Source organism: Malus sylvestris, chromosome 8 (genome assembly GCF_916048215.2).
Source record: "Malus sylvestris chromosome 8, drMalSylv7.2, whole genome shotgun sequence".
NCBI classification, from domain to species: domain Eukaryota; kingdom Viridiplantae; phylum Streptophyta; class Magnoliopsida; order Rosales; family Rosaceae; genus Malus; species Malus sylvestris.
In genome coordinates this window covers 26,195,861-26,267,949 of record NC_062267.1, presented here as the reverse complement: position 1 = coordinate 26,267,949, position 72,089 = coordinate 26,195,861, and the positions used below count along the sequence as shown (strand labels likewise).

At 38.5% G+C, this 72,089-nt stretch overlaps 3 protein-coding genes across 7 annotated transcripts; 2 read left to right on the top strand and 1 right to left on the bottom strand.

Moving 5' to 3' along the window:
* The first annotated feature begins 49,976 nt into the window (after positions 1-49,976).
* Positions 49,977-53,018, top strand: LOC126633255 (probable beta-1,4-xylosyltransferase IRX9H). The gene is made up of 4 exons (XM_050303823.1): positions 49,977-51,086; positions 51,832-52,081; positions 52,180-52,396; positions 52,643-53,018. Exons 1-3 carry the CDS (start codon positions 50,281-50,283, stop codon positions 52,351-52,353), a joined length of 1,230 nt encoding a protein of 409 aa, XP_050159780.1. The 5' UTR covers positions 49,977-50,280; the 3' UTR covers positions 52,354-52,396; positions 52,643-53,018.
* Positions 53,019-60,705: 7,687 nt separating this feature from the next.
* LOC126631071 (uncharacterized) lies at positions 60,706-69,515 on the bottom strand. 5 transcript variants are annotated; one of them, XM_050301229.1, is made up of 9 exons: positions 69,157-69,515; positions 63,846-63,886; positions 62,518-62,611; positions 62,033-62,110; positions 61,878-61,949; positions 61,741-61,785; positions 61,571-61,657; positions 61,365-61,468; positions 60,706-61,259 (listed from the first exon to the last, which is right to left on the bottom strand). In XM_050301229.1, the coding sequence occupies exons 3-9, from the start codon at positions 62,554-62,556 to the stop codon at positions 61,058-61,060; spliced, it is 627 nt and encodes a 208-aa protein (XP_050157186.1). In that variant the 5' UTR covers positions 62,557-62,611; positions 63,846-63,886; positions 69,157-69,515; the 3' UTR covers positions 60,706-61,057. The 5 variants fall into 5 exon arrangements, with proteins under 5 accessions (XP_050157186.1, XP_050157188.1, XP_050157189.1 ...); XM_050301231.1 differs by lacking the exon at positions 69,157-69,515 and adding an exon at positions 63,631-63,751; XM_050301232.1 differs by lacking the exon at positions 61,571-61,657.
* A 678-nt stretch (positions 69,516-70,193) lies between these two features.
* LOC126633399 (ubiquitin-fold modifier-conjugating enzyme 1) lies at positions 70,194-71,856 on the top strand. Its single transcript, XM_050303984.1, has 3 exons — positions 70,194-70,618; positions 70,719-70,780; positions 71,568-71,856. Exons 1-3 carry the CDS (start codon positions 70,286-70,288, stop codon positions 71,695-71,697), a joined length of 525 nt encoding a protein of 174 aa, XP_050159941.1. The 5' UTR covers positions 70,194-70,285; the 3' UTR covers positions 71,698-71,856.
* Positions 71,857-72,089: the final 233 nt, after the last annotated feature.

The window sequence follows — 72,089 nt, the reverse complement described above, 5'->3', positions numbered from 1 at the left end:
GAAGCTTTATAGGTGAAGCTTTGGTGTTGAAGCTTTATAGGTGAAGCTTTGGGGTTGATGCTTTATAGGTGAAGCTTTTGTTGGCATCATAAATTAATTTTTCTTCACACTATCTTGATGAAGATAGTGCGAAGCTTTTGAGATTGATATTTGTCCTCCATTGATGAAGCTTTTGTTGGCACCATAAATTGATCTTGCTTCACACTATCTTGATGAAGATAGTGCGAAGCTTTTGAGATTGATATTTGTCCTCCATTGATGAAGCTTTTGTTGGCACCATAAATTGATTTTGCTTCACACTATCTTGATGAAGATAGTGCGAAGCTTTTGAGATTGATATTTGTCCTCCATTGATGAAGCTTTGTTGAATTTCCCAATTTCTAATTTCCCTTTTTTTTTTTTTTTTTTTGGGAAAACTAGAAATTTGAAAATGTGGGAGAGACAACGTATACAAATTTTGCTTCCACACTGTTGAGCGAGAGATTGTGATGCAAGCCACATCTTGTAGTAGTCGAAGGTTTGGATGAACCATATAAATTGAATTTGCTTCGAACAGTCTTGATCAAGAGCGTGTGAAGCCTTCTATAAGTTGTAGTGTTTGCATTGTTACAGAGGAGAAATGTCTAAAGCAGATGCAAGAGGGCTGAAGAGCTTGATCTTCGTATACCATGCACTGAAGCCATTGTTGGCTTGCAATAAGACTTTGTTGGTGACTATAGCTCTTGTTAGGCATAAGTGCTCCCCTAGTTGAGTTGTAAAACTTGATGGTTTTTTATTATTTGTGAATGATAGGAGTTCACATGTACAAGTTGTACCACTCGTCTTCTGGTTAGTGGAATGAATGGTGAGTTGCTTTCATCACTTGGTTGGTGGTACGAATGTGAATTCCTTAATCACCTTTCATCACATTTCATCACCTGGTTGGTGACATGAAGGAGAGTACGCGTTGTACATTTTATCACCTGGTTGGTGGCATGAAGAAGAGTACGCATTGTACATTTCATCACCTGGTTGGTGGCATGAAGATGAGTTCATTCTTCACTTGATTGGTGATAAGGGTGGCAAGTTTCCAAATAATATTAGAGTACGGGTTGTACATTTCATCACCTAGTTGGTGGCACGAAGGTGAGTTCCTTCATCACCTAGTTGGTGAGAATAAGGGCAAAGTGTCGAGGCACATTGTGGCAAATGTCGAATGACACAAAGTTTGTTGAACCCTTTCGAAACACAGTTGGCTTATGTATGGATGTGGTGGGATGTATGATGTTTATGTATGAATGTGTTGGAATGTATGATGTTTATGTATGAATGTATTGGAATGTATGATGTTTATGTATGAATATGTTGGAATGTATGATGTTTATGTATGAATGTATTGGAATGTATGATGTTTATGTATGAATGTGTTGGAATGTATGATGTTTATGTATGAATGTGTTGGAATGTATGATGTAGATCCTTTGTATAGTCTTGTTGACACATACTTAGATTTTGTTTTATATTGGAAACATTTACGGTGAAGCTTCAACACTTGAGTGTTTCATTGCTCAGAATGTAAAAGAGTTTAGGGCCGAGTTGGCTAAATCACCTCTTTATTGAATTCATACCAAATGGTCTTTGTTACATAGGATGCCGAACGGCTGTAGCTTAACACTTGTACAATGTGAGTCTATTTGTAATAGTACTTCAAGTGGTCAGCATTCCATGGATGGCCAATGGTCTTGCCGTCGGAGCTTCTGAGCTTGTAGGAGCCAGGGCGGCTGATGCCGACGACCTCGAACGGTCCATCCCAGTTAGGACTGAGTGTTCCTTCACTCGGGACTCTATCACAGAGTAATCTTTTCTTCAGTACCCAGTCTCCCACTTTGAAGGAGCGATGTTTGACCCTTGAGTCGTAGTAGTTGGAGATGCGCTGCTTGTAGGCGACATTCCTCAGGTGAGCTTGATTTCTGTGTTCCTCGACTAGATCCAGGTTGAGGGTGAGTTGTTTGTCGTTTTCACTGCATGTAGTTCTGGATTCGGTATATTGCTTGCTCAAGCTCAACCGGGACAACTGCTTCTGTACCAAAAGCAAGTGAGAATGGAGTTTCTCCTGTGGAAGTCCGACATGAAGTGCGGTATAACCCAAGAACTTGGGGTACGAATTCTGGCCAACAACCTTTAGCTTTGTCCAAGCTAGTTTTCAGAGTGCGCTTGATTATTTTGTTAACGGCCTCGACTTGTCCATTAGACTGGGGATAGGCTAGAGAGGCAAAACATAAGTTGATGTTGAACTTAGAGCAGAACATCCTGAAGTTCTTGTTGTCGAACTGCCGCCCATTGTCCGTGACTATCGCATTGGGAATGCTGAATCTTCAGAGGATGTTCTTCCATACGAAGTCTTCTATTTTTGCCTCAGTAATGGTTTCCAAGGGTTCTACTTCAGCCCACTTTGTGAAGTAGTCAACTGCAACGATTGCATAGCGGACTTTGCCCTTCCCTGCAGGCATTGGGCCGATCAAATCAAGTCCCCATTGGGCGAAGGGCCAAGGGCCGATCATAGGAGTGAGCGGCTCAGGAGGGGAGTGAGGGATAGTTGCGTAGCGTTGACACTTATCACATAAGCGAGATATTCTGATGGCATCTTGGTGGAGTGTTGGCCAATATTATCCTTGGCGAAAAGTGTTGTGTGCTAGGGATCGAGACCCAGCATGATCTCCGCAGACTCCTTCATGTATTTCCCGAAGGACAATTTCTGCCTCCGCAGGTGTAAGGCATCTTAGGTAGGGCAGGGTAAAACCGCGCTTGTAGAGTTGGTCATTAATGATCAGGTAACGAGCAGACTTGTATCAAATCTGCTTAGCTTGGACTTTGTCATTTGGGAGGGTGCCATGGGCAAGGAATTTATAAATTGGGGTGATCCAACTATCTCCTTGTTGTAAATTGGACACTTCCGTGACCATGGTGCTTGGTGCTGCCAACAATTCGACATGAATTTTTCTCCCAATCTTGTCTTCCATTGCCGAGGCGAGGCGAGCCAAAGTGTCTGCATGACTGTTTTCCGCTCGAGGAACTTGGGTGATCTGGTAGTGGAAGTGCTTGAGCAAAAGTCGTGTTTGCGCAAGATATGCTGCCATGGAGCTATCCTTAGCATCAAAGTTGTTCGTGACTTGGTTGACCACTAATTGGGAGTCACTAAAGATATCAATTTGTTTAACTCCAAGATGCTTGGCCAAACGTAAGCTTGCTAGAAGGGCTTCGTATTCGGCCTCGTTGTTTGATACCTTGAATTTGAAACGAAGAGCGTATTCTATCGCCACTTTGTCAGGGGTAGTGAGGACTAATCCTGCTCCGCAGCCCTGTTGGTTGGATGAGCCATCAACATACAGATTCTATGCTGGGGTTGTTGATTCTATCTTCTGAGCTTTCGATGGTAATGAAGCTATTGCTTCAGGTGTAGAAGCAATGTCAACAGGATATGTGAAGTCGGCGATGAAATCTGCTACTGCTTGACCCTTTTCGGCTGGTTTTGGTTGGTAGGAGATGTCAAACTCACCCAATGCTATCGCCCATTTGATCATTCGCCCAGACGTGTCAGGACTCTGGAGTATCTGTCGAAGAGGGTGATTGGTAAGCACGATGATGGCGTGTGCTTGGAAATAAGGGCGAAGTTTTCGAGCAGACATGACCAATGCTAGAGCTAATTTCTCAATGTTGGAGTATCGTGTCTCCACATCTTGTAGGGCCTTGCTAGCGTAGTAGACGGGCCGTTCGACACCACTGTCCTTTCGGATAAGAACAGAACTGACTGCTGAAGCCGAGACCGATAGATAGATAATGACAGTATCACCAACTTCTGGTTTGGAGAGCAGAGGGGCTTTACTCATGTACTCTTTGAGGTTCCTGAATGCCTTGGCACATTCCTCCGTCCATGTAATGTACTTCTTATTTCCCTTGAGTGCTTTGAAGAAATGAGCACATCTGTCTGTGGCCTTAGAGATGAATCTGGTTAAGGTTGCCACCTTGCCAGTAAGGCTTTGGATGTCTTTTGAAGTTACTGGCTCTTTCATGTCGAGGATTGCTTTGATCTTTTTGGGGTTAGCTTCAATGCCTCGTTGGCTAATCATGAAGCCTAAGAATTTGCCAGATCCCACGCCGAAGGCACATTTGTTGGGGTTCAACCTCATTCGATACCTCTTTAGAATGGTGAAAGTTTCAGATAGGTTGGTGATGTGTTGGTCAGCATGTTTGCTCTTAACTAGCATATCATCAACGTAAACTTCCATGCTCTTCCCAATCTGTTCGGCGAACATTAAATTGACCAGTCTCTGATAAGTTGCTCCTGCATTTTTTAGGCCGAAAGGCATGACTTTGTAGCAATATAGTCCCCTGTCAGTAGTGAAGGCTGTGTGTTCTTGGTCTGAGGGGTTCATGAGGATTTCGTTGTATCCTGAATAAGCGTCCATGAAGCTCAAGAGCTCACACCCTGCCGTAGAGTCTATAAGTCTATCAATGAGAGGAAGGGGGAAACTATCCTTCGGGCATCCTTTGTTTAGGTCGGTGTAGTCGACACACATTCTCCACAAGACCTTTTGAAGCAGGAGACTTTCCTTGGTCGGATTTTTCTTAACAAGGACAACATTTGCTACCCATGTTGGGTAATTGACTTCACGGACGAAGCCTATGTCCTTGAGTTTTTCAACTTCTGCTTTCATCGCCTCGTATCGTTCAACATCATAAGATCTTCGCTTCTGTTTTACTGGTTTAGTCTTGAGATCAATACTCAAGTGGTGACAGATGATATCGGGAGAGATGCCCGACATATCTTTATATGACCAAGCGAAGACCTCGGCGTTCTCTTGCAAAAAGGAGATCAGCGACAACCGAAGGGGTGGTGACAAAGTGGTGCCAATCTTCACCATGCGATCTGGATGGTCTTTGGAGATAGAGACATTCTCTAACTCTTCAGCGGGTTGTGCTTGCTGGGTGAATGAATCATCTCGAGGGTCGTCGGGTTGACTGTTGCCATCATGAAGATCCGAGTTGGCTTCATCTGGACTGGTATTTACTACCTGGTTATATATAGAGAGGGTCTCTTTGGGGACATGCAGGTGTTGTTGCTTAACTGAAGTGTTGTAACATGAGCACTAAGTTGATCTCCCCTGATGTATCCATTGCCGAAAGGGGTTGGAAACTTCATCAACAACATATGTGTGGATACCATGGCCTTGAGATCATTGATGCCTGTGCGCCCAAAGATGACATTGTATGTCGTCGGGGCAATTGACCACTAGGAAGTTAGTGGTAATAGTAGCTGTGTAGGGGCCTGTACCAATGGTGAAGGGTAAGTGTATACTCCCTAAAGGTTGCACGATATCGCCAGAGAAGCTTATCAGAGGAGAAATCGAGCGATCGAGCAAGTGTTCAGCTACATTAAGTGCCTTGAAAGCTTCAGCAAACATGATATTAACTGAAGCACTTGTGTCTATCAGGATTCGTTTCACATCAAAATTTGCTATGTGAGCCTTCACGATCAGCGGATCGTTGTGAAGGTAGATGATACCTCTTTCTTCCTCAGGGTAGAAACATATTGGATCCCAGTTAGGTTTTTGATACTTGCCTCCCCTGATGTCTTCCACGTGAAACACTTGATGGCCATGTCTCAAAGTTCATTCACTGTTTTTCATGGCCCTATTGGAAGATTCAGACATGGGTGTGCCGCCGCTTATGGAGTATATCACATTCACCTGGCGTTGGTTACGGTTATCCCTTGGAGGGTGAAGGAGGAACTGATCAATTTTTCCTTCACGTGCCAAAGCTTCGATATGATCACGGAGGATCATGCACTTCTCGTCGTCATGGCCATTATACTCGTGGTAGCAGCAAAACATGCCCGTGTTTTTCGTGGACTTGTAATCTGGCTGCCTTGGCTTTGGCTTTGGTATCAGGTAAGCTATACTAGGGTAGATGGCCGCGCATGTAGCGTTCAAAGGTGTGTATGTCTCATACCTCGGGGTAAGGCCTGTCTTGACACGCGATTGGCCCACTGCGTTGACTGCTTGGGGATGGGTGTTATTGTGACGATATACTGAGTTATCGCGATAGTGCCCCTTATTCTTTTTATTAAAATGAGATTGGTGAGGATGGAAATCTTTCCTTTTACCCTGGGATTGATATGTCTGCTGACTTGGCGAAGCATTAAATGAGGCCGGGGGGTGTGCTGCTACCGTTTGGAACGTTGAGGTCTTTTCATTCGGTTGGATCTGGCCTCCACTCCCTACTTGCTGATAAGGGGTGACTGTAAGGGGTTTCCCTTGATATGTCCTTGCCTCGGCAGATGCATAGTTGTAAGCTTGTGCCATCACCTCAGAGTAAGTCTTCCAAGTGTTGGCATTGATCATGTACTTGAAGAAACAGTCACGTAAGCCTGCCGTGAAGGCCTTGAGGGCGATCTTGTCATCTGCCTCAGCGCAGCGGGAATATTCATGGCTAAAGCGGCTAGCATACTTTCGTAATGACTCGTCCGGCTTCTGGTGAATAGTGTACAAGTCATCTGCGGAATGCAAGCGATCGGTATGGAAGATGTGTTGAGAGACAAACAACTTCCTCAACTCTTCAAATGAGTCTACCGTCTCGGGTGGAAGACGGCAATACCAGTTTAAAGCTCCGCTAGAGAGGGTGGAGGGGAAAAGAAGGCACCGTTCTTCATCGGTGTGTCTCTGGTATACCATAGTGGACTCAAAGAGGTTAAGGTGTTCAATCAGGTCTTCCCTTCCAGTATAGAGTTGTAAGTCAAGCTTCTGCTTTGTTTTCGCTTGGAGGGGGGTGTTGATAATCCTTCTTATGAGGGGGCCAGGCCTGGGTTGGTTCCAGTCAGGTATCTCGGCTTGACGTTCAGCCTTCAACTTGTTTACTTCCTCCAGGAGCTGTAGGACGAGGGGGTCCTGAGTGGAGTCGTGCATCACTGAAGTTTTCTTCCGTAAGTCCCCATCGCCTCTTGGAAGTAGGAAAGTTTGATCAAGATAACATGATTTTTCCTTGGACTCGTCACACTGACTCCTAGAGTGAGTACGTCGGAACATTTCCGAGTCCCCTGTACCTTCATGTTCTTCTGGGACTTGTTGCCCATTCCCTAGATTAACTGCTGGCTTAGGTCATGGGAGAGGACCGAGTCTTTCAGAAACTCTTGGGTCATTGATCTTCGAGCTTATGTGGATGGGATTCTCTCGATGTTGCTTTAGGAAGTCTCGACAATCGCGATAGACGGCTTTTGATCCTTCTACTCCTTCTGTGAGGAGGTGCTTTCCTCTACTCCTTCTGCTTCGGGTTGAAGCAGCTGGGTTGAGAGAAGTCTCATGTTGATTATCACATTGATGTGTAGCTCAATCCCTATCAGGGATGTCCGTGTTGGATATCGGTGACCCTCCGTGTTGAGGGGCATTCAGATGATTGTTGACTTCAGCAGGGGCGACGAGCTTGTGTGCTTGAGCATGCCTAGCCTCGTGAAGCATCTCGAAAAGTTTTTCATACTGCTCCTGGAGAACCTCGTTCCTCATCACTATCTTGTTGTTCTGAGCTTCTAACTCATCGACTTTAGCTTGAAGAGTAACTCTATTTTCTTCCTGCTTTCGTTGCTTCATACTAGGTCCAATGAGGGTGTCATTCTGTGTGTTATGGCTTCTTTCGCTCCCCATGTTGGAGAGAGATGTTTGGCCAAAAGAAAGTGTACAAGCGGTGGAAACCAGCTTAACAAAGCTGAAGAGAGTGGGAGTAAGTGTCTTTCCCACAGACGGCGCCAAATGTTGATGCACAAAATCAGCGAGGACTTTGGTACAACAGAAAGTGTCAGGTTTGTGACCTTCGCTTGGTTGCTTCGATCACTAGTATAGATAAGTACGTAAATGAATAGGGACAGGGAAGCAAACGCAAGATGTACGTGGTTCACCCAGATCGGCTACGTCCACGGAGTAGAGGAGTTCTCATTAATTGTGAAGGGTTTACACAAATACATAGGTTCAAGCTCTCATTTTGTGAGTTCTAGTGAATAGTTTAGTACAAAATGACATTAGAGATTATTGTGGGAGAATGATCCCTATTTATAGAAGAGAGTTTTTATTTTTGTTCTAACATTGACACGTGTCGTGTTGTGATTGGCTTCTGATGTTGACACGTGTCGCGCTGTGATTGGCTTCTGATGTCGACACGTGTCGCATTGTGATTGGCCTCCTAGTTGAAGGGAAGCTCTTCTGGGTCCTTGACGGTATAACGTTGACCGGTGCTCAGTAGTTTCGGGATTGGTCAAGTATGGTACAAACATAAAGTATACGAAAAGTTTATTTGTAAAGCTAAATATGGCATATCACATCATAATATATAAAAGTAGTTGTCGGGAAAAATCACAAGTACACACATATACTTAAAAACGAAAAGACCCACTCACAGGTATATGCGATGTCATATCCATTCGCGCTGGGAAAGCCGGAGTCTCCAATAGTAATCGCACCTAAGCATAATATTGGGACCCATTAGTAAAACTCAACTTAAGCGACCAAATTTGAGAAAATGGAGTGAAAATTCGAAATCAGAGCGTCGAAATACATTAAGAGGGGGTCTTGGACAATTTTTGTAAAAGGTCAACGAAAAGTCAACGGTCAACCCTAAGAAGGTCAAGCCAAATGCCCTGGCGGTTAACTACGTCAAAACCTAGTAATTTCACTAAATAGATTTCAAAAATGGACTCAGGACGTTGAAATTAGCCTAGGAAGGTTTATGAGAAAATTTCGAAAAGGTCAACAGAAGTCAAGTAATAGTCACAGTTAACTTTAACAGAATATTCCATGCTCAGATGGACACGGGTTGGATCTGGGTTAGGGTAAATAGGTGGTGGGCTTGGGCCGGTTCCAGGTTTAGGTTTTTTTTTTCTCCATTCGGGTCAACTCTGTCCCTGTCCCGGGTTTGGTCACCGGAATCTGGGCAGCAATTCCAGAGCTCTAAACGAGCTCAAAACTCAACCCATTTTCATACTCTTTCTACCAAAATGAAGATAAATGAGAGTTGTTTAGGATTATACCTTTCCCCCGAGTCAGCCATTGGCGGAGTTGGCCTCGAGGTATCGAGGTATCTCTGCATTCAAATGTCACCAAAATCCTTAAGGAACACTAGAAACGTATAGTAAAATACGATCCACGAAGATTTGGGTGGTTTTCAAAACTTACCTTCGTCAGAAACGACGAGGAGTTGCCGGAGGACATGACGTTGATGATGATTTTGGTACTTCTACGATGTGAGCACATAGAAAGTGAGGAAGACAGAAGATTGAGATAGATGGAGAGTGATAGGGGAGAGGGATGTGGTGGTTGGAGACAAGGACAATGGTGGTCGTGAAACAGGGCGTCGAAGATTGCCATGGCTGCCTCTGTGTAGCGAGCACAGAGTGAGTGAGAGAGGTAGGGAGTCCAAGGGAGATGTGAGGGAGTCTGATCCCCTTGAATTTGAGTTTTAGAAAGGATGACAAGTAGTGGCCTTAAGGTGGCGGTTCAGTGAATTCCGCCGGAGATGTAGTGGTGATGGTGGATCTTTGTGTTTACATAGAGAAAGAGAGTGCGGGAGTTAGAGTGTTGAGGCAAAGGAGTGATAATGACAGAGATTGAGTGGGGGATAGTGCCTGACAGAGATAAAAGAATAGAAAAATGGAGAAAATGGAGATTAAAGAAAACAAAAGAAATGGATGTGATGGTTAAAATAACAAAAGAAATGAATATGATGATTAAAAAAACAAGAATAGTCTGCAACATTTTGAGAGGGAAATCACAGTTTGGATTTCCAATCCCATATAAAAATTAAACATGGGGCCCACCACTCAATTATAGCAATAGGTAGAAAATTGCAAATTTCGAATTTATTTCTTCTAAAAGGAAGCGTAACTAAGACTTTGAATTCGGTTCTGCTTGCGTCCACGAGATTGCGCTGTCGAGTACTACAAAGATACGCTAAAAGAATGTTTCATACGTCTCACTATACACTGGTCAACGAAGGTATACAATCTTGCCTCTATGGGCGTTTTTGTCAATCCACTCTTTTAAAATTAATAATATCGTAAAATTAAGGACGGGCTGTTACATATTTTCTCAAAGAAAAAAAATAACTAATTTGTCCTGCAAAAATAATGCTCGACACATTTTTGAAGAGCCGATAATTGCAGCAAGAAAGAAGTTTTTCGTTAATGTATAAAAACTACCACTTATTTTAATTTTTTTTTCTAAAGTAATTCTCCAAATAATTAAGCAACACTCAAAATCATTTGCAGACTATATATTAAAATTTCATCATTTTTTCATATTCCTATTATCTCATGTTGCTTGCATTAAAGTTGTAACCTATATAATGAATAAGGAGATGCTGAAGAATCTAGTTTAAACTTTTTTATTTTAGGTATAACACTAAAGTTAAAGATGGAATCCACACGTATAGAAGCTACAAAAATTATATTTTATTCTAAAATTGATTTAATCCCACCTCCTTAATGCGTGAGAGTAAAAGTGAAAATTCAATATATATCCGTCCTCGTAAGATTATACAATATAAATAACAAATAAGAAGGATTACATCTTAAAGGGAAAAAACTTAATCCCCTAAAAATATGAGCTAAGAAAACCCAATTACAAAATAGCAAGGTAAAACCTATCTTAACAAAATAAAAAATTGGGGGCGAAGAGAAATTAAGATTATGATGATACGTAGCAATAGCATAATAATGACAAGGTCCCATCAATAAACTTCAGGATGGTCCACTCCAAATTTGCCAAACAGTAAACCACATGATTACATTCGCAAAAAATATGTGTAGCTTTGATGTACATAGAAGAGAGCAAGGCTTGACAATTCAGCCAATGAACCTTCAAACGTCAGGGAACACGATAATAAAAAGCAAAAATAAATAGAACTACCAAGGACGAGTGACACTCAGTCCAAATGGAACGCTGACTTTTCTCTCGAGTTAAGTTTACTTCATAAAGTATATGGAACTTTAACGAAAAGTTCTCGGTACTGTTCACTTTAACGAAAAACCTATTATTCACTTTACCCTTTATTTTGTCCTTATCGTTAAAACTCAAAGTTTTCAAACATTTTTCATTAATTTTCCTTAAATTATAAGATAGCAATGGACAAAACAGAAGGATTAAGTGATTGTTTAATAATAGTTGTGCTTTCCTTAAACTAATATTATCTTCAATGAAGCATGCATGGTGTTCCTCAATAAATGCAACGCTAGATATCTTTATCCTTTAAACCATTTTAAAATGGGTATCAGTTCTTTTTGCAAAGCAATCTCCTTAATCATTCAAACCATCACTGTCCCTCCTAATGAACGTGGAAGTTGGAATCGAACAAATTCATGCCATGTGTCGTCCACCGTTGCACATTTGACACGTGTGTGGCATCTGTGACTACTTTAGCTAACTTAAGTACGTCGTCCACCACCAATGGCATCACATTATGTGCCAAAAGAAGTTTAAAAAAGACTTGACCAACATGCCAAAATCAAACCGCCCCAATCGGTGAATTAGTGGTAGGGTTTTCGTTACACCAAAAGAATTAATCTAACAAAAAATAACACCAAAAAGTTGGTACAAACAAAGATTAATTAAAGAAATATAATTCGCTTAAGTTTCCAGCCATAGAGGGCAGAGGCATGACTAAATGTGGCAAATTGGCCGATGCCATATTTTGCATCGAACCTTTTCCCTTCCCTATAAACGTCTTGTCAAAAACCACACTAGCTCCCATAAACAGAAAGAGAGAGAGAGAGAGAGAGAGAGAGAGAGAGAGAGGAGGCGGGGGGAGGGGGGGGGGGGGGGCATGCATTGCAGTTGGTATTTGGTAATGGTGGCCCTTATCTCTTCCATGGTGACAGACGAGTGAATATATGATGCAGGTGGTGGCCACTACTTGCATTAATGCATGCCTTTATCATAACGAGTATTGAGGAATGAGGACCTTCTGCTCCAGCCAAAGCAAGGCATGCAAAAGAATGGCTTTAATGTCTGTCAAACAACAACTCGTCATACAATATATTTGATTCTATTTTCCTCCTTTTTATGTTTTTTATATTTGTTTGTTGTAGGCTAAGATGAACAAACAAAATAAATGTAATTTAACATTGAGAATAATTGACAACGAGAATTCTCGATCAATCCTATTTCCAGAGGGTCAACCTTTAACCTATACCATATTACAAAAAGAAAAATTACTAAACGAAAGACATAAGTGGTCATATTATGTTCTAATGAAACTAAGCCATCATCAACCGAATTTTCCTCTCGAAATTTATGTCGGGTTGAGAGTATTGATATCTAATGACGGATCCAGGATTTGAACTTTAGAGCTTCCAGCGTAAATTACATTTTTTTTTTTAAGAATTGAACAGAGCGCGAAGTGTGCCAAAAAAAAAGAAAAAATTAGTTTATTCACTTGGTGAACTTGTTGTGCACAAGTCAACCGATCTCGGCATATGCTGAAGTAATTTGATGAATGATATGGAGAGAATTTGTCAAGTGTTGTTGACACAACATGTCAATATATGTGCCTAGCATGCATTACATTATACATTTAGCAAGCACAAAAGGGATCCGTACCAAACATTCAGAGGATCCTCATAAGACCTTAACATGCATACTTTCCGAACTTGGGTAGTCCCGGGGATCACCTTGGTCCCTATTTCAATCCGTCCCTGCTGATATCTGATCCATTAAGTGCCAAGTATCATGGACAACTGATCAAACATTCCTAGGCACATTGATCACCTTTTTAAAAACTTAAATCAAAATTTTAGTCTCCTTCAGTTTCTGCTCGTAATAATTGAAGCCTATATGCCCATATGAGCGTCTGTCGTACAATGAAAGCTTTAGCCTACAACACAGAAGTGACTATATATAGGAACAAAATATAGGGTGTGTTGTATTATGTGATCCCCATGCATCGATGACGACGACCCACATCGACCCCACAGTTTATGTCTCCACCCGGAAAAAACTTCCTGAAACTCATGATTTACAGAACTTTGTGTACCTATAAAAATTGTAGATGCATGCATTGCCATTGTTGTTGTCTTTTTTTGATAAGTTACTTAGCTTGTTCTCTGTGAACTAGATCAATTAATTTTTCCCTTAATCATCATAGACAAGCACCAATTAAACCATAAGCTGGTCGGGAGCTACAATATCCAGTACATGGAGAGACGGACCAACATATAGGAGCAGCTTCACTCTGTAAACCAAAAAAGAAAAAAGAAAAGTGGAGAATGAGTATTAAATCTCTTGCAAAGAAGATATGAAACCATGTTAGAATAGGGAATGTATATCAAACTTATAAAGAATTGGTTAATGTTTTTTATATTGGTAAATCTTAGAAAAGACTAAATTCATGAAGAAAAAATCTGCCAATTATCGATTCAAGTTTCCTATAAAATTCATGTACTTTGTTTGATCACGACTAAACGTAAGTACCACCACGTACTAGTTGCCAAACATCCACATGGGATCGATCGTAATAGGAACATTCAACCTTATACCCAAGATCACGAGTTTGGTTACTCCCATGCTAAGAGTAATACTAGCTAGGTAGACCAAATTTACAAACTGAATGATGTGTTATCAATAAAAAATAAGCACGTTAATTAACACTTAAGTAATAATCTAATCATCAACTTTCATATCATTTAGTTTATAAAATTTAGTTTATAAATTTAGTCTCCTAGTGTTACCCCCTTGCTAATAGTTTTATGTAGAAAATAGTGCACGTACTATCTCATGCAGTAATTACAACACTTCCAAGTGGGAAATTAAACCCTAATAGTATCTGACAGAAGCATGCGTATTAACATATAGTTAATATCAAAACAAAGGAGAAGAGAATGCTACATATTCAAATGATGATTGGTGAGAAAACTATATATATTATTCGAAGGTGATGATATATATATATATATATATATCTCTCTCTCTGCAAAAGGAAATATGTTCATTGTTACCGTGTTATTCCAATTCAATAAAACAATGATGTGCATGTGTAAATTTTTTTCTCTATATGACATTATATTATACCAAAACACCACAATAATTGTGAATCCATTCCAACTATGATCTGCATCTCACATCTCAAAAAATAACAAAATAAAAAAGGACTTTCATATAATGAGTTTACTAATATCCCTACTAAACCATAAACCCCAAACTACCCTAAACCAACCAACGATGTTATGCATCTTACATCTCGCAAAATGAAAAAGGACTCATGACGTCAATATAAGACAATAACATGTATAAGTTTTTATCATTAAAACAACATTACATTAGATCGAAAAGCCACAATGATTGTGAACTCACTTTACACAAATTAGCTCTTCGCAAAATAGCATCATGTTCTCGTGGCTTATATATCTCACTATTTGAAAAGTGAAAAGTTATGAAAAGTTACAATACATAAAGGGATGAAGATTATTGCAGATCCACCCGTGCACTGCCCACTCTCTTCTTGTAGAGGGACTGCAAATAACACCCACAACCATAATCCCTATATAAATACGACACATGGCTTTTGACAGACTATAGCACAATATATAGGACTGCCGTGCTGACCAGAAGTACGTACCCTACTAGTATATAAGGAGGGAAAAAATGGATCCTGCAACCATTCAAAGATGCCAATCGTGTGTCGTTCATACAGTCTCTCGCAAGGACAGACTGCAGTGCCGTATGGCTTTTCCATAGGGGTCCCCTGCATGGTGCTCTGCATGGACCATTTTTATTTTATATTTTTCACTACAACATCCACTAGGGGACCGACACGTTTTGGGGTTTTGTTCTAGTGGGGTATGGTACCACTTAAAGGGAACAAATCATTTGTAGGGCAAATACTGTGATCTAAGGGGTGAGGGAGTGTCTTTGTCTCTTATACATGATGATGTTTTTCCAGTTTCTAATATAAAAAACCGACCCATTACTTTGGAATGTTACAATAACTCCAAAAATTGTTGGCCTACTTTATGTTCTTCCCTCTCACTATAGCATGTTATATTACAACATTTTTTAATAACGTCAAATCTACAAAATGGTGATAAAAAGTAATAGTCGTGATGGAAGATGAGCCACTACTTTGCCACTACCATACGACGGTGAAAAGCAAAGACATCAATCTACGGTATTTGGTAATTGGTATATCGATATTTGTACTCTAGGAATTTTTTTTAGTTGGACTAGGTATAAAAGTTTATAAGTGATTTTAAAATACATGTTTTTCAAAATAAACGACCTATTATTATTCATGATTAAAGAGAACCGACAACTTTGAGTGAAATACGTGAATTTGGGTGAAAAAAGTATGTATGTAATGGGAGAAACACAATAAATAGTTACTGATTTCGGATGCATAAGGGGATTATCCCAGGGTTCTTAAAGAAAGAAAACTTGGTTTTTCACCCTAATTTGGCAAGTTGCTGGGTGAAGAAAATCCAATTCAGTAGGGAAATTTTTCGAGGTCTGTGTGAGCAGTTGCCACTCTTGTCATTTAATGGTCTATAGCTGATTGTCGGTACTATTCACAATACGAGATAACATGGTATAATGAAATTATTAGCTAACTGTTATCGATAATGTATCAAATACAGTAAAATAGTACCTACTATTAAAAAAAAATCGTTTATTTTTCTTTACATGAATAATATGTGTATTAAATGAAGACACAACAATACTGTTGCTTTTACGCACAACACGTGGATGATAGGGGGCTATAGAAAGCAGACGAACCCTCACAATGCTTCATTGCAGAGTATCTTTAATCTTGAAGTGAAAGCAAAGCAAATAATAGATGCTATTTGTTTTTTACTGGTTTAGAGTATAATTGCGGTTTGACTATGAGGTTTAGTTGGGTCTCTCCGATTAAAAGTGATTTGTTCTTAATTGAACAAGAGGGGGAGGTGGAAAAGAAGTCCAACAAGCTATGATATCTTATTTGGAGTAGAGAAAATGATAATTACATTCTTTGTATTATTTTGGAGGGTTGACTAGGTCAAAAACTCAAAGTACATCAATGGTTATGGAAATGAACATTAGACATCAATATGACGGTGACGATGATGATGACGATGAACCCTAGTGCTTGAGTCAAAAGGGTATTTGTTCAAAAACGCTAACAATATTGGGCAAGTACAACTTAGAAAATGACATGGATTTGAACCTTCAGAAACATGTATCGATCAGTCTAAGCAATTTGTAGCACGGAAGCATGCGCATTGGCAGTGTACTAGCAAAACTGAGAGGTTGAATGGTGGAAGCCAACAACAGATATAGATATGAAAATATCTATGTGCATGTTAAGGTGCACATGAACGTAACTCTCCAATCATATTGTGAACAAGGGAATGATAGTTGGGCCTAGGATATTTGAACAATTGTACTCGAATGAGTGTCAAATTGTCAGAGAGACGGGCCAAAAATTAACTTCTAACAATACCGATATTATTCTCAACTTATTAATCACATTTGTACAATTGTACTTGCAATGGGTGTCAAATTAGAGAGACAGGCCAAACCACTTCCAACAATACCGATATTGTCCCCAACTTGTTAATTGCCACCTGCACAATCTAACATGTGTGAGGTTTTAACGCAAAATGCCTTGGTATTAGTTAGAGTAGGGTTGAGATATTTAAACTTTTCTTTTTTCTCAGATGGGCCAAAGGCCCACTTCCAACAACACCGATATTGTCCCTAACATGTTAATTACCACATGCACAGTTCGATAAGTGTGAAGTTTTATAAAGGCCTCAGTATTATTTAGAGTGAGGTTAGAATATACAAACTCTTCTATTTTATTTGTCTCTACCACAATGTGGGATATTTCAACAATGAGTACCAAAGTTGCAAAAACTTACGAATTTACAACAATGAGTAATCGAGGGCACAATATAAGAAACAATAATAAAAGTTCCTCACCATACAGTACTATGGTCTAGTGATATACTTTTTACTCGTAAGTGAATACCTCAAGTTTGACATGGATGACACTAGCGCTCGATATTTGTATTGACTTGGACACTTCATTATGTTTTGGCCATTTTGTCAGCCAAACAAATCTTTCATTCCCACATAGTAGAAAATCTCCTTCTCCGGTGGCATCGCATCATGCACTCGAAGGCTCACATCTTGGAGTGGGATGTCATTTGAGAAGGAGAGAGCAATTGATATTAAATCGAGGTTTCGGCCAACACAAAAGGGTTGGGTTTTAAGGTTGGGCTTTAGGTAAGGTCCAATAATACATACAATAATAAACTTAATTTTTGTAGGCAAATTAATCCGGTTTAGGGCTGGTTTGGTATTGCTGTACTTTGAAAAAAAGCTGCTGTGAGAATAAGCGGCTGTGAAAAAAATTAGCAGAGTGTTTGGTAAACTTTTTTGTAAAAGTGCTTTTGAAAAAAAAAGCAGTCTGATAGTGGGTCTTTTCATTAAAGGAGCATTGTAGCTCCGTGTGCTTTGAAAAAGAGTCAGTTTTCCAAAGCTACAAATAGCAGCTTCAGCTTTTTCCTTTGATTTCAGCTTATTCTCACAGCAGCTTCCAAAATAAGCCTTTTTTTTTCAGTTTACCAAACACCTAAAACCCTCACAGCTTTTTTTCATGGGTGTTTTTTTTTTTAAGCACCTCACTCCCAAACCACCCCTTAGTATGGTTTAATTTTTTTTAAGAAAAAAAATAAAAATCAAAACTGATTTAGATTGGTCAAATTTGATTTTTCATCTGAAGTAATGTTAGGAAGACTAAATTTGTAAACAAAATTTGTAAATCAAATGATGTATCATCAATACGAAATTAGCACGTTTATCAATGCTTAAGTTATAATCCAATTAACCTCCATGTTATTTAGTTTACAAATTTAGCCTCCCTAGCATTATTCTTTTGATCTAGGTTTTTTTTTTGTCAACTCGGTATTTTCAGTTTTTTTTTTTTTTCAGTCCATTTTCTCCCCACAATTAACACAGATTGTATGTATTTATTATTTTAATTTTTATCGAGTGCAAAGGCTGTCTTATGTTGATTCAAGCAGTCTTAAGTAGCCAACCAACTCCTTGTAAAAAACAAAAAAAAAAAGTTCGGTATGGGATCCTAAATCAAAATGGGATCTCGAATCTCAAATCGAAAATTTTCGGGACAAAAATTTGAAGACCAATTCCAAACCGAAATTTCAGTATTCCCAATTTTTGGGATTCCCAAAATGTTTTCAGTATTTCAGTATGAATCGGGACTAAATTTTGGGTTTTTGTGTAGAAAGATTTTTAGGTTGTGGGCTAAATTTGGCTTTTGTCTTGAAATTTTGGTGACCAATTTCATATTAATTGAAATTTAGACTTTTTACCTATTTTTGATCTGAAATTGGGATTCATTACCAAAGCACGAAGGTCAACAAAGTACACAGAAAGCAAATAAATGGCTGACTGGTCGAGATTATGGACAATTATGCAACCACTAACTAAGAGGTTACATAAGGACGCTGCCACAGATGGCTAAAGTGTCGTACCAGAAACAAAAAGAGGAACTAATTAACCGGAGGGTAAGGCAGGCCATCCTTGTTCAAGATTCTCACAAGCGAAGATCCCTATTAACCTAAACTAAGTCGCACATCTCCCGAGTGTGGTTCGATGCAACGAAGTCCGCTGCGGCATTTGTTGATCTTGGAACCCAAGACTAGGAGCAAGCTTGGAAAGTTTTCCTAATCACAAGAATACGACTAAGGATTGGGAAGATTTCCCAAGCGCTGCTCACAGTACAATTATTCAAACAAGTGATAACTTGTTACAAATCAAACTCGATCACCACCCGAGGTAGATTCAATTGCCGTGCCTGACACGCCCCGACCCCGATATCCCCCTATACCAGGATAGGCACGTGCTGGCCGACACCCGAGGGTGATGGAGCCATTTTAACATGCCTGCAAGTGGTATCGATAAACGATAGTAAATAAAATATGTAAATATAAAGAAATATGCAAGTGCTGAAACGTAAATAAAATATGTAAATATAAAGAAATACGCAAATGTGGAAACGTAAATAAAATATGTAAATACAAAGAAATACGCAAATGCGGAAACATTTTCAGAACAAACAACTAATCAAGAATAATATGAAAGAATTACTATAAAAAGATACGAACAAAGGAATGGATCCTACACTGAGAAGACTTGAAGATACCTATGCAGAAGTGCCTTGATGCTGGGATCGTATGCCTCGAATCTAACTCCTGAAAGGGGCGCTAAACAAAGGGTAAGTGGACTAAAGTTTATAATACTAATACTAATAATAAGAAAACCATTTTCTTTCTAAACATACTAACCCCCTGTTTTGAAAACTCATATAGTACTACATAGTAGGTTTTCTGAAAACTTTAGCATGCCATGAAATACGTTCGAAAAACATGTACGTGTAAACCAGCGCTCAGTAATGGTAATATAGTCACCCAAAAGCAAATCCGTAAAACCTCTGCAAATCACCTTAATGATGTACTCAACTAGGGGTATCATAGTTGCCCGAAGGCATAACCATCACTTGAAGGTGAAGATGTACGACACTGGGTTACGCTAGTGAAGAAATATGGTAGGTCTCATCACTTGAAGGTGAAGCTGTACGACTCTAGGTTACACCAGAGAATAACCATATACATAACATAACACACCAACACTAGCCGTGACTAGTGAAGCTGTCCGACACTGGTTTCGCTAGGGAAGCTAGGAGTATGTCATAAATATTCTCAACTATGTCATATGGCCATAGACGTCTACATACTCATGTTATGTGTATGTATTGTATGATAACCCACTAGATAAGCACTGAAAATGTATCTCAAAACTTATACCAAGTTTAGCATTTAAAATCTCGTCATCCGAAATCATAAACAAGCCATAAATGTGGTTCCTCTAAATATGCCATTTAATAAACCGTAGATGGGTAAGCCATAAATATTTCGTAAAAACAATTTAAATAATCATAAGTTCTCTGTAACCATAATTATAGAAATCCGTAAAACATATTATAAAACATAATCCATTCATGAAATATGAAATGCATGCAAGTCTAATATTTTATAAAAACATGCAATTTAAGAAGGGGTCCACTCACAGATACTCCGGTACCAGGGAACCACTCAAACTAGGGAGGATGAAGTCACTTCCAACCTTTACTAAAATGATAGAATTTGGGAAAATGAACAACGGATATGAATTTGACACGTCCAAAAACCTAAGGAGGGACCTCGGGTGCCCCCATGCGCCACCATGGGCGGCGGCCCGGGTGGCCACGCGTCGAGATGGGTCTTCGAAAAAGTCACCAGCACTGCAGTCGGCGACAGAGGTGCGTGCACTCCACGTGCCAACCCAAGATAACCCACGTGCAACCTCACGCACCGCGAGTACAAGCATACTTGCCATCCTCACAATGCCGGGGATTTTGCAGGTTTCAAACCTACTTTTAGAGCTCATTTCGAGCTCAATTCTCAACCATTTTCAGTGATTTAAGAACCTAATTGAAGTTAGGAATATAGGGAATCGATACATACCCATGAAGGCTGTAACTTGGCTGGAAAAGGGATCTAAAAGTGGCCAAATGGTCACAGTTCTCCACCTCCAGATTTGTAGAAAACACTTCCCCGAGTTGTTTTCTTGCTTAAACCTTCACCAAAACCATTTTTATTCAACAACTATGTAATATAGACCATGTGGGTAAAAGATCAAAGGGTGGTTCGTGACTTACCTTCGTTGAGGATGGCGACAACTCATTGGGCAAATTTGCACAATAAAGGCACTACTATGCCGAGCAAGAAAATGAGGAAGAGATAGTGGTCTTGTCTCTATCAAGGATTTGGGAGGAAGGTTGCTTGAGAGTTGTAACAACCCATCCCGATTTTATCAGAACGAAATGGGTATTTTCGTGAAATTGCACCTTGGGCTAGATCTTTTTCTTTTAAAATTGTTTTTGGATCTTAATGGGTGTGCCAAGGGGCCCACCCCTAAATTTTGTTCCCCGGGCTCAATATCCCTATCTCCCCCACCTCTCCCGTTTCTCTCTCCATCTCTCTCTCTTTCTATCTCAGCTCTCCCTCTCGACTCTCTGTGCTCTCTCCTCCTCGACGACCAACGCCCACACACATACTTACACACCTACAACGTTAAAAACACACCCTCATCACCACCTTTTGACTACGATGACCACCTAGGGCTAGACAACCATATCTTCCTCTCTTTTGCTTGGCACAGTAGCACGATCATTGTGCTTGTGACCTCCGATGAGTTTCTTGAATCTCCGACCATGAAAACTGCTTGGGAAGCATTCTCCATATTTTCTAGAGAATGTCCGGTGGCCCTGAGCCCTTTTCTGGCTAACTCCGGTCACATTTATGAGAACCAAAGGTATGGTTTGTTTTCTTACTTCACGGGCTACATTTTGGTGTTTTATTTTGTGGCTTTTAGTTGAGTTTTAAGCTTTGTCGGTGCTCGGGAATTCTCCAGCAGAAATCCAGCCTTCTTCCTCAGCAAGACATGCGCTTTCAAGCCCAAACCAAGAAGACCAGGCCCTTCGAACTGTGCCCACTGCCCAGCATCTGGCCTTTGGCCCGCTAAATCCCTAAGCCCAACCTTTTTATCTTGTTTTATTTTGTTTTAAAAATTCAAACCCTTGGGTTGGGCTTTCAAGCCTAGTCATGTGTGTGCAAACCCAAGGGAGCCAACCTATTCAACTTAACCCAAAACCCTTTATAACCTAACCATTTTGGGCAGCCTGAGACCTTTGGGCCGGGCTATCCAAGGCCAACCCATTTTAATTTAGAACCCAGAAGCCCAAAACCCTTTTAGCCTAGGCCCTAACCCACTAACCTAACCCTAACCCAAATCCAAAACCCTAAACGCTAACCGGTCTAAACCCTTTATGGGGAATATTCTGTTAGGGAATATTTCGTCAGGGAATATTCTTTGTGTTGACTTTTATGAAATTTGCCCGGGACCCTTCCTAGGGTAATTCGATGTCCCAAGTCTGTTTTCCCAAATTCAATCGTTTGAATAGAGTTTTATTAATTTGACCCTTTATGTGCTTAGATGCATTTATTGTGGTGTTTCCGGCTTCGCTAGTTTGCGTGGCTCTTCGACGGTGAAGTATCTGTGAGTAGACCCCTTTTAAAATGCATGTTTTAATATTAGAAATGTATACATGAAAAACATGATTTAATGATGATGTTGAAGGAATTATTTTGTAAAACATGTTCATTTGAGCAACATCATATAGCATGCAATTAACAATTAAAGGCGGAATCATGCTTACATGCACTCAAAAACAAAACATTTACCCATGAAATTCAAAGCCTAGTAGATTGGTGAACCAATAATCAACTCAAAACATAAGTGAGTTGAAATTAATACCTTTGTAGATTCCTCTTTGCATAAGCAAAGGCTAATCACCCAAAGAGATAAGGGCCTTCATTCCTTGCTTCTTAGATCCATGGATTTGGATGGAAGAATAGGTTCTCCAAGTTCCCAAAATTGAGAACCTCTAATTCTCGACACCAAGGTTCGATTGTAGAAGAAATGAGTGACCTTGGAGTAGTAGGATTGCTAGATGTACCCTCCAAGGTGTTGGCCTCTTTAGAGAGAAATGGAGAGACAATTCTCACCCATTTTCCCCCAAAATAAACCCTTTTTCACTTAATGAATATTTAGTTATAAAGTCATTTATATAGTCACTTCTTTAAGTGACCTAAACAACCAAAACCCTAATTCATTTCATCATGGCCATCCATTTAGGGGATTTTGGGCTTTTGGGCTTTAATGAATCTTTATTCATTAAATTGTCATACAACTTAAGTTAATGGGCTTGACGTTCGAAGCCCATTGGGCCTTAAGGTCCAAAACTATCCCGAAGTCTTTAACGAACTTATTCGTTTGATTAATTAACATATTAATTAATCCTTGCCATAAATAAATGATTAAACCATTTAATCATTCTTACTCATTTCCGTTTAATCTTCAATCTCCACCTTTCACGGTGTGCGATCCATTAGGTTCCTTTTAGCGAGGTAGTGGGCGATTAAAACCATTTTACATCGATTGTAAATTGAAACTATTTTCAATTCTCCCTTTAGTGATTATACACGTTTAGGGCTTCCACAAACCATGAGTGACACCTAGCAGCATATCATGGTTACCCAAGCTAATCAGAAGATGTTAGAGAACCTATTCAGTTCGAGATTACAAATGCAATACGGTCCTTCTCTAATCTAATACTCTTGACCACATTGTTTGGTTTGATAGTTTATTTTCTCATGTCTACTATCCAATGTGTGTCTTGTGCTTATATGATTACCTTGAATGTGATTCGGAACGCATTCCCTAATCTCATTCATACTCTGGCCAGAGATTCAAATCATATCAGAGAGTATTCTCCCTCAAACGGTTTGAAGGTTAGAGATCCCTTGTTGCGCATTCACTTGTCTCCATAGCTAAGCGGCTTGACCCCAACGATGCCGTGGACACCCTCCTGGTGGGATGACTTAGACATAATCAAAGATCAAGGTCTTAACCACAAGACAACTATGATGCCTCAGGTCAAAGGACTACTTTGCATTATCCCAACCATGAGTTCTCATGTGACATGGAATATGAGAACTCTTCGTTGACCGCGTTCAGTGAACTCATTCTCTATTGAGCACCTACCGTACTTGTCTTGATGTCACACACACCAATGACTAGAGACTAATCACTCTCCCTGAGAGAAGACATAGTACGTACCGATCTTGACGGACTGTCAACGCCCAATTGGCAATCCTATGATCAGGAACATTTAGGATGTGTCTACGAAAGAATGGTCTCAAGAATCTAACTTCATTAGATTACATTCTCCCAATCACATATTCCTTGGACTTTATCGTTTAAGCATATAACATTTATATGAGACGGCTCAAACAATAATCTTTGCCCTTTATATGTAAAACTAGATTAGTTTAACATGTGAAATGTCCGTAAAGTATCATCACATGATTGGCTTTAGGGCACATTTCCAACAATCTCCCACTTGCACTAGAGCCAATCAGCTTGATCATCAATGATGATATCTCTTCTGTAGTCATTTCATAAATGGCTGAATAGTAGGCCTAGACAGTGGATATCTATATGTGTTATCCACAGAAGCAACCTTGAGAATAACGACGTCACCATTATACATGATTCTCAATCATGTGGTTCAGTCTCTCATTTGTGTTCGGATCTTGATGAGACCTTGATTCCCAGGCTTGAGCTATCGCCCCATTAGTGTCATACACTTTCTGGTTGGAATCGAATAGAGAGTTCATAAATGAACTTTCCCATCCAAACAACATTGTTGTAAACTTCTATATGGCAATATATCTTGCATTCATAATGGAACACACTAAAGTCATTACTTTAATGTTTCCATCCAAATATCTCTTTAGTCATAATAAAGAGATATCTGTTTATCTCTTCATTCATAATGAAGAAACATCCAATGATGGATTAGATTCATAATCTAATACATTTACGCTTCCATTACGTTACTCTAATTCTTCCTCGATCTTTGAGGAATTTATCCTTTAGTATTTCTTAAATACTTAAGGACTCACTTGACAGTTGCCATGGTTCTGATCCTGGGCTTGCACTGATATCATCTTGTACCGTTCTAGGTACAACTCATATCAATGTTTTTCATACAATATGAAATACATAAATCACCTTTCTGCGTATGCATAAAGGATTCTATTTACGCATTATTTCTTTGGGAGTCAAAGGGGCACGTTCCCTTTGAGAAGGGCAACTTACTAGTCTCACTAGAATCGTCCTTCTATTGAAGTTTATCATCATATGAGAAACTTCCTAGCATCCATTGTCTATTATTAGGGATTGATATAATCCAATTATATCATGAAATATATCATTATAGATTTCCATCCCATGTATATAGACTATATCTCCCATATACATTCTATCTTCATATAATGTATTAAAGTCATAACTTTAACGAAGAAGTATTCTTTTCATTTCCAAAATTAATATATCATATATATTTAAATTTTTAGGAACATGATTAACTCCCACTAATCTTTTGTAAAACTAGTAAACAAAAGATTCATTTACATCTTTATGAGAAATCAAACGATTTGATCCTTTTTCTCATAAAATGCAAATAGCTCCCACTAACTTGCTAAGATCCATGATGGATGGATCTCTACAACTTTCATGTCTTGTGATTCATAGTTTTAGACATATATTATCAAGACTATCTTAATAATGGTTTCGGAAACCCATATTATGTCAAAACATTGAATCACCATTTAGTTGTAGCTAACAATCTTCGAATTAATTGAAACTAAGACTACGTCAAAAATGGTTCCTTTAAAGTCAACCATTCTCTTTGATTGTAGTCACCTTAAGCTACCAATTAGCTTTGAAGGTTTCATTATTTCGAGTCAAATGGTACTTTACCATTTCCTTGAGTATATATCGTATATGCACTCAATGTAGTCATAAGGATTTTCATTCTTATTTCTTTCGAATTAAGAGGTGCAACTCTATGACATAGTCATAAAGTTCAAAACCATTCAACTGAGACGGTTTTTAAATCCTTATCGACTACCTTGGAGCTTGTGGTATAGGAACTAGGTTGTTATATTTGTTGATTACTTTCTTGTCTCTCAAAGAACCCATTCTTTGAGTTCTATCTCTCGTTCATTTGCTTTTAGGCAAATCACATTGTAGAATTACAATGAACTATCCAACAAAACAACATTTGTTAGTTGGTTTATAGAAGCGATATCCAAAAGTTATTTTAAGGATATCCTACAAGATTATTATCAAACAAATATTGCTTGTTAGCACACAACCCCAAATCTTTAACATGCTTAAGATTTGTCTTTCTTTTCCAACTACATCTTATGGAGTCATGAAAATATTGGAAGATCTTCTCATTGACAATCATATTGTTTTTAGAAGTATATATCCTATATATGGGAAATAGATAATATCTAACGAACTAAATCTTATTCGAGTTCGTTCTTCTCCTAATGGAGAAATATATTATCTTATGATGCTATTTTCCTTGATATCTTTCAAGGAAACTCATCTAAAGTGTTACCTTTCCTTGGATCAAATCTAAGGAGGTAAATACTTTAGATGTCTTACTCATCAACTTACATTACTTGAATTCTTTGAAACATTTTGCAAAGTATTCGGACTTGTGTTTATTCAAAATAAACTATAGTCCAACCGAGAGTGATCTTCGGTGAATGTTATCCAACATGAGTAGTATTATGTTTGTGGACAAGTGCCACTAACATCTAAGTGAATTAACCTCAACAACTTTGTGATTCTTTCTTCTTTCCAAAAGAATAAAGATTCGAACATTTCGCCTCCATACAATTTTAACAAGAAGGTATTGGATCCGGATCTAACGATCCAAAGCATCCATTTATGACCAACTCGTAATTTATGTTTTAGAGGTATCACAACTTTAGTTGGGATTAGTCACTACCTTGCAACCTTTTGGGTTTTAAGCATCATTATTTTCTAAACAGTTAACACCACCATATTATCTCTATTATAGAGATAATTAATTAGATTACCATAATCCAATCATTGATTAATAAAGAACATTGTTTTGTCAAACAAAACATTTATCCATTTCACATAGTGACGGAATTTAGTTCCTTAAAATTGGAATACAAAGACAATCTATGTTTTTCCAATTTCTTTGGTAGTTCATATGAGGAAGTAAGTACCATCTGCTTTCGCAGAGATCTACATTTGATTCACGCTTCGAATGTGAAGTACTTTCTCTTCTCTCATATATCTTCTACTTCTTATTAGTCACACTTTTACAACGATTGTAAAGCTTTGTTACTAATACGGAATCATGCATTCAAGTAGAAGAACCAACTGTTTTGAACTATTCAAGAACAATTTACAACACCTTCGAAATGTGTGTCCTTGACACTTGCAAGACATTTCTTGCAAATACCCCTTCCAATATCCATCCTTTCATAAAGAAAGTTTGTTCCCTTGGAGTTATTTATCTTCTTTATTTGACTTTGACCTTTGACTACATTAGTCATGGTCCCTAAACTCCCACTATCTCTCTTGAAACCTTTTCAATTGTGTTATACACATCAAACATTTTGGAGAGCATGTGGTTATTTTTCACTACATAGTTTACAATAAACTTAGTGAACGATTAGGATAGGGAAACAAAGGTGAAGTCCTTGCCTAGTTTCCGTCTCGTTAAGTGGTTTATCACTTCAACATTCAATGATTCAAAATCATCATAAGTCCATGTTAATGGACTATTTTTGTCAACCAACCATTATGTTCTAAACATAATTACAAACCTTCAAGAGTTGTACAAGGCAACTCTCATTTCTTCATACAACAATTTGTAAGTGAAGAAACATGGCACATAAAGTGTTCATGCCTTTGTGCTTTCTTCTCAAGTTCTTTGTTCATTTAACAAAGAAATAAGCACTAGTGTTTGCATTGACTAAGAGTTGTTCAAAGCAACTCCTATTTCTTCATACAACGATTTGTAATTGAAGAATTATGACATTTAAAAGTGTTGTCCTCTTTATGATAGACCTTTTCTAACATATTCTTCTAATGATACATTATCAATAGTAAGATTGTGAGGAAGAGACTACTTAGATACATATACAATCCATTTAAGACATTCTATGGGATTGTAGTACCAAGTCCGTAAACTAAACGTTCGGTTTTGTCAAGTGTTGGATAGCGTTTGCAAATATATTGGTAATCAAATACATAACGAATATAAATTGATTGATTTTAAGCCATTTGATTTGGGTCTTTAAATCAAATAGCACCACCCACTATTTTTGGCAAATTCCATATCCCTCATAGGAATTCGAGAGTTTTGGATGAAACTCCTAGTAGGTTATGGGAGGCTCACTATTACCAAGCCCACCTCACGATGATACGATATATGGCTAGCAACAATAATAATGAGAGAGTATGCTTACTCATTTGCAACTCATGCAAGTACCCATCTTATTTGGCCTCTAGAGAATGTAACCTCACAATGATATGATATTGGTTCCATTGCACTTAGTTAAGTTCTTCCCACCATGCTTAGTGTGTGAAGGGGTTCAAGAATAGCCTCACGATGATACGATATATAGCTATCCTCGTTGCCTACACTCACCTCATCATATGTATATGGATTCCTCCTGAGTATAAGCATGCACTGTGTACTCCCCCATGATAGGGTGAAGCCGGTGTACAAGTCATAAACGATTGGATCCCACCACAGTGGAAGGCCACGAAGAGATATTCTAAACATCTCTCGCTTATCAACTTAATATTGGTTTGGTTGAGGGTTTTAGGTCTCATCACATATAACATACATTTTAATCTCTATTAAAACAATTTTGGTCCTCTTACAACTATTGGTCCATCTCTTTGTTTTAGTTGTACATAATACTCCCACTATGCTTTTAAAACGATTTTTAAAGCAAGAGTATATGATACTACTAACATAAACTTTGCATTCATTTGATGGACTACATAGTTGCCTTAGGGCCTAAGGATGATTATGAACCTTTGTTTAGATTCAACACGAGCCTTGTGTTGAACCTCGGTCTAGGAATGAAGATTGATTTTAGTTACGCATTTAATCACATTAAGGCGTGTTGTCTTATGGGCGTTGGACCCAACTACTTCATTTTCATGCATATCGTATAAAGCAAGAAAGAAGTACTTCAAAGTAAAGGTGAGCTTATGCTCATTACAACATTTGCATATAACAAATTACTTTAAAGTAAAGAAGAGCTTAAGCCCTTTTACAACATTTGATCAAATCAAATTACAACCAAAATCTAATCTACACATTCCCATGGTTCAAACAAATTTGAAACGCCTTTCACATAGCTCAATTATATTAGGCTTAGGTTCATAATCACCCTTTAATTAATTAACACTTTAACTAATTAATGAATGCAACATTTTCATTTGGTTTTTGTATCCATAAAATTGATTTAAATGGAGCTAAACAAAATGAAAATCCAATTCTCATTTAAAGAGACAAAACAATTTTGTTCTCATCCTATTTGGGCCATCATGCAATTAACCTCAACTTTTGGGCCATATTGCAATAACAAAAACTTTTGGGGTCACTTTGTATAATACACAAAAGTCACAACTTCATGTAAATACAACTAGAACCCAAACTTTTAATAATGCAAAAACTTCATTAAAGGAACAAAACAATTTGTCCTTTAACGTTTTTGGACCTAAACGTAAAAACGTAAACTTTTGGGCCAAAGTGCAAATACACAAAAGTATCAAAACTTTATGTAATTGCATAAAAGCCCCAAAAGTACTCCCTTTGAGGGAGTGGCTAGTTTTGGGGAGGGATAAGGTTGGTGTGTGTGTTGATTAGTGAGTTTTGTCAAAAACATGCAAGTGTATGTAAGATAAGTTTATGAAATAATTCAATCACAATTATTTCAATCATCATTTATACAAATATCTAACACTTTAAATACATAATAAATCATTTAAAAACATATCACATATACTTTATGAAATAAATCAAAACTTTGAATCAAAACACCAAACCTTTTTGTTCTTGGCAAGAACATCAAGAACAATGAAGAACATCCATGAAAATCCCAAATTTTTCCATGAACTTTTTCCACCCAAAAACATTCCAAAACCATTCTTACTTAAGGGAAATAACATCTAACCAAACTAGGGTACTTAGGGGTTCCAAAGAACACATTAAAACACTTTTAACAAGTCAAACAAGAACCCAAAAATTCACCCTTTGATTTTGGCCGAATTTTCCCAAAAGCATGGCACCAAATTTTAGCTCCAATATTCATGCTCATATGAACAACATCTACAACATTTGAGATAGCAAATTTTCCAACAAAATTTACTTTCAAAGAAGCAAGAATAAAGCTTGTAACAATTACAACTTTTAGATCACAAACTTATGAACTACAAAACACAAAAGGATTCACCAACTACTAGACCTAGGCTCTGATACCACTTGAAGGAATTATTTTGTAAAACATGTTCATTTGAGCAACATCATATAGCATGCAATTAACAATTAAAGGCGGAATCATGCTTACATGCACTCAAAAACAAAACATTTACCCATGAAATTCAAAGCCTAGTAGATTGGTGAACCAATAATCAACTCAAAACATAAGTGAGTTGAAATTAATACCTTTGTAGATTCCTCTTTGCATAAGCAAAGGCTAATCACCCAAAGAGATAAGGGCCTTCATTCCTTGCTTCTTAGATCCATGGATTTGGATGGAAGAATAGGTTCTCCAAGTTCCCAAAATTGAGAACCTCTAATTCTCGACACCAAGGTTCGATTGTAGAAGAAATGAGTGACCTTGGAGTAGTAGGATTGCTAGATGTACCCTCCAAGGTGTTGGCCTCTTTAGAGAGAAATGGAGAGACAATTCTCACCCATTTTCCCCCAAAATAAACCCTTTTTCACTTAATGAATATTTAGTTATAAAGTCATTTATATAGTCACTTCTTTAAGTGACCTAAACAACCAAAACCCTAATTCATTTCATCATGGCCATCCATTTAGGGGATTTTGGGCTTTTGGGCTTTAATGAATCTTTATTCATTAAATTGTCATACAACTTAAGTTAATGGGCTTGACGTTCGAAGCCCATTGGGCCTTAAGGTCCAAAACTATCCCGAAGTCTTTAACGAACTTATTCGTTTGATTAATTAACATATTAATTAATCCTTGCCATAAATAAATGATTAAACCATTTAATCATTCTTACTCATTTCCGTTTAATCTTCAATCTCCACCTTTCACGGTGTGCGATCCATTAGGTTCCTTTTAGCGAGGTAGTGGGTGATTAAAACCATTTTACATCGATTGTAAATTGAAACTATTTTCAATTCTCCCTTTAGTGATTATACACGTTTAGGGCTTCCACAAACCATGAGTGACACCTAGCAGCATATCATGGTTACCCAAGCTAATCAGAAGATGTTAGAGAACCTATTCAGTTCGAGATTACAAATGCAATACGGTCCTTCTCTAATCTAATACTCTTGACCACATTGTTTGGTTTGATAGTTTATTTTCTCATGTCTACTATCCAATGTGTGTCTTGTGCTTATATGATTACCTTGAATGTGATTCGGAACGCATTCCCTAATCTCATTCATACTCTGGCCAGAGATTCAAATCATATCAGAGAGTATTCTCCCTCAAACGGTTTGAAGGTTAGAGATCCCTTGTTGCGCATTCACTTGTCTCCATAGCTAAGCGGCTTGACCCCAACGATGCCGTGGACACCCTCCTGGTGGGATGACTTAGACATAATCAAAGATCAAGGTCTTAACCACAAGACAACTATGATGCCTCAGGTCAAAGGACTACTTTGCATTATCCCAACCATGAGTTCTCATGTGACATGGAATATGAGAACTCTTCGTTGACCGCGTTCAGTGAACTCATTCTCTATTGAGCACCTACCGTACTTGTCTTGATGTCACACACACCAATGACTAGAGACTAATCACTCTCCCTGAGAGAAGACATAGTACGTACCGATCTTGACGGACTGTCAACGCCCAATTGGCAATCCTATGATCATGAACATTTAGGATGTGTCTACGAAAGAATGGTCTCAAGAATCTAACTTCATTAGATTACATTCTCCCAATCACATATTCCTTGGACTTTATCGTTTAAGCATATAACATTTATATGAGACGGCTCAAACAATAATCTTTGCCCTTTATATGTAAAACTAGATTAGTTTAACATGTGAAATGTCCGTAAAGTATCATCACATGATTGGCTTTAGGGCACATTTCCAACAGATGTTTTATAAGAAATTTGGATTTACACTTATGGATTATCATGCTATACTATGAATATTTTGGAATACCATATTTTATTGAACTGGTGTTCTATCTAATATATATGATGGATAACTATATACTATTTACGAACATGCTTTTACACACTTCTTTGTAGTATAGATGATGGATTACTTTATACTATGAAGATGTTTTTGAGATATATGTACCTATGTTTTGGGAAAGACTATATTTAATGTTTTTGTGCGTATCTAGTGGTCACTGTTCTGCCTACGGGCGATGATACTTATATTGGTTTCGACCCGGCTTAGGTTGGTGCCTGTTTGGCAAGTGATACTTATATTGGCTTCGGCCGGGCGTAGGTTAGTGCCTGTTTGGCAAAGGATGTTTATATTGGCTTCGGCCAGGCGTAGGTTGGTGCCTGTTTGGAAAATGAAGTGTTCTGAAGGAAGAGTTCTATAGGCCTTCGGGGGATACTGATGCCACTAGTTAGCACACTATGTACGACATATGTTTTATGAAAGTTTTTATGGCATGCTAGGGTTTCGGAAAACCTATTACATATTATGCTATGAGTTTTCATTAAAACTTTGGGGGTTAGTATGTTGATAACTGTTTCAATATTATACATATATATATATATATATATATATATATATCAACTTGGTCGACTCATGCTTACTTTGGTCCCCTCAAGACTTAGAATCGAAGCATACAATGCCGGCGTCAAAGCATTTCCTTATCAACATCTTCAAGTCCTCTTGGTGTAGGACCCATCCTTTTATTCATTCAATTTTATATTATTTATTTTCTAGTGTATAGAATTAGTTGTATGCTTTGAACATAAGGCTTACATTTAAATTTAAATTTATAAGGCTTATTTTTATTCCTTTGTTCTCATGCATCATAATATGGCTTCATCACCTGCAAGTGTCGACCAGCACGTGCCTACCCTGGTGTTCGGGGAATATCAAGGTCAGGCATGTCAGTTTGGTATCAGAGCGTGGTTTGTTCAGAGCATACCTAGGATCTTCTATCACTGTAGCAGTGTGTCGGTCATGACATCATTTGGATGTCACGACTTCAGGATTTGTTGTCTTTCGGCACAATTGTGCGACCCTCATACTGCATGAATAGTCACATCTTATGGAAGAAGAAGAAACTCGTGTCGGGATTGTACTTCATTGGTGATGAATTAGTTGTTGGATGACTTTCAACTTCGGATCGATACTTTGCAACATGCATTCCCTGGGAATTGCAGGAAGAGTCAGTTTTACCTTGAAGTGGCATGATTTCAAAATCTTAGTAAGAGGAAGTCTGGTTAAGAACAGTTGAAGATTTGAGATGGCAATGCCATTCTGCGACATGCATTCCTTAAGAATGGCGGGCATAGTTATATCTTTATGGAAATTAGTCGAAACATTCGAAGTGCGTGTTGGAGAAAACAAGTAAGCGCTAGTTGTGACAAAGTTCATAAGTAGTAATTAGTGGGATCGAATTGATGTTCTCGGACTCATTCTCGCTGAAGAAATTCGTGTGGATCTTTAGAGCAATTCTCGACGATTGTTCTATTGATAACCTTCTTACTTATTCTAACAACGAAGTCAAGTTCCCTAACCATCGACTGTTAACTTCACACCAAATTCTTCGAGTGTTGACTTCATTCAGATTATATACTTTCTTGGGAGACTCTTCGGTAGCAGACGTTATTCTCATTAATTTTCAAAAAGGTTGCAACTGTTGAAAATTGAAAATCCTCACAATGAGTTATGAAATGCGAATTATCCTTGGACTTGTTTTGATCCTCAAATTCTTGAGTGTTCTTTTAGCCTTCTTGACATGGTTTCTCACTTAATCAGTGAGGAATTCGTGATCGATTGATTCAGCGGAAGTGTGCACCCAGTTCATATCGATTCAAACAGGAATGTTATGAGCATAACCTTCTCATGAGCCTACCAGACTTGTCAAGAAGAATTTCATGTGGCCTTGAGGTTCGAGCCTCCTTTTAGTAAGGGATTAGTGAATGTAGTAGTACGGGTAGTCAGCGGATTGCATCACCAATCACTATCTTCACGCAGAAATGAATAGTCACCTCTTATTATTTTGCTACAATTCTTAAACATCATACCGTACTCTAGTAGTTCTTTTCCAACGAGATGTGTTCGACTCAACGCATCTTTCCACTGCTTCACTCCAGGTCTTTATTGTTCGTGAGTATGTGGATGTCGAAACACTTATAGCAAATCTGATTGGTACGCTCTGGAACTGTACGACAACGCGGTCGAGGCAAGAATCAAACGATTTGTGCACACTCTCACATTGTGAGCAAAATGGTAATTTGGCATCCTTGGGAACTTTTACTTGCATATCGAGACAACAATGTGTTATCGATATTGCGGGCTACAGATTGTGATATCGATAGCTTATTCGTTGCGTTCATTAAGCAAGTGGGCAGGTAGACCCGTCTACGGTAGTTGTTACGGAGTTATTATTGTTAAGGCTCGACCCAAAAACACACACTTGTTCTTGGAGTACGTGACGTTACGTATGCTGGGGCGAGACCCACTTTCATGTTCAGTTTGGATTTTCAGTACAAGTATTTTAACTTACCTTAATATAGATATATATTTGTTTACTGATGTTACAAATGTTTTGGAGGAAGTTTCTTTCCGATTTTAGTTTTAAGTTCAGTACAAGTTTTCGACCTTTATTCCAGTACGTATCTATTTTGAAGTTATATTGCTATACATACCTATTTTCGATTGATATGTTATTACATATCTTTTTCGACACTATCGTATTTTTGCCTATTTAAATTTGACCTTACGTCATTATATGTTTTCGACTTTATATTTTTATGAAGTATATTTCTACATTTACATTGATGGGGGAAGAAAACGTGAGCTTGGAGGCATGAAAGATGGAATTATTGCAACCGGATTGCAAAGGGGTGGTATTTTTCCTTTCATGCAACCGCTCTGACTTGATTTCTTCAAGTATTTCAGTATAGTAAGTTATTTCAAATTTTGAAACGAAATTTTATTTAACAAAGGTAGATTGTAACAACCTGTCTCGATTTTATTGGAACGAAAGGGGTATTTTTGTGAAATTGCACCTTGGGCTAGATCTTTTTCTTTTAAAATTGTTTTTGGGTCTTAATGGGTGTGCCAAGGGGCTCACACCTGAATTTTGTTCCCCGAACCCAATATCCTTATCTCTTTCACCTTTCCCGTTTCTCTCTCTCTCTCTCTCTCTCTCTCTCTCTCTCTCCATTTCTCTCTCTATCTCTATCTATCTATCTATCTCTCTCTATCTTAACTCTCCCTCTCGACTCTATGTGCTTTCTCCTCCCCGGCGACCAATGCCCACACACATACTTACACACCTACAACGTTAACAACAACACACTCTCATCACCACCTTTTGACTACAATGACCACCTAAGGCTAGACAACCATCTCTTCCTTTCTCCTTCTCGGCACAATAGGCCGATCACTGTACTTGTGACCTCCGGCGAGTTTCTTGAATCTCCGACCATGAAAACTGCTTGGGAAGCATTCTCTATATTTTTTTGTGAATGTCCGGTGGCTTCGAGCCCTTTTCCGGCTAACTTCGGTCACGTTTATGAGAACCAAAGGTATGGTTTGTTTCCTTAGTTCACGGGCTACATTTTGGTGTTTTATTGTGTGGCTTTTAGTTGAGTTTTAAACTCCGTTGGAGCTCAGGAATTTTCCCGCCGAAATTCGGCCTTCTTCCTTGGCGAGACATGGGCTTTCAAGCCCAAACCAAGGAGACCAGGCCCTTCGGGCTGTGTCCAGCATCATGCTTTTAGCCCTCTAAACCCCTTCTAAAATGCATGTTTTAATAGTAGAAATGCATACATGAAAAACATGATTTAATGACTACGTTTTGTGAAAATGTTTTATAAGCAATTTGGATTTACACTTATGGATTATCATGTTATACCATGAATATTTTAGAATACCATATTTTATCGAATTAATGTTCTATGTAGTATATATGATGGATGACTACATACTATTTACGAACATGCTTTTACGCACTTCTTTATAATATAGAAGATGAATGACTTTATACTATGAAGATGTTATTGAGATATATGTACCTATGGTTTAGGAAAGACTATATTCAATGTTTTTGTGCGTATCTAGTGGTCACTGTTCTGCCTACGGGCGATGATACTTATATTGGCTTCGGCCAGGTGTAGGTTGGTGCTTGTTTGGCAAATGAAGTGTTCTAAAGGAAGAGTTCTATAGGCCTTCGGGCTATACTGATACCATTAGTTAGCACACTATTTACGACATATGTTTTAAGAAAGTTTTTATGGCATGCTAGGGTTTCGAAAAACCTATTACATATTATGCTATGAGTTTTCATTAAAACTTTGGGGGTTAGTAAGTTGATAACTGTTTCAATATTATATATATATATATATATATATATATATATATATATATATATATATATCAACTTGGTTCACTCATGTTTGATTTACGCCCCTTCAAGACATAAAAGCAAGGTGTACAATCCCGACGTCAAGGCACTTTCGCATCGGCATCGTCAAGTCCTCTCGGTGTAGGACCCATCCCTTTATTCATTCAATTTTATATTATTTCTTTTCTAGTGTATAGAAGTAGTTGTATGCTCTTAACACGTTCCTCATTTGAATATTAATTACATTTAAATTTATAAGTCTTATTTTTATTCCTTGGTTCTCATGCATCCTAATATGGCTTCGTCACCTGCGGGTGCATTTATTGTGGTGTTTCCGGCTTTGTTAGTTTGCGAGACATAAAATTACCATAATGCCCTTACGTTTCAAATTCCGTAAAGTCCACATTCTAGCTCCAAATTCAATTCTGCTTGCGCCTACGCGTTCATAACAATGAGTACTACAAGGATACGTCAAGAAAAATAGCCTTACATGACACAACACGACGGTCAACAAAAGTCAATGTTTTTACCTCGAAAGGCATTTTCGTAAATTTACATTTTAAAATTATAAAAACCATAAAATCTGGGACGGGTCATTACAGTGCCCGTTTACACCCCTCCAAAATGGCCAAAGTCTTAGTCAAGGTCGCATTAAATGCATAGACCTCCACCTTTTTAACCGCGAAGCACCTAGAACTAGAATCACGCGCCACCAATCTTACCCAAGCCATGCTCGTCCTTGGCTTCCAACTCGCATCAATATTTGGCTTCACAGATAGGCTAGAAGGAGGAGACCAAGGGAGCATTCTGCCTAGAATTGTCAGGGTCAGATGAGCATCAACTATACCAACAAATTTAGAAGCGACAAAAGCATGAGGTGTTCGATTGTCTCATCATGATCATGGCATATAGGGCAACAATGAGAGTCAGCGCATCTCCTCTTGAACAGGTTTGATTTTGTAGCAATAACACCTTTAGTGCAGCGCCAAACGAAGTTCTTAAGTTTTAAAGGGACTTAAAGATTTCAAATTCCACACCATACCGCATTATTAGTAATACAAGAAGAAGAATGACGACCAGGCCGCCCTCTTGGGTTTAAGATGTGCACCCACCTATTCCCAAATTTGACTGAATAAGCGACATTCCTAGTAGCTTTCTAGATAAGATGATCTGGGGAGTGCGAGTATCATAGAGATCACATTTCCATCACCTTCAGAGAAGAAAGCATTAATCTCATTCGTCCTTCAAGACCTTGGTGCCAAGTCAATGATCAAGGCCAGCACCCATGTCCTGTCCTCTAAAACCCCCACCCTAGGGTTTGGGTGTCCATTTAAAATGCCATTAATCAGATTCCCACTCATAACCTGCCATCTGGCCTTACGGATGGTAAGATCCCTCCATTATAACAAACTGGACCAAGCCTAAGACGCCCGTACCCCACGCTTGGTGTTCAAAAGTGAGTCTTGAGGAAAATATTGGTCCTTCAAAACCCTTACCCAGAGAGAAACGCTAAATTGAAATCCTTTTGGTATCGGAAGCCCATACCACCATCTCCCTTTGCACGACCCATTTATTCCCAATTCAGCCAATGAATACTCTTCTCTTTATTTTTATTTCCCCCTAGAATTTAGCTAGTGCAGCATCAATCCCCCTGCAGAGTCAATCAGGTAGCTGGAACACATTCATCGAATACGTTGGGATAGCTTGGGCGACAACCTTGATAATAACCTCACGACCGGCCAGATAGAGGAATTGTTGCTTTCATCCCACAATTTTTTCCAAAACCCGCTCCTTTATATACACGAGCGCATCACGCTTCGACCTCCCCCACATCGTATGGATGCGCAAATACATCCCTGAATCCTCAACCATCCGCATTTCCAAGATGGCACTAAGTGCCTGAGAGAGGAATTGTTACTTTAGTGCCAATACCACACCATTGGGGTATTGGCACTAAAGTAAACAGTGAATTTTTGTAGGCTAACATGTTGCCCAGAGCATGACAGTAAGCCCTTAGGAGGTTCGTAATGTTCCAGCAACTGTTTGAGGTAGCTTTAAGGAACACGAGCGTGTCATCGGCAAATAATAAATGGGTTAGCTTAGGTCCGTTCGCACTAAGTTGGATGCCATCTAGGAACCCAAGGTCAGCAGCCTTCTTGATGAGCCAAGATAGCACTTCACTAACAATTAAAAAAAAAGTAACTTTAATGAAAAACACCCAGTACTGTTCACTTTAACGAAAAACCACATTTTAACACTAAAAAGTCAATCCTAGTACTATTCACTTTACCCTTTATTTTGTCATTATAATTAAAACTCAAAGTTTTCAAGCCCTTTTCATTAGTTTTCCTTTAAAAAAAAGGTACGGTGACAAGGGATTTCCATGTCTCAGACTTTTAACTTATTACCAACTTGAAATTTCATACCAATTCATTCTTACCAAGTCAAATTGACGTTGCAAAGTTCCAAACTACTTAATTTCATACTTCTATTTCTAATATAGTTTACTATCAAACTACTTAAATTCAATATTCAACATGCATGCAACCAAAATAAATATATTTTTTTCTGTTCGGTTCGGGATTCTAGAACCATTAAATATGTAATCCCAGTTCCTGTACCGAAAGTTTTGGGATCAGTTCGGTATGCATCTTGAAAATTTCGATACTATCGATTTGAGAAATTTTCGGTATGAGATCGAGATTTTTTTTATTTGGTTTGAGATTTTCGGGAAAAGTTTTCAGCCCTATATATAAGCAATAGGACTTTTATTTTTTCATGAAAGAAGTGAAGAGGTTTTCTCAAAAAGTTTGAAAGCTCAACTTACCTACATCTCTAACAATTCAATATATCACTCAACTTGCTCAATTTCAAATTCCACCATTTCAATATTATTATACATACCAGACCTAAAAAAAGCCTTAATTTGACTAACAGACAACAGATATTCACACACACACATGTGGACGAGATCAAGAACCCAAAATTGACAGAAACCTAAACCTCCAAATTGACAAAAATCTAAAGCCTCAAAGAAAAATTGAAGAGTTATTGAGGCTACTGATATGAAATTTGAATAGAAAATGAGAGGATATTTTTCATTTTGTAGCTAATTCGAGTTTCTCAACTTCTTCTGTGCTTTGTTTTGTTGCGTTAATAAATTTAATGAATCTTATGAATACGCTACGCGAGTTTGAAGACAGTTTGAGGTATGAGGGTGCATTTTTTTTTGGTATAATGATCTATATATTTACACTAAGGAGTGTGGAGAATAAAATGGTATCGAAATCGTCATTCACGATATTCGAACTTAAAACATCTCATTTGCAAGTAAAGAGTAATACCACTATACCTCTTGTTGGATTTTTTTTTAATCAAACTTGAAGAAGCCATTGCAACAGAGTTCGCAGAGGTAAGTCTTCTACTTAATGGGGACCTTATGTTCTCACTAGAATAAGGCTAGTGTTCTGAATAAGAACACGCATTTCCCCTTGAGCAGGGATTGAACCTTTATAGACGTGTAATCTCAACCATTTCCTCCTAACATGGAAACAGTTTGATTTAAACCTCACATCCATTTGATTTCCAACGTGGGATATCCACTATCAACCATGTTTATCCTTATTGTCCTACTTTAAAGGAAATAATATTTATTCATATATTAACTCTAACTGATTTCGGCTTCCACTGAACTTAAACCTTGATGTGATAAGTTTTGAGTCCAATAGGGTTTCAAGTTCTCCCACTTGGACCTAAACTGATCCCTTTCATTCAAGCAATGTATTTACCAAAATCAATTCCTTAATGATCACATGAGTTAAGAGATGAACAAGCATTTCCTCACACATCGACCATGAGTGATTCAAGGCACATAACTACATAATGAACTTGCACAATAATAGCACAATCACTCTATAATCACTAATACTATGAAGCCAATCATGTATGATGCTTAAACATGTTAGAGTAAAAGGAAGCCAATTTTCCCACTCCCACTGGATAAACCATTTCCTTAGCATTGCAGTATCCTTAATGCATTCCTGTAAAGGATCATTAGCCATCACATGTGTACATATATACATATATATACACACACACATACTAAATTATTCATACTCTTGATATTTCGAAAACAAATTAATAATGCAATGGGAAACTATAGGAAATATAGAACCTTATCAGCTAAATCAATAGTTATATGCCAATAACTCACATCAAAATGACACATGAATTATCATTCAGCAAATACTTTAACAACTATTTGCATGAACAAAACAACTATCAAGTAAATGAAAATAAACCAAACTTTTACTCCCACATAGCTGCTGAATCGAACGAATCCAAGACTCCCATTTTTGCAACATGCATCTTGAACATAGCAACTGGCAGTGCCTTAGTAAGTGGGTTTGCTATCATGGAGTTGGTGTCAACATGCTCGATTATCACCAGTCCATTCTTCACATCCTCTTTAACTAAATGATACTTAATATCCATTAACTGATTGGCAGTAGACTGCTTGTTTTTGGAAATGAACACAGCAGCCTTATTGTCACAGTGTATCACAATTGGCCTTGAGATGCTATCCACGACTCCCATAAGAGTAACTAGATCTTTGATCCACAATGCCTTCTACGTAGCCTTAAAAATGGCGATATACTCAGCTTGTATCGTGGAGGTTGCAAGTGTCTTATGTTTGGCACTCCTCCACGAAATGACTCATCCTGCTAGAACAAATAAATAACCAGTCATGGACCTTCTATCATCCTCACACCCTGCGAAGTCAGAGTCTAAGTAACCTACTACTTCAAGCTTTTCACACTTCTTATACATAAGCATGCACGACTTCGTTTTTTGCAAGTACCTCAACACATTTTTGGCAGCCACCCAATGTTGCTCTCCTGGGTTTAATTGAAACCTACCAAGCACACTTATTGAATATGCCAAGTCTGGCCTTGTGCATACTTGAGCATACATTAAACTTCCTACCAAAGATGTATATGGTTTGTTCAGTATGCCTTGCATTTCCAATTGATTCTTAGGGCACTAAGACTTGTTTAGCTTATCACCCTTACTCATTGGTACGCCACCTCCAGAGCAACACTCCATATTAAATCATTTCAAAACCTTTTCAATGTATGCCTTTTGTGAAATTCCCAAAAAAATTCTTGACCCATCCTTGATGATCTCAATCCCAAGTACAAAAGATGTTTCCCCGAGATCCTTCATGTTAAAAGTTCTTGACAACAATGATTTAGTTTCCAATAAAAGATTTTAATCATTGCTTGCAAGAAGTATGTCGTCCACATATAAAATGAGAAAAATAAAACTCGAACCAATGCATTTGAAATAGATGCAATCATCAACCTTATTTTAGATGAAACTAATTTCTGTTACCTTTTGATCGAACTTCATAAACCATTATCTTGATGCTTGCTTCAGCCTATATATCGATTTGCTTAATTTGCAAAGCAAATGACCCTTTCCTTCTTCTACAAAACCAAGAGGTTGTTCCATGTAAATACCCTCTTCATGATCACCATTGAGGAAAGCAGTTTTAACGTCCATTTGATGAAGTTCTAGGTTGAAGTGTGCCACCAATGCCAAGATTATACGAAGAGAATCTTTTGATGAATCAGGTGAGAATGTTTCGTTATAATCCACTCCTTCCCTTTGGTTGAAACCCTTCGCCACCAATCTCGCTTTAAACCTTTCAACTTTGCCTTTCGAGTCCCTCTTCGTCTTATACACCCATTTGTATCCAATGGGTCTCGTTGAATCTATTTTCTCCACCAATGACCACACTTGATTAATTTACATGGACTTAATTTTCTCCTCCATTGCATGCTTCCAAGATTGAAAAATCTCATTGTTCATTGCTTCCATATAGGTTGTTGGAACAACCAACATTCCCTGATCATACTCCACTTCAGTTAAGTAGGTCACATAATCGTTAGAGATCGCTGACCTTCGAACCCTTTACGACGCTCTTCTCGGTATTTCATTTATTACTGGACTTTCCCTAGCAGCTTCCTCGATAATAGGTTCATGCATTGGCTCATTTGCATGATCATTGATTATACCACCAGTTTCAGGAATAGGTGGCAATACCTCAGGTTCGAACATAATGATTGGCATCGCATTTGACCCTTGTTAATTATCTCCTCCATGAAAGTTAGTAGGACCTTCATGTTCGTAAAAAAATAAAGCTATTTGAATCTTCTCCATCATAGCTGACTTCTTCTTCAATAAACTTCACATTATTGGTTTCAAAAACTCTAGTGTGCAAGTTTGGAGCATAAAACTTGTAACCCTTAGATTTTTCAAGAAAACCAATAAATGACAGCTTACGGTTCTCGAGTCAAGTTTGTTTTCTTGTGGATTATACATCCTAGCCTCTACCTTGCACTGCCAAACACGGAGATGATTGAGACTAGGTTTCCTCAAGGTCCAAATCTCAAATGGAGTTTTATTCACAGCTTTGCTCGGGACTCGGTTTTTTAACACATAATTTGTCATCTTCAAAGCTTCTCCCCAAAGAAAATGAGGGAGAGTTGTGCGGCTCATCATACTTCTCACCATCTCTTTCAGCGTTCTATTCCTTCTTTCCACGACACCATTTTGCTTTGGTATCCCATGTGTGGTATATTGAGCTTGAGTACCACATTCTTCAAGATATAATGCCAATGGTCCTTTCTGTTGCCCAGCCTCTGTAAACCTGCCAAAATATTCCCCTTCTCTATCTGATCTCAAAACCTGTATTGTAGTATCCGATTGGTTTTCAACTTCTGTTTTAAAATTTTTAAAACAATTTGGGACTTGTGATTTTTTTGAAATTAAAAAGGCATATCCATATCTTGAAAAATCATCTATAAATGTTACAAAATACACATTTCCACATATTGTTTTTGTGGGAAAAGGACCACAGACGTCAGAATGGATCACTTCCAACAGTTTTTGACTCCTTGTTGAATTCTTCTTTTTAATTTTTGTCAACTTCCTTTTGCAATAATCCATATAAACATCCGCCGTAAAATTTAAATCAGGCAAAAAATTTTCTTTCACCAAACGTTGCAATCTTGTTTTAGATATGTGACCTAATATTCTACGTCAAAGCATAAAAGAAAGGTCATTTGATAATGGTCTTTGTAATGAAGAATCCATATCATAACAATTTAAATCATTCATGACGATGCAATCCAATTTCCAAAGATCATTGTCTAAAAGACAAACACCAAGCAAATAATTCTTCATAAATAACCTTATGCTCTCATCGTCTCCTATGAAAGCAAAACCATTCCTTACAAGTTTTGAAGCAGAAACTGAAGACCTAGCTAACGACGGAACATAAAGAACATCAAAAAGTTCTAAAACAAAGCCATAAGATAGTCTAAGCTTGAGGTTGCCTATTGCTTCCACAACTACTTTATTTCCATTCCCAACATGCACTTCGAAAACTTCATTACTTGTTAACGCTCTTCTTGAAAAGCCCTGCAAGGAATTTGTAATATGTACCGAGCAGCCAGTGTCAAACCACCAAGTATTTGGATGAACCTCAACAAGTAAGTTTGAAAACAAACAAAAACATTGATAATTTTATTACCTTTCTTCACTACCTATTTCTTTCTTTTCTCACAGTCCCTTTTCAAATGTCCCAATTGTTTGCAAAAATAACACCTCACGTTTTCCAAGTTCACCTTATAGTTTTGAGGTCTTTTAGAGGAGGAAGCAATATTGGCAGCAACATTAAAGATAGTATATGGCTTAGTTTGCTTACCAGTGTTCACCATAGGCCTTTTGGCAGCATTAAAGTTGACCAAATTCACAGTCCCAAATTTGGTCTTACTCAACCTAGTCTCCTTTTGCACATAAATGGAGATCATCTCGTCAAGGGTCCACTTCTCATTTTGTATGTTGTATGATATTTTAAGTTGTTCAAATGACTCAGGTAATGATGAGAGTGCCATATGGACAACAAAACAATCATCAAGTGGCATCTCGAGATTTTTTAGCTTGGCTGCAGTGTCTACCAACTTCAAAATGTGCTCATAAACACTGGTTTTCCCATCGAACTTGAGTGATGTCAGAGTGGTCATCAAGTTGCCCATTTCAACCTTCTCAGAAACCTTAAAATTTGCACCTATAGCCTCCAAGAATTCTTTCACCTTCTCGCACACTAGGATCCCACCTCTGACTGTCTCAGTGATTGACCTTTTCATCACCATGAGAGCCATCCTGTTGGATTTCTCCTACCTTTCAGCATTCATCATTTGCTCATTGGTGCTATTTTCAGTCACAGCAGGTGGCTGGTCTTCCCTCAGTGCAAGATCGTAATCCATCTGTCCTAGCACGATCTCAACATCTTGCTTCCACTTCTTGAAATTCCCTCCATTCAAGGGCTTAATGGAGGAGAAACTTAAAGCATTCGAATTCACTGAAGAAGCCACGAAAAACAATCAGATAACTTCATTAAAAATTAATCAATCACAGATACATGTAACACCTTTGGGCAAGATACACGACTGCATTTTATGCATATGGTATGATCATGCATCCTTATTGTATAGCCTTCTTAATTAGGGTTCAAGTTACAACTAAAATTCTAATCTTTGGATGAGAAAATAGTTGGCTCAAAGACTAACTAAAAACCTATATATTGATTAATAAAACCAACCAATTAACTTACTAAAAACCTATATATTGATTAATAAAACCAACCAATTAACTTAGTACCCCTTGGAGTATAATGTTATCATGTCGTGTATTACGAATCCATGCAACCTCCTTAATAAACAAAATTTCATTAAAATCTCACTTTGGTGTAGACTTTACAAACATTTGTTTGAATGGTTTATCAGCATGATTTCCATTAAATGATAATGAAGTTAGATTACATATCAATTTGTATCAACTTATGAAAACACGACATTAGTCATCGCTATAAACAAATAGTACAAAATGAATCTATGAAGAGCTAAGACATGCTTTGATACCAAATGTTGGAATTTTATTAGTTTAGCTTCACATAGATTACAATATTAACTAGAAGCAAAGTGTAAATCAAAATTGAAGAAGCCATTGCAACCGAGTTCGTAAAGGTATGTCTTCTACTCAATGGGGACCTTATGTTCTCACTAGAATAGGGCTAGTTTACTGAATAAGAAAGCGCATTTCCCTTGAGGAGGGACTAAACCTTTATAGACATGTAATCTCAACCATTTCCTCCTATCACGGAAACAATTTGATTTAAAACCCACGTCCATTTGATTTCCAATGTGGGATATCCAGTCTCTACCATGTTTATCCTTATTGTCCTACTATAAAGGACTCTAACTGATTTCAGCTTCCACTAAACTTAAACCCTGATGTGATAAGTTTAGAGTCCTATAGGATTCCAACACCTCTCACTAGATTGCAGAATTTAAGACCTTTTACTTACAAATGGCTTATGTGAGTTGGATCAATTTAAAATAAAAAAAATTAAAAAAAATAAATAAATAAAGTAGACTAGCAAAATGTACACAGCCCTACAAGTGTGTTTGAGAGAGGAGTGTGTCCTTTGCACCACGGTGTGAGTACGAACCCTGTTAGTTCCCTAATCTAGCATCTAATTTAACAAATCTATTGTTTGACAAAAAAATAAAATAAGAAAACCCAATTAGTAGCTCAATTTTGTTGTAATGTTTTCAATAGTCTTCGTCTGTCTTGCATTTTAATTAATTAATTCCTAGAACTGCTTTTCTTGCTTCTAAGCTCATGTTGTCTAAGTTGCATAGCGTGAAAGCCATGCTCAAGAACTGCGTACCCAGAAAGCAGTCCGGCCAGTTCAGAAAATGATAATCTGAAACTAGACTGACATTCACCTTGTTTTAGGTTTTTAAAAAATTTAAATAGCTGAAAAATTATGGAAGTATATGTGTATGAGAAGTTAATAAGATTACAAGCCTTTTCTTGAAGCTTTTTTCTTGTCTAACTATTTCAACTCCACAAAATTCATCGACTCCAAATTGTTCAATTTGCTGACTAGAACAAATCTCACAATCATCTTCGAGGCAATTATCAAATATTGGTGGTAGATTCAACACAACTTGAACTGAAGAAGTCAGCCTCATCACTTGAGTAACCTGGGCTTAACTCTCTAAATTTGTTGCCAGCATTTTTTTGTTGCTCAATTTGCATGGTTAGGAGTTTGACTTATCGTGACAGATCTTGAATTTCATTATCTCCACCAAAAGGATTCACCTCCCCATCATCGAATTCATCATTCTTTGTTTCATGATTGGGTTTATCATGTTCCAAAGGTTTGTAGTGCTTAAGACGCTGCTGGAGTTGTTACACTTGTCTTCTTAGGTCGTCTATTTCAATATCATGTAGATCTCTCACACTGTGTTGAGTCTCGTCGAGCTTGTCGGCCTCCACAACGCCCACGCCTCCCAACTATGATCGAATAAAGCTCTGATACCACTTGATGCAGGGAGAACCAAAGGGTCTTAAAGAGACGGGAATAAAACCTAGGAATCACTCAACCATGGGCAACAAATTTGCTCAACGTTGCTAATAGTGGATTCACTCACACGACCAAATCAAACACTAGATTTTAGAAGGAGGAAATACTCACTCACTTTAATAGCACACAACAAATATATTTTCTAATTCATTAAGTCTACCTTAAACATACATATGGAGTCCTTTAAATATAAAGTAGAAATATCACAATACATTAGTAGGATAAAATACTTAAACTAGAATTATAGTTCCTGCCACTTAATACTATGGTCTAGTGGTATTCATATGCACTTGTAAGTGAAAGGGTCTTAGGTTTGATTCTTGTCAAAAGCGAATTTGAACCACATTATTGCTAATCCATTATGAGGCTTAGCCCACTCCCCACCCCCCTCAAAGTAGATAATATCGTTTGTTAAAAAAAAAAAATTATAGTTACTAGCCACCTAATAATACATAATTTTGAGATATGAGAAGCCACAAACAATTAAATTTTAGGTTAATCTCAGTTTAATATGCTGAAGTTTTTTTGTTGTAACAACCCGTCTCGATTTTATTGGAACGAAATGGGTATTTTTGTGAAATTGCACCTTGGGTTCTTTTAAAATTGTTTTTGGGTCTTAATGGGTGTGCCAAAGGGCTCACACCTGAATTTTGTTCCCTGGACTCAATATCCTTATCTCTTTCACCTCTCCCGTTTCTCTCTCTCTCTCTCTCTCTCTCTCTCTCTCTCTCTCTCTCTCTCTCTCTCTCTCTCTCTCTCTCTCTCTCTCTCTCTCTCTTTCTCTCTCTCTCCCTCCCTCTCGACTCTATGTGCTCCATCCTCCCCAGCGACCAATGCCCACACACATACTTACACACCTACAACATTAACAACAACATACTCTCATCACCACCTTTTGACTACGATGACCACCTAAGGCTAGACAACCATATCTTCCTTTCTCCTTCTCGGCACAGTAGCCTGATCACTATACTTGTGACCTCTGGCGAGTTTCTTAAATCTCCGACCATGAAAACTGCTCGGGAAGCATTCTCCATATTTTCTGGTGAATGTCCAGTGGCTTCGAGCCCTTTTCCGGCTAACTTCGATCACGTTTATGAGAACCAAAGGTATGGTTTGTTTCCTTACTTCATGGGCTACATTTTGGTGTTTTATTGTGTGCTTTTAGTTGAGTTTTAAACTCCGTTGGAGCTCGGGAATTTTCCCGCTGAAATCCGGCCTTCTTCCTTGGCGAGACATGGGCTTTCAAGCCCAAACCAAGGAGACCAGGCCCTTCGGGTCGTGTCCAGCATCGGGCCTTTAGCCCTCTAAACCCCTTCTGAAATGCATGTTTTAATAGTAGAAATGCATACATGAAAAACATGATTTAATGATTACGTTTTGTGAAAATGTTTAATAAGCAATTTGGATTTACACTTATGGATTATCATGTTATACCATGAATATTTTGGAATACCATATTTTATCAAATTGATGTTCTATGTAGTATATATGATGGATGACTACATACTATTTACGAACATGCTTTTATGCACTTCTTTATAGTATAGATGATGTATGACTTTATACTATGAAGATGTTATTGAGATATATGTACCTATGTTTTGGGAAAGACTATATTCGATGTTTTTGTGCATATCTAGTGGTCACTGTTCTGCCTACGGGCGATGATACTTATATTGGCTTCGGCCAGGTGTAGGTTGGTGCTTGTTTGGCAAATGAAGTGCTCTAAAGGAAGAGTTCTATAGGCCGTCGGACGATACTGATACCATTAGTTAGCACACTATTTACAACATATGTTTTAAGAAAGTTTTTATGGCATGCTAGGGTTTCGAAAAACCTATTACATATTATGCTATGAGTTTTCATTAAAACTTTGGGGGTTAGTAAGTTGATAACTGTTTAAATAGAAAATAGAAATATTACAATACATTAGTGGGATAAAATACTTAAACTAGAATTATAGTTCTTGCCACTTAGTACTACGGTCTAGTGTTATTCATATGCACTTGTAAGTGAGAAGGTCTTAGGTTTGATTCTTGTCAAAAGGAGAATTTGAATCACATTATTACTAATCCATTATGAGGCTTAGCCCACTCCCCACCCCCTCAATGTAGATAGTATCGTTTGTTAAAAAAAAATTATAGTTACTAGCCACCTAATAATACATAATTTTGAGATATGAGAAGCCTCAAACAATTAAATTTTAGGTTAATCTCAGTTTACTACGCTGAATTTTTTGGTACATCAAGATTTTTTCATCTCAGACTAATACCTAAAGTCATAATTTTGGAACACTTTCACACATCCGTTAAGGTTGTTGAGTAAATCAATTGTTAACAAGTGACGTGGCGTCCATGTGGACAATGATTGGGCGCCACATGGATATTAAAATTTTAAATTTTAAAAAATAATAAAATTATGACTTCAGGTATGCCACATCACCAGTTAACGGCTAAGTTACAAGCAACCTTAACGAATGTATGAAAGTGTCCCAAAATTATGACTTCAGATATCACTATGGGATTAAAAAAACTTTGTACCAAATGTTGAAAATCAAGAAACTTCAGGATAATAAACTGAGATTAATCCTTAAATTTAATATAGGAACTATATTTATTATCGTGCACTGCATCAACTACAATGAAGATGTTACTATAACTGTATTCCGAACTATTATTCAATGTAATGCATTTTAATTTCTTAAAAAAAAAGGTGATTAGTTTGAAATACGAGTATACGCAAGTGACTTTTTACCACAGTTATAAAAAGGAATTGAGTTATTATATGACGACGTGGGTTCGATTTCTATAAGTAACTAATATAACATCTAATCTACTAAAATTTACCACCAATTACTGTGGATAAATAGTAAACAATATCAAACCAAAATACATTTTTTTGGAAAAAAAGAATAAAAAACTAAAAAAAATTTACATAATAATTACCACATGATTAATTGATTATTCCGACAACAATTCAGTAAATAAGGTAAAATACGCATTTGCAGAAACATTTGACCCCAGCTGGACAGGTGTTGAATCCTCAATGGCGGACCGACGCATACTGCTCAAAAGTGCTTAACCACAGCCCACTTGCCATTTCCGCGAAAAAAGTACTTCCCAGGTCCAAATTAGTTCAAAATCCTTACGTTTACACCTTTGACATTCCGATCCTCACCCCTCCGTATTGACACCTTTGACATTCCGATCCTCCACCGTCCGTACACTCCCTCAGTCCACCGCATATTACCCGATTACCATTTCCAGTCAAAGTCTGACCCGAATTCACTTTCCTCAGTTTTTCAACTTTTTTGTAAAAATTTTGGAGTTTCGAATCGGATTCTGTGGATTTGGGGAAGGGATTGTGATTTCGATCATGTAGTGGAGATCTTGAGGAATTCTTATCGGAGATCGATCAATGGCGTCGATCCGGAGAACTCTATCGCCGGCGTTCCGAGACCGGCCGTACGTGAACGGCGCCGGCTCTCCATTTTCAGTGCCGTCGCCGTCGCAGAAGCTTCTCTCCAGCTCCAGATACTCTCCGCCTTTTCCGTCGGTGATCCTCGCCTTCGCCGTCAACGTCCGGCGCTTCGTTGCCGGAGTTCTCTTTCACCTGCCTAATCGCAAGGGCCAGCAATGGCGTCGAGGTTTCTACAGGTGCTTGCTCTTCTTCTTCTTAGGGTTTTTACTCGGCCTATTACCGTTCGGCCACGTTGACGACGACGAGATTCCAGGTCGCAGCAATTTCGACATCGAGCCGCCCCACGTCAATGTCCAGTTTGACACCGGCAACGCGGATCCCGCCGTGAAACGGCGGGAAGATCTCGTCGTCGACGTGAGCTTCGGCGTCGTGGAGAGGAGTCTGGATTTGGTGCCGAGGAAGCAGCTGATTATTGTGACACCTACGTACAACCGCGCACTGCAGGCCTATTTCTTAAACAGGTTGGGGCAGCTGCTCGGGCTTGTACCTCAGCCACTGCTATGGATTGTGGTGGAAACCGACACCGCATCGATGGAGACGGCGGAGATTTTGAGGAAGAGCGGAGTGATGTATCGGCATTTGGTGTGTGGCAACAATTCGACTAGCGCCAAGGACCGAGGTGTTTATCAGAGGAACACTGCGTTGGAGCACATTGAGCGGCATAGGCTTGATGGCATTGTTTACTTCGCCGACGACGATAATATATACTCCCTCGACTTGTTTGATCGCTTGAGAGACATTAGGTATCTACCTATCTTCGAAATTGAGCTTCATTTCGATCATTTTCAGTCACAATTTACTGTTGGTGGTGTTTGTTTTTGGTTCATATGCTTGTTTTCGAATGATGGTTTTCTTGGGTTTTCTGTTCTAAATTTGTCTGTTATTGCAATTTTAACAATTGGAGCTACATGGGTGTGCTTACATTTTAGATGTCATGTCTTCCTTGTTGATCCTCGCATTCGATTATGCCCAAATAGTTTCAATACATAGAAATGCATAGCTTGGCCACTCTTTCACTTCACTAAACTGCATTTGGTTTGAATTCGCATTTTTTGATACATTTACATGATCAAATGGCTTCAGAATAATTGTTTCGCAGTTTAAACTTGGTTCTTGTCGTCTTCAAACAAAGATGTACAATTTGCCAGTATTACTAACTTTAGGTAGTGGAACATATACAGCTTACCAATCTCATGTACATTTTTCTGTTTGTTTGTCATTGTCTGGTGGAACGTAAAGTTTCGTTCATACCACAATTACCGGATTACTTTTTGTATATTTTTGAAACTGTCAATTATAGGTTTTTATGACCGCCGTTTTGTTATTCTCCAAGTGTACGAGTTGGCATCTCTATGTGCTATTGTGCTGTTATTGACTTGATCTGTTTGTAGAGTTTCATAAACGTCTACTTTCTTCGTTATGGATTCTAGGCTACCCTGCCGGCCCTTTCTTCTCTGTAGCTGATTTATGTTTCGATATGTTTTGAAGCCGGTTTGGAACTTGGCCTGTTGCTATGTTATGGCAAAGCAAAAACAAGGCTATATTGGAAGGTCCAGTATGCAATGGGAGCCAAGTAGTTGGATGGCACACAAATGAGAAAAGCAAGAGGCTTCGTAGGTTTCATGTTGATATGTCAGGGTTTGCTTTTAATAGCACAATATTATGGGATCCAAAGCGATGGCACCGCCCCACTTCTGCTTCAATTCGACAATTAGATACAGTGAAAGAGGGTTTCCAAGTATGGGTCATATCATCTGAAAGTTTCTCGTACTTATCATTTGCAATGACACATTGTATTCTTCGAGCACTGACATTTCTCTCCCCTTGCATCTTCAGGAGACCACTTTTATAGAACAAGTTGTGGAAGATGAGAGTCAAATGGAAGGTACCCCAGCCGGCTGTGCAAAAGTAATGAACTGGCATCTACATTTGGAAGCTCATACTCTTGTTTATCCCAAAGGCTGGCAACTTCCGAAGAACCTTGATGTTGTTCTCCCCATTGAACGATAGAACTCACTAGCCGCGCAATTTTGATGCCTATAGCTGGAGAAAGGTACAAAACTATTCTCTTGAATAGATTGTCGCGCTTTCCTCTATCTCGTATGTTGTATCTGTCAGCAATTATCCATAAACGAAAAATATCAAAATGTTCAACCCTTCATTTTGGCAGAGGGCATGTACTAGAACTTCTTAGGGCACTTGAAGACCGCTTCTAAAGCCGTAGTTTACAACATAATAACCATTTTAACCTTGTAGAGAAAATGATCTAATATATATATACATCCTTGTTTTATGGCAGTTCTTGAATTTCATGTTGGTGCTTCTCCGCCCGCTGAGCGGATCATTGCTGATTTTGGTACGGTCGAAGCACTAACAAGCCTGAAAAACTCGGCTGGCGATGGCAAACAAACCGAAGATTCATGGTTGTTGATTTTTTTTTTTTTCCTGTGCATGATATTCTTTTACAGAAACGAAATTTCGTTTTTGTTGAAGATCTCCCGGTGTTTGGTGTCGTTTCCTTTGAAAATTGTTTAATATTCGGCAGTTGGTACAGCTCGCCGAAATAGGTGGGAGTTGGTTAGGTTTGTTATGGATTCCATACTCCGTGATGTAGACCGCCGTGTATTGTGCCCAAATTTTAATCAAGCAAAGCAAAAGTGCAATTTCTTCTGAAATACTTGACACATTCAAATTCAACAACCATTAAAGGCCATGTTAAGATAATAAGACACGAAATGACTTGAAGAAAAAGTTGGTCTTCATGTCATGTTAAGATAATGAGTTGGTTCAGTGTCACCCTCATGCAACACATATCAATATGTCGAGAGATATTATTTTGATAATTTTAACTGCTAAAAGAAGGCCATAGCATCGTGAGTCATGTATAAATCACATGACTTAAGTTAACGGAGAATTGACTGGAAATTTTTAACGGAGAATTGATCGGAAATTTTTTAAAGGCTAATTATATTAGCACCCTACAAGTTGTTGAATAAACTTCACATACTTAATACAACCCACGTGTACTTTTTCAATTAAAAATTATCTTAATACACCCCACTTCCTTCCCCATAATACCCTCACACCCCACATTCTTAATATACACCTTACATGTTATACATACACCCCCACCTTTCTCAAATCTTGTAACACTCATTTTTAATTTTGCCGAATGATTTCAAACCATCTGAACGTTAGTTTGCCGAATGATTTCAAATTGAATGATTTGAAAAAAAATGTTTAGGTTCATTTGAACGTTTTTCAATAACAATAATAATGATTTCAAAGCTACCATGTTGTTCCATTTTCTTGTGCATATTTTGGTCGAACCAAGTCGACCTGCAAGAAAACATCTTAGAATAGTGTGAGAAATCACCTTATGAATGTCATTGACTCAATCTCCAATCAGTTCGCATGCCATGGTTTTTGAATTATGAGATTCATAAGTGCTAATTCTTGAATTATTAGATTGAGTGAAATTAAATAATTATCGATGTCGTCGAAATCACTAAAACAAAGAAAAATATGAAAGTCTTACCTTATGTAAAGCTTTCGAAACACCAATTTCATGTTCCGGTCAAAAATAATTTTTCTCAATCAACATGTTTGTAGTTTCATTGCTTAGGGTTTTATTCAACAATGGAGGGTGAAAGGGGTTTTGATAGTTGAAGTAGATAAATAATACGTTAAAAGTAATTTGGGGTGTATTTAGAAATTTTTTATTTTTTTTTTAACCTAATAAGGTCAAAATTGTAATTGCATAATAGGGTAAATAAGTTATTAATATTAAATTTTAATATGGGATACATTCAACATTTTGTGGAATGCTAATATAAAATGCCTTTTTGAAATCTAAGATTATCTTCAAATGAGATGCCAAAAGTGTTAAATAGTATAAAAAAAACAACAAATTTTTTCTAACCGATGCGTTTTATCTGATGTGGATTTGATGCCTCCCATCCTAGGCGTTTCTTTTGACAGCAACGTCAAATCCTTTCCAATTGAATTACTTAATACATGGCTCTCACATCCACCAATCACATGATGTACCCAGACCAATTTGCACAATTTTTTACAATTTTTATAACAATATGAATAACAAAAAAAAATTGACTCATCATTTGGAAAAATGAAAATTTAGCATCTGCATTCAAAATGCCATGTCAGCTCTTAATTGAAATTTGACAATCTAAATTTAACATCTTCATTAGAGCAATGGTAACATTGGCAGTTTCTAATGATTTTGGGGACTCATTTTTTCAAAAAATAATATAAAGATTTAATTTTCAATTGGCTAATAAGTCAATGATTAAATCAACAAGTTTATTATTATTAAAGTAAAGGAGATGATTTGACATGCCCAACCCTAGTATTCACCAAACACCAGGGTAGACACGTGCTGGCCGACACACGAAGATGATGAAGCCATGTTATGATGCATGAGAACTAAAAGAATTAGCCGATATAATAAGACTTGTACGTTGTAAATATAAAGAATATGCAACTTATGAACTTATTCAGAGCATACAATTAACTAGAACACTAAAAACAAATAATATAAAATTGAATGAACAAGAGATGGGTCTTACACCGAGAGGACTTGAAGATGCTGATGTGGGATTGCCTTGACACCGAGATTGTACACATCGATTCTAAGTCCTGAGGGGGCGCTAAACAAACATGAGTGGACCAAGTTGATATAAATACAATACTGAAATAGTTATCAACATACTAACTCCCAAAGTTTTATGAAAACTAAATAGCATAATATGTAGTAGGTTTTCCGAAAAACCTAGCATACCATAAAACCTTCATAAAACATATATTATATATAGTGTGCTAAGTAGTGGTATCATAGTCGCCCGTAGTACTAATATCTCCCGGCCCGAAGCCAATATCTATATCTCCCGGCTTGAAGCCAACAATTATATCTCCCGGCCTGAAGCCAACAACTATATCTCCCTGCTTGAAGCCAAAATACAAGTATCTTCATTCGTAGGCAGAACAGTAACCACTAGATAAACACAAAAACATAGAATATACTCTTTCCAAACATAAATACATATATCTCGAAAACATCTTCATAACGTATAGTCATCCATCATAAATACTACAAAGAAGTATAAAAACATGTTCATAAATAGTATATAGTCATCTATCATATATACTATAAAGAACATAAATTCGATAAATTATGGTATTCCAAAATATTTTCAGTAAAGCATGATAATCATAAAGTGTAAATCTAATTTAGTCATAAAACGTAACCATTAAATCATGCTTTTCATGTATGCATTTCTACTATCAAAACATGCATTTTAGAAGGGATTCGTTCATGGATACTTCGTCGTGGAAGAGTCGTATGAAATAGGAATGACGGGATCGTTGCTAATAAATGCACCTAAGCACATAAAAGATCCAATTAATAAAACTATACTCAAACGATTGAATTTCGAAAAACAAACGTAAAAAACGGATCCAGGACGTTGAAATTAGCCTAAGAAAGGTCTCGATCGAAACCTGAAAAAGTTAACAAAAAGTCAACGTTGACAGGTCAACGGTCAAAGTTGATCGAGTCAACAGTCAGCGTTGACCGAAGTCAACGATCAGACCAGGTCAACGGGTCCAGGTCGAGTCACAAAGGTTTGGGTTGGTTCCGAGTTGGGCCTAAATGAGTGGGCTTGGGCTTGGGCTGGTTATACGGCCCAAGGGTTAGGCCGATTCTACATTAGGTCTTGGGTTCAACTTAAAAGGCTTCGAGTTTGGGCTTGAAAGCCCGACCCGAAGGTTTGGGCCAAGGGTTCAATGGGTTAAAGGGGTTAACGGGCTTAAGGAATGAGTTCTACACGGCCCAAGGCCTAAGTCCAAAAAGGTTTTGGGTTAAAGGCTAATTAGGTTGGGCTTTTAATTCAACGAGCCGAAGTGTAACGACCCGTCCCTAAAAATTATAATTTTTATAATTTTAATAAGTAAATTTACGAAAATGCTCTTCGAGGCAAAGTGTTGATTTTTGTTGACCACCTTGTCATGTTACATAAGATCCATTTTCTTGGCGTATTTGGATATTATTCGTCGCTACGAACGTGTGGGCGCAAGCAAAACATGATTTGGAGTTATAACGTAGGAGATATTAACGTTTAAAGTCAGGGGCATTTTAGTAAATTGATTATTTTCTAGAAAGCTCCAGATTTTTTGAGCAAAATCTAGAAAGCCATGTGTGTGGCCTAGATTGAATAAAAGAAGAAACGGTCAATTGGGAGAAGAGATAAATGAGAGAAAGGAGAGGCGAAATGCCCAATCAGAAAGAGGAGAGAGAAGAAAGTGACCAATAGGGAGAGCAAGAAAGGGGGGAAAGGAGAGAGAGGAGGAGCACCGGATCACCCTTGACCCAATTCCTCCCTACCGATCCGACCCAATTTTCTTGTCTTCTCCGGTGGTTTTTCGTCTTTTTTTCCAGTGAATCACGCCATCTAACAACCTAGAACCAACTCCACAACCTTCCTTCTTCATGTTTCATGCCAAAATCAAAGGACATGGGCCCTATTTCATGGAGTTTGAAGTCGTCGGCTTTGATGAAAACCTCGTGAGTTCCTAGGCGGCGATCAACCATTTCTGAATGCAATCCCATTGATCTTCACCATCAAACAACTTCCCTTAAGCTCAGGAACAAAGCCCATGCATTGGTTGAGGCGTCGGAGCGAGCATGAAGGTCAAATCAAAACACACCCAAATCTAGGGTTTTGGTGGGTTCAAGTGAAATTGGGGGTTTTTCCCACCAAATTGGCCTTAGTTATAGGTATGAAAGTTTCTCCACTCATTGAGATCTTCATTCTTGTAAAATTTGAGAATTTTTGGAGTTGTTGGATTTTTTAGCGGGTCGGGACGGTCGACCACCACATGCGGTGGTGCGTGCGGCGGCGCGTGGAGGAAAAACCTATGGTTCCTCGACATGCCGAATCTGAATCCGCCATCCGTTTTCCAAAATTATAACATTTTAGTATAGTTTTGCTAAAAGGTCCCTAATTGTGTTTAGGCGCATTGGCGGGAAGCAACGTTATTCTTGATAGTTCGAGCGGCTTTCGGGCAATGGAAAACTAGTGAGTGGACCCCTTCTTAACTATATATTTTTATAAACTATTAGCCTAGCATGAATTTCATATTTCATGCATTTAACATGTTTTATATTATATTTTCCGGATTTCTATAATTATGGTTTATATAGAATTCATGATTTAATTAAATTGCTTTACGGAATATTTATAATTGATCGAATTTACGTTTAATAACGATTATGAATTATTGGAATTGCATATATGAAACTACTTGGATTTGTGAATATGTTTTATATATGATTTATAAAATGAGATTTTGAACCCTTGAGCTTTGCTGATTTGGCTTGAGATTTTGAGATATGTTTTTGGTACTTATCTAGTGGATTATCATACGACACATCCGCACACCACGGGTATTATGTCTATGGCTATAGGACACAGATGATGGAAGAGTGTGATATGATATATTATATACCCCCAGCTTCACCGCCGAAAACGGTGTCGGACAGCTTCACTAGCTGCGGCTAGTGTCGGTGTGGATGTATGCTATTTTATACAGTTTCACCTATGGGTGATGGACATGTTATTTAGCTTCACGTTCGGGTGATGGACAAGTTATTTAGCTTCACCTTCGGGTGATGGACACGTTATTCAGCTTCACCTTCGGGTGATGGATAGATACTGCTTTCGGGTGACTATGATACCCTAGTTGAGTACTTCACTGATGAGATCTACAGATTTGCCTTCGGGTGACATTTTCAACATTTTTTAGCATGGTTTTACACGTACATGTTTTACGAAGGTTTTGAGTAGCATGCTAGGGTTTTCATAAAACCTATACGTAGTATTATATATATTTTCAAAACAGGGGGTTACTATGTTCAAAAATAAAATATTTTCCTATTATTAGTATTATTATTATAAACTATGGTACACTCATCTTTTCTGGTTTTGCACCCCCTTCAGGAATTAGGATCGAGGCATATGAACCCGACGTTAGGGCACTTCGATTTAGTTATCCGTGAGTGTTCTCAGTATAGGTATCATTTCCTTGTTCATATCTTTTCTTAGTAATCACTTCATATTGTTCTTAGTAGTTGTATGCTCTTAACACGATTCTGCATCGGTTTATATCTTTTTAATTAAATATTTTATTGGTAAGCATGTTCAAAATGGCTTCGTCACCCTTGGGTGTTGGCCAACACGTGCCTACCCTAGTATGTGGGGATATTGGGGTTGGTGAGTGTCATGAAGGCCCTAGTTTGCTCGGCCCAAAAAGCCTGGACTCTGTGGGTTTAGGCGAGTCAGCCCTTTTCTCGCCGAGGAAGAAGGCCAGAGCTTTCCAAGCTCCGGTCGACGACGTCTCACCATTCTTGTAACATCCCACATCGCTCAGAGGTGTGGATCCTGTAAGCCTTATATGTATATTCCTATCTCTACCTAGCACGAGGCTTTTTGGGAGCTCACTGGCTTCAGGTTCCATCGGAACTTTGAAGTTAAGCGAGTTTGCACGAGAGCAATCCCATGATGGGTGATCGATTGAGAAGTTCTTATGTGAGTTCCCAGAAACAAAACCGTGAGGGCGTGGTTGGGGCCTAAAACTGATACTATCGTGCTATGGCGGAGTCAAACTCGAGATGTGGTGGGGGCCCGGGCCGGGATGTGACAATTTGGTATCAGAGCCAATCTTTGGCCGAAAGTGTGCCGACGAGGACGTCGGGCCTCTAAGGGGGGGTGGATTGTAACATCCCACATCGTTTAGGGGTGTGGATCTTGTAAGCCTTATATGTATATTTTCATCTCTACCTAGCACGAGAAATTTTTAGAGCTCACTGGCTTCGGGTTCCATCGGAACTCCAAAGTTAAGCGAGTTCGCGCGAGAGCAATCCCATGATGGGTGACCCACTGGGAAGTTCTCATGTGAGTTCCCAAAAACAAAACCGTGAGGGGGTGGATTGTAACATCACACATCGTCTAGGGGTGTGGATTATGTAAGCCTTATATGTATATTCTCATCTCTACCTAGCACGAGGCATTTTTGGAGCTCACTAGCTTCGGGTTCCATTCGAACTCCAAAGTTAAGCGAGTTCGCATGAGAGCAATCCCATGATGGGTGACCCACTAGGAAGTTCTCATGTGAGTTCCCAGAAACAAAACCGTGAGGGCGTGGTCGGGGCTCAAAGCGGACAATATCGTGTTACGGTGGAGTCGAGCCCGGGATGTGGTGAGGGCCCAGCTCGGGATGTGACAATTCAACCCTACGATCTTCCTACTAAAATGAAGATACGAGAGAGGGGAAGTGATTCGTACATGTGACACACTGTGGGGTGGGCGGAGTTGGCTGAACTTTGGCTCGAAATCCGTCGGGTTTCCATCGGAAACTGGGAAGGGGAAAGAGCATGCACGGACGAGTTAGATACCTTCGGTTTTCAACTCAAAAACACAAGATCAACCCAAGAATAACTCGAAGGAATGGAATAGAGCAATAAACTCACTTGGGTTTGAGAAATGGAAGCTTGAAGCTCTCGGCTTCAATGGCGGATCACTCAAATGGTGCTCTGACGATGCAAATGAAGATGTAGTCGTGTTCCCTATGTCCTAAAGGTTCGAAATAAGGATTTATGGGACTTGCTTGGTCGGAATCGAGAGGAATGATGGTGGTTCCTTCTTGGAGATAAGGGGAGAGAGTGTAGAGTGATGGAGAGAATCGGGAGAGGTGGTTCCTTCTCGGAGATAAAGGGAGAGAGAGTGCAGAGTGATGGAGAGAACCGGGAGAGGTGAGGGAGAGAGAGAGATGTTGGGGAGGGAAGAAGTGGGATGACACATGGCAGGCAAGGAAAGGGGAGAGCCGGGGGACCAAAATCAGGGGTGGGCCCCTTGGGCGCACCATTTAACACCAAAAAGCAATATTTTAAAACAAATAAAACCCAACCAAAATGAAAATACGAAAATACCCTTCCATTACGTAAATTCCTAGACGGGTTGTTACATGATTTCCACAAACCTTTTTAGCTTCTTGCATTTTTTAGCATTGAATAAATCAAACGAAAACAACGACCAAGATTAAATAGAAAAAATTAAAGGGCAAATAAGGAAGTAGAATGACATTGTTTTTGTTGGGTGAACAAAAAGTTCGGTACCCAGAATTTGGTTTACATGTTCAAGAGTCTCAATACATAAGGTGACGGCAACGACGTCGCCGACGAAGTTGTAGGTGTAAACTAGGGACGTTTTGTTCGATGATTTTCAGTTTCTTTCAACCAAACATGTTTAATGTTAGATCAAAACTCGAAGAAATAAAGGAACAAAATACCAAAAGAATATGAACTAAACTAAAAAAATAAATACAACTACAATTTACAGGAGCCTATTATTTAATGACCCAAGATTTAAACCTGTCCTCGGATTAGATTGGAGAATCAAAATTTAAAAGGATAAATCATATAAGACAGATACAATACATTCTTTTTTTTTCTTGCTTGTATTTCTGAAGAACTGATATTTCCATATGCAGCCGGACTGATTCATCGTTAGGTTCCACCAATCAGCGATCAAATACCCGAAAGCAATCAGACGCCATATACGTGGTCAATCTACATCTTCCTTCCCACATTTGTGGCTCTCAAATATCAGATGTCCCAATTTGTACTGTACATAGCCGGTCACTTTTGAGAGTCCGAACGCTTTCTAATTATCACGTAGGAGTTGCTCCATGAATTGATGAGCTTGTGTTGCTTTGTAATTATCACGTTGGAGTCCGCTCCATGAACTGATGAGCTTGTGTCTGTAAGGTATAACGATGGTGGCACATGCGGTTGCTGCAAATGTGTTTCATTTTCTAGACCAAGGTCGGCAAGTGTTGGTCTACCAAAACAGATGCAGTAAGTTTAAATAAAAGTTGCTCTGCCAAAACACATTGTAATCTCCATGAAATAGAGTTGACGGTCAACCAGATGCACAATAGTATACCTATAGAGTGAAGCTTTTACGCTAGGCTGGCTAGCATAAGCGGCAAGGGGACCTCTGAGGTTCGCATATTTGTTCAGAGTGCTTTCAGGTTGTGGGGGTGGTAGCTGCAAGGAAATGAGATAGGAATTAGGAAACTGAGCTGTAAACTAAAATCACCAGTTGAAAGAAAGGGGGAGTTCTCTATATAATAGACAATGATGTGATACCCGTAACAATTCATGGAAAGAATGTGGCTGTGTCTGTGACGCACATTTCAGGAATCCAAACCTTACATATAGAACATCACTTGTCCCCTAGCCATGTTAATAACCAATACTGACACGTCAACCTGAAAGAGTACACAGCACCAAATAACAGGCGTAGATGACACACGTACCAGTTTTCTCACAAGTTTGGAAAGTATTTCCATAACAAAATCAACCTGAATCATGAAACCATATACAACATGAATAATGAAATCAGGACGTTGGAAAAGAAAAGGATGATAAAAGGAAAAGGAATTAGAGCAGTTACCAGTGAAGGAAAATCATCTATTGCCTGAATAACTGTTCTCATAAAGAGAAGAGGAAGAGGAGTTTGATCAACCTGAAAAACAAAAAAGTTACTTACAACAACTAAATAATACGATAAACGTAATGGACAAAGATTTATAGAAAACACGTACAGACCATCTGATTCAGGGCCTTTGCCAACGCCTGCGTGAAAACTGTGCGTTGCTCAAAACAGGCTGAGCAAGCATCTGTTATCTGCAAACAAGAGAAGCAAACAAAGCTGTTAATAATGATAAAAGTACCATGTTATAAAAGGAGAAACTATACGATTACCATATAAAGTGCATCAAGAAATTAAGGGTAGCCTCCATTTATTACTGACACGGGAAGGGATGCACCTTGGCAAGGCAAAATATCTAACCCAACAAGTGGATGCACCTTACCAAGACAAATTGATAAGAAATAGGCATTGGTAAGAGCAAGTCAAAATTAGTTGAACCTCAGACGATCTGATCATCCCAATATGTTTCAGGGTTTAATCGGTCCGAGTTGTATTTCATAAAAAAAGCATATCCCCCATATACATTGTGAAGATGATTAAATCAACTAACCATCTAATTGATAAGGCTTATATAAAAGAATCATATTCAGTAAGTACGTGCCTTCTTAAGTGCAAGTCCATCATTCTCAGGAACTACCATGAATGGAAACCAACACTTCTGCGGGTGTTAAAGCTGGGCCTCTATGAGCTGAGCCCTGCAATTGAACGGATATGAATCTTAACAAATCATTGACTCAGGTTTTGTCAAACTTTGTGTCATATCTTTGTCCAACATGAATTGTTTTTCTTTAAGAAAGTGCCTAGATATTGGTGATTCTCGTTAATGGAACTTAGAAGGTAAATAATGAATAAAAAAGGAAATCACAATATTTCTAGACACGGAAAAAAAATGGAAACTCTTGTTTGTGCCTATTGAGTTTGCGACTAAATGGATTTCTCCAATGCTTGGGCCAAATTAGGCCTAGCAATATCCTACAGACATGAACACAGAAAAAAAATGGAAAGCTCTCATGTGCACATATTGAGTTTGCCCTCTAGCACATTACTACAAAGTTATATTTAACTAAGTTAACACAATAAGTTAAGGTTATCCATCATGCTTTGGTTTATGACAGTTTCAGTAACACGAGCATACCACTAAAGCATGAAATGTTTCCAGGTCGAAGCGGATCCAATGGTTACAGTTAGATTACAAGCCAATTATTGCCACCACTATAACAGCTTCGCTTTCAGGAAATAGTTTTAAACCAAGAACCTTGACAAAAAGGTACTAGAGAATGAGACAGAACCTATGAAACAAACCTCATTTTTAGAAAGTGCAGACAGCATTGGAATAAGAATTGTGACATCCGGCAGCCAATAACTACCCAACTCAGTTTTGAACATGAAAATAGCAAGAGATTTAACTACTATTCAAAAGAAGAAGCTTTAGTTAATAGAAAAACCTTTAATTTTGTTCATACAAATGTTTAACAGTGGCTATCAGATCAGCTGAAGGCTTGGGCACTCTGAGTTATTCTTAAATTCAGTTTTTCAAAATGGCCTACCAAACAAGAACTCGAGAGTTGTAACTCAAAAACAGTTTTTGAGTTAAAACACTTGGACTCACATAGAGTACCAAAAGGACCCTAAGATTCTATCAAATTCTGGTATAATTGGGTATATTAACAGAATCAAGATCCAAACTCGTACAGCCAAAGTTTCCAAACCATACATTGTATCTGCAAAAGGTCACCCACAAACCCAGCCGACCAGGAACGGTGTCGTAATGAGGAAGCACAAGGCAGACAGTAAATATCACGGCCACAAACTTTTAATTCCAAAAACAGATTAACCTACAAAGTTCAAAAGCAACTATATCATGCTTTTCTTTCACAACCAACCGTATATCAATTGCAAATGGTAGAATTAATGGTTTGGGGAACTCACTCGAGAAGAGACAAGCGGACGAGGGTTTCGGGGGAGGACTGTGTTAACCTTCATGAATTAGTCAATATATCTTTCTATAATCTTTCTATACAATGCAAGAACTAGAGAGAGAGAGTAGAGATAGAGAGAGAAGGAGTTTCTGTAGAATATCTTTCTTATTAATCAAGTAAACTAACAACCTTGCCTTATATAGGCAGTTACAACACTAGTACGAACTAACTAATACAACAAGATTGTGACAAGTGTCACAATCATGAACCATTGAATGTATATTCTAACATCCCCCCGCAAGCTCATGCTTTGAGGAACCAAGCATGAGATTGAGACAATGAGTGCGAAACAAAGGACCACTTAAACCTTTAGTCAAAATATCAGCAAACTGTTCTTGAGATGAAACAAATTGCACTGTCAACTGTTTCTTGGCTACCCGTTCGCGAACAAAGTGGACATCAATTTCAATATGCTTAGTCTTCTGATGTTGTACAGGATTAAAGGACAGAGCAATGGCAGACAAGTTATCACAGAAAAGAACCGGAGGTATAGTCATGGGAAGATGCAGAAATGCAAGGAGTTGCTGAATCCAATCCAGTTCGGCAGAAGTGGAAGAAAGAGCTCGATATTCTGCTTCAGTAGATGATCTAGACACGGTTTGTTGTTTCTTGGAGGACCAAGAGATGGGATTGGAACCTAAAAACACAACCAACCCCGTAGTGGACCGTCTGTCATTGGGATCACCTGCCCAATCGGCATCACTAAATGCCTTGAGGTGAAGATCTCCACGAGAATAAGTAACCCCCACAGTCATAGTACCTTTTAAGTACCTGAGAATGCGTTTGACAGCAGTATAATGAGCTACCATAGGCTGCTGCATAAATTGGCATACCTGATGCACTGAAAATGCAATGTCAGGCCGGGTGAATGTGAGATACTGCAAAGCTCCCACAATACTTCTATAAACAGCAGGTTGAGCATAAGGATCACCATCATCTTTGAGAAGTCGACTATAAGGAAGGCATGGTGTGTCACAGGCCTTGGCTTCAAGCATGTCAGTCTTGACTAACAAATCATGAATATATTTAGTTTGGGACAGAAACAAGCCACTGGGAGTCTTGGAAATCTGAATGCCCAAGAAAAAATGTAAGGGTCCGAGATCTTTGATATCGAACTCAGCAGTCAAAGCACGGATAACCTGTGAGATTGAAGATGTAGCATTCCCAGTGATGATTATATCATCCACATAAAGCAGAAGGATCACAACTGAATTGCCAACATGTTTGACAAACAAAGAAGAATCTGCATATGTAGTAACAAATCCCAATGTAGGCAAAAACTTTGTAAATCGATCATTCCAGGCTCTAGGAGCTTGCTTCAAGCCATAGAGGGATTTATGAAGTTTGCATACTAAATGAGGAGTAATAGGATCTTGAAAACCAGGTGGTTGGGTCATATAAACATCTTCTTCCAAAAACCCATGTAAGAATGCGTTTTTAACATCCAATTGTCTAAGATCCCAACCAAAGTTTGCAGCAAGAGCAAGTACTAATCTCACAGTAGTGGGTTTAACCACAGGGCTAAAAGTCTCACCATAATCCAAACCAGGTTCTTGACTAAACCCCTTTGCTACCAAACGAGCTTTATGTCGAGCAATAGATCCATCAGAGTGTCGTTTGATTTTGAAGATCCACTTGCAGCCAACAAGATTCTTAGTAGATGGCAAAGAAACTAGAGTCCAAGTACCCTGAGCTTTGAGAGCATCCAATTCTTCTTGCATGGCCTTGAACCATATAGGACTTTTAAGAGCCGACTTATAAGTGCTTGGTTCAATTTGAGACAAATCAATCCCCTCAGAATCTTGAACAAGTGCTAGGAGAGCCTTCTTCTTAAAAATACCACTTTTGCTACGAGTTTGCATTGGATGCAAATTGATTGGAGGAATATCCAGAACAGGTTGCAGAGAATCAGGATGAAATTCAGTGGTGTCAGGACATATTATAGTATTTGAACCAGGAACCACAGGGAGCTGAGAGGAGAATGCAGGTGTACTAGTAATGGACTGCGGATGAGGTGAAGAAGCAGGAGGATTAGCCGGGATATGAGAAGAGACTGGTGAGGGAGACACAATAACATTGTTTGTATTGACCACGGCAATGGGAAGGGAAGAGGAAGAAATAACTGATGAATTAGAGTTAGGAAGAGTGGAATGTGCCAATAAGTCTCCATAAGGAAACTGGTGTTCATCAAACAAAACATGCCGAGAAATGTAAATCCGGTGCTTAGGCACATCATAACACACATACCCCTTATACGAAGAAGCATAGCCTAGAAAAACACATCTGGTGGTTTTGGGTTGAAGTTTGGTGCTGTTGAATGGTTTTAACAAAGGGAAACATGCACACCCAAATATTCGAAGATGTGATAATAATGGAACACTGCCAAATAAAATTTCAAATGGGGACCTGTGTTGAAGAATAGCAGTTGGCATCCTATTAATAAGATAGGTAGCAGTTTGACAAGCATAAGACCAAAATTGATGTGGCAGTTTAGCAGTTTGCAATAATGTCACAGTGGTTTCTATAATATGCCTATGTTTGCGTTCAGCTAACCCATTTTGTTCAGGTGTGTATGGACAGGACTTATGATGAACAATACCTTTGGTCCGCAAGAAAAATTGAAGCCTATGACTCATAAACTCTCCCCCCCCATCACTTTGCAAAATCTTAATCTGTGTAGAGAACTGAGTAGAGACAAACGAATAGAATGTAAGAAAGGTAGAGTACACATCAGATTTGTTTATCAATGGAAAAAGCCAACAATGTCTGCTATATTCATCAATGAAGATTACATAATATTTGTAACCATCAACAGAAACACAAGGTGCAGGACCCCATAAGTCACTGTGCACAATTTCAAAAGGCTGAACAGACTTATTGACATGAATTGGAAAAGGTAATTTGCTGAATTTGCCTTCAAGACAATGATGACACAAAACAGAGGACTTAGAAGAAGTACTATGGATATTGGCTTTATTTAACATAAGAGAAACCACATGGTTGGTTGGATGACCTAACCTATGGTGCCAAAGCTGAGATTTAACAAGTTGTCCCAGAAAAGCTTTTGCAGGTAGAGGACCGTGTGAAGTGCCGGAGTTGAGATAGGACAGGGAATGAATAGGATAAAGTCCATTACTACACAACCCTTTGTAGAGAATCCTCCCTGTGGCCTTGTCCTGAATCCAAAAACAAAATGCATCAAAGATTAGCCAACAATTATTATCAAGGCAGATCTTATGTACTGACAATAAATTTTGTGTTAGCTTAGGAACATATAACACAGAATTTAATTTGATTGGTTGTGCTGGAGTATGAATGATAGAATTCCCAATATGTGAGACTTGTAAACCTTCACCATTGGCAGTGTGTATGGTCTCATTGGTCGGATAAGGGGAGGCCAGGGATAAGTTGCTCATGTCAGCCGTCATATGATTGGTTGCTCCTGAATCAGTCAGCCAAACCTGTGGAGGTGCAGAAGGAGTGGCAGTTTGAGGTGTAGAATTGAACATAGTGTGCATAGCATGCATTGGAGATTGCTGTAGCTGAGGGGTATGTTGCTGTGGAAACCCTTGATATGAATACTGAGAAGAAGGAGACAGCATGTGATGGTTAGGAGGGGCAGATGGAAACCCAGATGAATGTGATACCCGAGGAGAACCAATGTAATTAGGTCCCTTATCATTGTAGAAACAAAACCAAGTCAAATGATTTGTTTTCCCACAAATTTGACAGCCATGCCGGTCAGGAGGCTTGGCATCACAAAATGGAGCAGTGTGACCACCACTGTTACATAACTGACAGGTAAGAAACGAAGGTGTGGATGAAGGCCCCATGGAAGATATAGGAGAGTGACCAAGAATACCGGATGCATGAGAAGATGAAACAGGCGCTGGACCTGAGTACACAGGTCTGGGATTGAAGAATCTGTGTCCTTGATACTTGCCTTTGCCCTTATTTTTATGCCCATTGAACACCTTGTAACCGCCAGAGGCAAATTGGGATTGACCATGAGTATTGCTAAACAACTGTGACGAGGATGATGCATTTTTAGACTGAGAATTAGCAACCATAGCAGTCATAAAGGGTGCAGCCGAATGATTCTCAACAATGACTTCTTCAGCAAGTAACTGTGCCCTAAAATCTTTCAAGGAAATGACACTTTCACGACCTCGGATGACACAACGAAAGGTATTGTATTCAGAGGGCAAGCCATTAAGAGCTAATATTACAATATCCTCATCCTGAAAGAACACTCCAGCAGCTGACAAATAATCCCTAGCTTCTTTAATTCGTTGGAGATAAACAGAAATGGAATCAGACCCCTTTTTAATTGTCTGCAAATTCGACTTCATCTGAAAGATACTTGTTTTGGAGACAGTAGAAAATTGCTCCTTTAAACGAGTCCAAAGATCTCTCGAACTTTGACTCCCAATAGCACAGGACATAGCCACAGGTGATAGGGTCGCAGTAATCAATTGCATTATAGCCCTATCATGCATTCTCCAAATTACAAAAGCATCATTCTCAGTAGAAGTAGAAGAAACAGAGGGATTCATACCAGATTCACCAGTTTGTGAGAGAGTTGGAGACGGACAAGGATTCAAGCCATCCACAAAACCCATAATACCATTGCTTTCCAGCAAGAGTTGCATCTGAAAATGCCAATTAAGGTAATTGGAGTCATCAAGCTTGACATTAACGGAGGTCGAGATCGACGAAATAAGATTCGTAACCGGAGATTGAAGTAACTGAAGTTGAGATGCAGTCACCATCGTTTACACAAGATTGCAGATTCGTGAATTTCAGTCAGGAATTTTCACAAACACTTGATGAGCACTGCTCTCGGACACTTAACCAGAAATCTATTACAATGAAGAATCTACAACAAAACCGTATAAACCACAAGGACGACTCAGTCCAATCAGAAAATCAGAGAATATCACAGATAAGAAGGAGGAAGAAGCGGAAGCAAGAAGGATCGAAGATCACGCGTCAGCATCAATGGCGAGTGATACCATGTTAACCTTCATGAATTAGTCAATATATCTTTCTATAATCTTTCTATACAATGCAAGAACTAGAGAGAGAGAGTAGAGATAGAGAGAGAAGGAGTTTCTGTAGAATATCTTTCTTATTAATCAAGTAAACTAACAACCTTGCCTTATATAGGCAGTTACAACACTAGTACGAACTAACTAATACAACAAGATTGTGACAAGTGTCACAATCATGAACCATTGAATGTATATTCTAACAGACTGGAGCTCGACCAATTAGGGGAAGAGCTCTTCAGCCACAGAGGGCTCGAGGGACAGCAAAAGATCTTTAGCCTGCTTCAAAGACGAGAGCTTGACGGCCAAATCGCCGTGGTTGTTGACGGTGGCAAGGAGAGAGAGAGCCTGGTCGTTGGAAGCTGCTCCGGCCATTGTAAAGTGGCGGTGGTGAGCGGTTAGGGTGGAAGTCGGATTGGGGGTGTTAGGGTTTTGAAAAGTGGGAGAGGCGGTTTTGGTGGAGCAGCATAGGATGAAATTGAAGGCGGTAAAAGTGGCGGTTTTGTTTGTTGGGAAAATTAGAGGGAGGGAAGGAGGATTTTGGGTGGGTTGGATTCGGTTGATGTGGATTTTGGACAAGTTTTGAGAATTTTTAATGTGTTTAAAATCACACGTATCAAATGTAATAATATAATAAATTATTTTTTTAAAAATATATATTTAACAAATTATAGAGTTTATACTCATTTGAAGGTGCTTCTAAATGCTTGAAATAATTTTTGATAAAAATGTTTTTGAAACCAATTCTTAGAAAAAATTCAAATGGATTCTGAAAAAGCATCTTAAGCGATTCATGCAAGAAACATATATTTGATACTTCTTCTAAAAAAGACATTTAAATGATTTTGGAATTCAAAATCAATTTCACTAAAAATGCTTTCAGACATTTTAAAAGTACCTCTAAATAAATCATTAAAAACAACGTACAAGGCTACTTTTAAAAACTGATTTCTAGACACATTAGTTTTAAAGGAAAACTAATGAAAATGGCTTGAAAACTTTGAATTTTAACTATAAGGACAAAATAAAGGGTAAAATGAATAGTACCATGATTGATTTTTTAGTATAAAAATATGATTTTTTCATTAAAGTAAACAGTAACAGGAGTTTTTCGTTAAAGTTCTTTAATTTTTAAAGCATAAATTTTTTTTATTACTAAACTTTAAAGTTTTTTTTTTTTTTTTTTAATTATGAAAAAGAAACACCAAACGGCCTAATTATAACTGAAGCCTTTTTCCCGGTAAAATAGAGAAGCCAACAAGTTTTTAAGGGGACACAGAAACAGTGCGAACCGAAATAAATTGGGGGTTAGGGTTTTTGCTCTGTGAGAAGAACAAAAATGGAGGGTTGGGACCCGAACACCAAGTCGACGCTGACCCAGATCCCACTCTTGACCACCAAGGCCGGTCCTAGAGACGGCGCGGCTTGGACGCAGCGGCTGAAGGAGGAGTACAAGGCGCTGATCGCCTACACCCAGATGAACAAGTCCAACGACAACGATTGGTTCCGAATCTCAGCCGCCAATCCCGAGGGCACACGATGGACAGGCAAGTGCTGGTACGTCCACAACCTCCTCAAGTACGAATTCGATCTCCAGTTTGATATCCCGATCACCTACCCCGCCACCGCACCGGAACTTGAGCTCCCTCAGCTCGACGGCAAGACCCAAAAGGTGGGCCTTATTTAGATTTTTCGAGTTTCCCTTCCCCTTTTTAGCTTTCTGATAGTAATCTAGTTTCTTTAATTTCTGGGCAATTTTGGATTTGTGTCAGATGTATAGAGGGGGAAAGATCTGCTTGACGGTGCATTTCAAGCCTCTTTGGGCCAAGAACTGGTAAATTTTCTATTTTGTTGTATGTTTGTTGAAGTATTTTGAATTTTATATCTGTTTCGTCACTGAGAAATTGTAAGAAATCAAAGGAAAGTGGCGTTTTTTTTTTGTTTTTGGGAAAATTTGTAATTTTGGATTTACAAGAGATTTCAAAATCAGCTGTGAACTCGGTTCTGAATTCGCTTGAGAATATATGACATGACAGAACAATCAAAACTCAAGTTTTTTTGCGACTCGAAATTTGTTTTGCTTTTTGATTATTTGCTTCGAGCTGAAAATTAGGATGCATGGTTTGTATATTTCAATATGTTAGTCTTCTGTTTTTGAAACCAATTCGTGTATTTGCATATTCTTTGTGGAAGAATGATGTTTGTTTTCTTTTCTGTGGAAGGAAAATAATATGTGGAAAACTTGCACAACACATTTTCTTATTCCTTAATTTGAATTATAGTGGGAAACATTGATATGGGGAACTTTTGCATTTCATTGTATTCACATAGTAATTTATGACCATGAAAGTGTCATTCTTCCCTTAATCTCGTACGAGGAACTTGCTCTAATCTATTCTCGAAAGCATTAATGTAAACAAACAAAGTGCCCATTTGTTTAATTAAACATGTTTGGAGTTATCGGCTATTAAACATGTTGGGAGCAGCCTCTCCATAAAAAATGGGGGTAAGGCTAGCCGACATTCACCTCTCCCAGACCCTGCGTAAAGCGGGAGCCTTGTGCACTGGGTACGACGGAGTTATCGGCTATTAGTACTTATGATCTTTCTCATGTTATGCAGCCCAAGATTTGGTATAGCACATGCACTCTGTTTGGGTCTTGCACCGTGGCTTGCAGCAGAGATTCCCATCCTTGTGGATTCTGGTATGGTTAAGCACAAAGATGATGCTGCATCATCGGCTGAATCTTAGTTCAATGTAATATTGACGCTGTAAGAGTAACACCTCGATGACAGAAAATAAATGTTGAGCCATAAGTAGCAACTTACTGGAACGGGGCGTTATAATTTATCTGCAGAGAAATACATTTTTGAGATCAAATGCATACTCTTGAAACTGCCTTCTTTTTTAGTTTTGAAATGCATACATGTACATTGTAAGATATGAATTGATTCTTTTTTTCTGTTTCCTCTCAGTTGGTACGATCTTGTGGTTCATGTTTTCGAAATTGTGTGCTCTAGGGTTGAAGTCCCCCGCACCTTGACTTGACATCTTAAGAGTATTATTTCCCTTAAGCAGATATTCCTACCGGTTTGCGGGGCCAACTGTTGAGTTTTTTCTTTCTTTTCTTTAACTGTTGAGTT

Excerpts from the sequence above, each read along its gene's own strand:
- LOC126631071 (XM_050301229.1), bottom strand. The coding sequence starts at position 62,556 with ATGGTAGTTCCTGAGAATGATGGACTTGCACTTAAGAAG. Across the intron at positions 61,658-61,740 it reads CCAAACTTGTGAGAAAACTG|GGGACAAGTGATGTTCTATA; the intron begins GTACGTGTGTCA and ends TAACATGGCTAG. Across the intron at positions 61,260-61,364 it reads GTAAAAGCTTCACTCTATAG|ACCAACACTTGCCGACCTTG; the intron begins GTATACTATTGT and ends CTGTTTTGGTAG.
- LOC126633399 (XM_050303984.1), top strand. The coding sequence starts at position 70,286 with ATGGAGGGTTGGGACCCGAACACCAAGTCGACGCTGACCCAGATCCCA. Across the intron at positions 70,619-70,718 it reads TCGACGGCAAGACCCAAAAG|ATGTATAGAGGGGGAAAGAT; the intron begins GTGGGCCTTATT and ends GATTTGTGTCAG. Across the intron at positions 70,781-71,567 it reads CCTCTTTGGGCCAAGAACTG|CCCAAGATTTGGTATAGCAC; the intron begins GTAAATTTTCTA and ends CATGTTATGCAG.
- LOC126633255 (XM_050303823.1), top strand. The coding sequence starts at position 50,281 with ATGGCGTCGATCCGGAGAACTCTATCGCCGGCGTTCCGAGACCGGCCG. Across the intron at positions 51,087-51,831 it reads GATCGCTTGAGAGACATTAG|CCGGTTTGGAACTTGGCCTG; the intron begins GTATCTACCTAT and ends TATGTTTTGAAG. Across the intron at positions 52,082-52,179 it reads CAGTGAAAGAGGGTTTCCAA|GAGACCACTTTTATAGAACA; the intron begins GTATGGGTCATA and ends TTGCATCTTCAG.